The sequence below is a fragment of the Pelobates fuscus genome, chromosome 10, assembly GCF_036172605.1.
Source record: "Pelobates fuscus isolate aPelFus1 chromosome 10, aPelFus1.pri, whole genome shotgun sequence".
NCBI classification, from domain to species: domain Eukaryota; kingdom Metazoa; phylum Chordata; class Amphibia; order Anura; family Pelobatidae; genus Pelobates; species Pelobates fuscus.
This window is the reverse complement of record NC_086326.1, coordinates 146,943,389-146,999,846: the sequence shown is the minus strand read 5'-3', so window position 1 is coordinate 146,999,846 and position 56,458 is coordinate 146,943,389. Positions and strand designations below refer to the sequence as shown.

The following is a 56,458-nucleotide window of genomic DNA, read 5'->3' as shown; positions in this document are numbered from 1 at the left end:
CAGGAGGCCACAAAGCACCAACGTTTCGGCAATTGGCCTATAATCTCATACACATGAAGATACAAAGCATCAAGACCAATGGGAATATCTGACCACCCTGTCCACCAATGGAATCCTCTTGGAGTTCAGCCACACCTGGATCGATCTTCAATCAACTCCATCTGATAATTGCTTTTAATGGGACTGGGATACTATGCATGTGTTTTTTTCATGCATTACTGTTCATTCAATTTTTTATCTCTGATGAAGTCCACTGTGTTGGACGAAATGCGTTAGATTTTACCATTTCTTTTATACTTTATTTTATCAGGCATATTGTGCCTTAATGAATAAAACTTTTTCTATTCGGATCCTGAATCATCCGAGCCTGCTCACTATTCACCATCCTCCACGGTGGAAGCGGTCCAGTATAATCCATTTGTGGATTGCAAGGCGTTTACCTCATTTACATCTTGTGAGTGTAACCTTTTATTGCAGTGTGTTATTCACCTTGCTGTACATCACTATGTGCTGTTTGTTTTTCATATTTTAGTTCCTAGCTGTAACCCTACTTCTGTTTTCTATACAGATTCAAAAGATGTTCAAGTGGGAAAGACCTCTAGGGAAGCTATCCAGATTGTACTCCGTTAAGTACATATATATCTATTTTTCTGTGATCAATAGATTTTTGCCTTACGAGATAAATATAAGGCAGCAAATTTGAAAAATAGGACTCCCTCACAGGCTTTATAGAGTAGACAAAGCAGAAAAAAAAGGGGGGAGGCGGCGCCACAAGTGTGGATTTTTTGTCTATTTGGATTCCTTTTTTATATATTGTTTATATGTACATTGTAATAAAGTTAATCCTTTTCAGATGTAATTTATTTTGGATTTAATTTTGCTACTTACCTGGCTTCCTGGTTCAACATATCTCAGGTGGGAATTATACCACCAACACCTTATACCACCAGAACAGGTCCTTGCTCTAGACCAGTGGTTCCCAACCCAATCCTCAAGTACCCCCTAACAGTCCAGGATTTAAGGATTGTGTCTAAGGTGTTTTAAAAAAAAAAAAAAAAAAAAAAACACTTTAGACACAACAGGGTAATCCCTAAATTCTGGCCTGGTAGGGGGTACTTGAGGAATGGGTTGGGAACCCCTGCTCTAGACCGTGTAAGTAGGATACCTACTTTTTACTCCTCCTGATTCCTGGCTTTAATACTGTGCCATTGGATATCTCACTTTTTGTTTAAACATATTTTACGGCTTAGAATACACTAGAACCACTATGGAATTTATATCCCGAGACGGGGAGTGTACCTTCCACGCAGAAAACAGCAGAGCTCTTAGTAGCTCAATAAAGTGTGTGTGCCTTCGCTGTTTAATATTTTGTATATATTTAAAGACGTATTAGACTATATTTGTGTTTTTTTTTTCTTTTTTTTTTTTTATAAATCGGATTATATTAACAGCCAACACTAACCATCTATCTATATCTATATATTTTTGTTATAATATTGCATTTTCTGATTATCTGGTCCTAGGCACAGTTCATCTATTTTTTTTTGCATTTGTTTTCTGACCTTTTTAGATGTAGCAGAAACCAGAGGTGGACATTGGAACACAGATAGAATACCAGATGGAGACTAGTGTTTAAATGTTGACATGTTGAATGTGTTTCATATTATTGTGTCTAGTTAACAAGGCTATGCTATGATTTTGTTACTTTGATAAGTTGACTTATCCAACGTTATTTATTAGGCAGGTGAGTAAGGGGTTTTACCTTTTTGTTTGGGCCTTTAAGTGATGTTTTTTTATAAAAAAAAATTGGGTGGTTTACATTTAAAAAAAAATAAACTGAGGAGAAGGGATTGTATTGTCTACCCCATCATTGCAAGGTATTGGGAATTGTATCTATTTGTAGTTAAGAGGGATAAGAGAAAGTAGGCATTTAGGGTTAACTATGCAAGTTTAGACAGAGCATGGAGCAAGCACAGAAAATGGTCATAAGGCGGGAGCAGAGCCTAGCAGTGCACCAGAGCAGTGGCCATACTTCCTAGCTCCGGCAACCAGACTCGCAATCTACTAAATATCGACAGCATCCTACCGCCAACAGCAGCCACACCTGCAGAAAACTGACTTAAAGCGGCCAATGCCTTTTTTTCTCACCCCGGGCAAGAATACCCGCAACTGCGGCCTTAAGGCCTTCCGCGTGGGCGACCAGACCTAGGAGGCCACCCAACGTGGAGCGACCCAGGACCTGACAGCACTGCTGCCCAACCTACAAACGGCAGGCGAAATAGGTAGGAAATCCCAAAAGCAGCCGGCGAATAATACCAGGACACAGCGCAACATCAGCCAAATGCTGCAATCCCTGACACCAGCACCGGCCTCACAGGAATCCTCACCCTCGAGGGAACCGTCACCCGCCCGATCTGGCGGCAGGGCCTCACCTAGGAGACCAGCACCGACTAACAGAGGGACCCCATGCGCATCAGAGGCAACAGCTCCTGCAACCAAACTAGAGATACAGGACATGCTCATCGGCCTCCAACACAACCTTCTGAGAATGTGGGAAGCCGATTTGGCGGTGCTCACCACTGAGGTACAGGCCGTCACAGCACGCACCCAAGCCACAGAGGAAGAAGTGCTCCTGAAGGCACTGGGTGAAAAAGTACAACAAATACAAGCAGCACAGGCTGAAACATGCAAACAGGTGAACATATTAGACGACAGGGGGCGAAGGAAGATTATCAAGATATGGGGGGAGTCCTGGAAACAATCCCTCTAGAAGAGTTACCACACTTCATACGGAGACTAGTGGCTTCCCTCCTGCCGGCAAGGCAAGCCAAATACTTCACCTTCAATGGGGTGTAAAGGATTGCTAAGTCACCACAGGCCCCAGCCTCCGAATCTCACGACAGTATACAGAGATGCCAATCAATTTCGGACAAGATGGGACTTTTAGCAGCACTAAATGGACAGTCTCCTTACAATTTTGAACTGTGCTGTAGCGGAGTAGCAGTATAATAAACGGTATCTCCACTGGTAGTCAGGATAAAGCAGGTAAAACACAGGCAGCGTAATAATAATCGCTCTTCCCCAAGAACTAGACGACACACAGTCTGGGAGCCAACTGTCAACTGTCATATTATTCCACGGTCACAGTATCTATGCAAGACGTTTCCTGAATGACATTGCAGGGGTTTTACTACAGAGAACTGTGTGGGGAACTTAGCCTGCAAGGCTGTTTCCCAGAATGCCTTGCTGTACAGGAGAGATAATTGTGCAAGAATGTGCTGTTAATCACATTATCTCTCTGTACAGCAAAATATAAAGTTTTACATAAAAAAAACATAACTGATATAATATTCAGACGAATGCTACACACTGCATATAAAACGAACATAGCAACAGTTAACGAAATATTCACCCTAAGTGTCCAGAAGTGGCTAGGTTTGCCACAATGCTCCCCCAGAACCAAGCCGGCATACACAGTCTGATCCCAACGGATTGGCTTGTGGATGTCCGGAGTACTAACCATACAAATAGGGTTGCAGCTTTTTAAGGGCCCACACCACGCTGATCTCTAGTACAAGGCTGAAGGTCCAGGTGAACCATACCTGGAAGTAGGTATGCTAATGTTTTCCCTGTGCCCGTCTGGGCGATACCAATAAGGTCTGTTCCCTGCAGTATAACTGGCCAAGGCTGGGACTGAATCGGGGTAGGTTTTTTAAACATCTATTTTGATTGGTCCCGGTCATCTCCCCGCCCCCAAAAGGTAAGTGTATGGGGAGTGTGGCATGACAGGGACCAATGGGAGGCCTTTTCCAATTTAGGCTCCCACTGTCCCTTTAAGAGCGCGCCCGAGACCCGCGGCGCGCTCTTAGAGTCAGGCGGGACACGTGACCGCTTCTCGAGGTCACTGCCCGCCTTCCTGTTCCTGCCTTCGGATGAGCCACTCGCGGCTCGAACAGAGGACCCCGGCCGGCCCCTGGAAAGGGTAAGTACCGCTACAGTAAGAAGGTAACAACACTTCACCCGCTCTCTGCCACTGACACACACATAAGGATCCATTACCGCCACCCCCCCCCGACCCCCTTTTAACCTCAGGGTATCGGGGTAAAGAAAGTAGGGGTACGAGGGGTCCCTGCGTCGCGACCACGGAAACAGGTCCCAAACCACAGCACAGTCTATCCACTAGTTTCCTAAGCTTAAACTTACCATAGTGGCTACACTAGACCCCAACAGGAGCTATAACTCCTGTGTTAGGAACCGTACCAAGGCTGTCAACTCACCTCAAACACCAACAGCCCGGTAGCTAGCCCGCCGACTAGGAGACAGAGTTTTACACTGGCCTAAACCACGACCCTCTGAGCCCGCAGAGTAGCACGCATAATACATAAGCTGGGTCCGCACCATAGTCAATCTCACAAGAGACTGAGAGAACAAGGCCCGGTGGGCTTCCTAAACGAGCGGTCCCAGTACAGCTAGCATAGCGAGGAGACATTACCACATACGCTACCTACATCATTACAACCGAACAGTCAACCATACCAAAAATTGTGCACCGAGAATGCATGCCATGCTTGAAAATGTGACGATGTTATGCTGTATCATGTATCATGTCCACTACTGCTTATCCTCCCATGACAGAACAACTGTGTATTATATGCAAATTGCACCAAAAATAAAGAATAAAAAAAATAAATGGTCATATGAATCTGGAGCACACCCAAGAGTATGATTAACAAGCTGTAAAGATGAAAGGGGGCAATTACAGATCAGAGGGCACACAGGGCAAGTTCAGGTCAGAAAGCTGTGTTTTCATTCAAGAACGTTCCAGCAAGGAGACTTTATTGCAACTCATGAGCCAGAAGAAGTAGTTGAGAGTAAATACTGCAGCTGAGAGTGATGAGAGTAGGAAAAAAATGCGAACAGGAGCAGGAAACGGTGTTACGCCATGGTGGTAAATGGTATCTATGTGACTACAAAACACACAAAAGTCCCTGCACACATGAACTGTTGCTGTGAGAAACATAATATTCAAGGATATAATTTAGGCCAAGGTATGCAAGAAGGTTGTTGATCCAAGGAGAATTATAATTGCCATTGCCAGATTTGCCAGAGTCAGGAAGGATTTTTTCACTTTTTGTGGCGTAACTGGAAAAGGATACACTTTTTTTTGCCTTTTTTGGATCAACCGCATCAAAGTACAGGCTTCAGGGTTGAACTTGATGGACTTTATTATAGTTATTTTTTTACAGCCTACAAAACTATGTAAATGCCACCGGGCAGATGATCAGAAGGAGAATTATTATCAGAGAATTCTAAAGTCATAATCTCAGATTAGAATGATTCAATTTGCTACATTGCTGATTACAATTTGTCTCACCCAAGGAGATGAGGGGGTGGTGACTCTCCATCATCACTTCCTTGTAAGTTTGATTTTGCCCTTTTAAATGCTTCCAAACCTACAAGAAATAACAGACAGTGAGATCCCAACATCTTTATCCAGTCACCATCCAGACACATTCCTTGGTTTTACTCTAGGATGTCCTATTCCCAGCAGCCTCACCTCTCCAGTCAGCAGGTGGATGATCAGATTGGTCAGTTCCAGGATGTTCTGCTCATTGTTTCCGTCATGTATCAGTGATTGAGGTGGACACACCGTGCTGGAGCTCTGGGTCTTGCAGGATCCTCTTAACACACCGGGACTGCTTCTCTGTATTGTAGGATCGTCAGATCTCTTCACAACAATGTAATCCTGCACATAAAGAAACATGTATTAGAAATATCTCTCCTATAAGCCTAGACTTCACTCGTTACACAGAACGTCACTTTGTTACCTTGGAGTTATTTATAAAGCTGTTTTACTCTAATTTTCCTGGAAGAGGAATCACCTTAATCCGGCTAGTATGTGCTTCTACCACCCACCTCTGTCACTGCTACCCCTGTCTGTGTGTGCAATGCCGGCCTTCTCCATCATAAAGTCCTGTATATTGCACAGGGTTTGAGAAATGCTATGCTAGGGCTACCTTACATTAGCTGAAAAGAGACTTGCGTCTATCAAGTTCAGCCTTCCTCACATTTGTTTTTTGCTGTTGATCCAAAAGAAGGCAAAAAAAAACAGTTTGAAGCACAATTTTGCAACAAGCTAGGAAAAAAAATCCTTCTTGACCCCAGAATGGCAGTCAGATTTATCCTTGGATCAAGCAATTATTACCCTACATTGAAAGATTGTTTTTTTTTTTTTTTTTTTAACATTTATTTTATTTATACACATTTTCCATTTTTTTATCATTAGTGTTATCACAAGTGAAATACATACATTTCAATATAATACTGAATACATAATCACATTACTAATTATATGCATTCACATCCATATATCTTCACAATCCAAATGACAAAAAGAGAAAGAAAAGAGAAAAAAAAAAAACGAAAAACAAAATACCGAGTTCAAAATGTATGAGATTCGGTGGGGGCAGCCTTAACCTAGCTATTTACAATTATATAGGGAATTTGGAAGTCCAGGGTAACCATAAATCCTTAATCATTCTAGTATGGGGATTGAACATAGGGTTAGATTCCATCTTATGTTGGAACTTTATTTGTTCCAATACTTCTTGCCATATTGGTGGGTTTGGGGATTTCCATGCCCTAGCTATATTAATTTTTATTGCGAAAAATATATGTGTCATAAGGTATCTATCCAGCCTTGTAAGTCCTATATTGATCAAAAACATTTGGGGACCAATTTCTTCAACATCCTTAAAAATAACTTTTATTAGAGCTAACATTTGTTAACCCCGAATATGCCCACCATATATGAAAGATGGTACCAATCTCCTTCCCACATCTCCAACATTCCTTTGGATGTGCTGATGATAATTTATGCAATCTAACCGGCACCAGATACCATCTGTAGATTATCTTCAAATGGGTTTCGAAGAGAGAAACATTATGTATACATTGCCTTACCAGCATGGTAGCATTTGTCCATTCTATTAGAGAAAAGGACTTCCCAATATCCTTTTCCCATTTACCAAACGGGGAGATGTGTAAATCTCTTTCCACTATATCGAACAATTTATTGAATCTGGAGATTCCTCCCTTTTTTTTGGCTACACACAATGTGGGGAGTAATATGGTGATCTTTAATTATCGATTTCGTTAATACATTTTTTTTAATCCTTAGATATTGGAATAAATCTCTAGTAGGAAGATTATATTTCAATTGTAATTGTGCAAAAGGTTTAGATCCTTCACATAAATCCACAATCCTCCTTATTCCCAAATGTACCCAGGAATTATTATTTAAGTCAGTCATAGCATTATGAAGTACCTCGACCGGAGTATCAATAATTTGCCTTCCAGTTTCAATTTTTATTTAGGTAGTTGGAGGTAACTACCATGTTGCTTAATATTTTATTAGAGAATTGTTCCGCCTCAAGAACCCCCAAATTCAAAAGTCCTAGCCACCCAAGGGTATATAACTTATATCCCAGGCCGAGCTCCTGTTCAATTTTAATCCATGAATTGGAGGTATTTTGATCAGAGTTTAACCATAACATAAGCTAAGAAGCCTTACAGGCTTCATACATCTTAACCACATCTGGAAATGCAATGCCCCCCTTTCGATAACTCCTGCGTAGAATTTAAAACGCTATCCTAGGTGGTTTGTCCCTCCAAATAAAACAAGCTTTGGAAACGGCCGAGGGTCCCCTGCTCAATTCCGCATGGGATCACCCTAAAGAGATAGAGAAATTTCGGCATCAAAAAAGCCTTAGTTATATTTAATCTTCCTATCCATTAAGATTCTAACTTCCTCCACTTAGTAACCTGATGTTGTATTTTTTTTAAATAGGTCGTCTATATTCATTTGAGTCACATTAGCTATATCAAAGGATATTTTTATACCCAAATAGTCAATTTTATCTCTTGCCCATACCAGGTGGATCAACCGCAGAAAACAAATGTGAGGAAGGCTGAACTTGATGGACACAAGTCTCTTTACAGCCATGTAACTATGTAACTACTATGTAAACTATAAAAAAAGTTTAAAAAAATAAAAAAATACAGCAAATGTACAGATTATCGGTATCGGTTCGAAAAAAATCAATATCTGTCGATCCCTAATGTACACCATATATACCCAGGGGGTAAAGAGAAGAGTGACTAGGAGGTCAAACTAACATTGGCCCGATAGTCAGATAACGGACTACATGGGTAAAAGAAGGGACATCACCCTATATAATATTCAGGCATAAGAAAAAAACAAATACCGTATTTATTCGAGTATAACGCGCACACGTGTATAACGCGCACCCCTAATTTTCGATTAAAAATCGGTATAAAATTTTATACCGATTTTTAATCTAAAATTAGGGTGCTTGTTATACTCGAATAAATAATACCGACCGCCGGGCTCATTACAAGCCCGGCGGTCCTGGGGGGGTGGGCAGCAAGCGTTTACTCACCTCCGTGCAGCTCCTCCAGCTTCCCAGTGTAAATCTTGCGAGACCCGCGGCCAGCTCTGACGACGTCAGAGCGTCAGAGCTGGCCGCGGGTCTCGCGAGATTTACACTGGGAAGCTGGAGGAGCTGCACGGAGGTGAGTAAACGCTTGCTGCCCACCCCCCCAGGACCGCCGGGCTTGTAATGAGCCCGGCGGTCCAGGAAGGTATATTTATTCGAGTATAACGCGCACCCTTAATTTTAAATAAAAAATCGGTTAAAAAAAATGCGCGTTATACTCGATAAATACGGTACCTGCAACTATTGGGCAATGTGAAAGAGACAAGAGAAGCTTCGAGTGCCTAATCCCAATGCACAGTTGCAGGTATTTCCCACGTACAGTGATCAGCTAATAACTGAGGGAAAAAGAACATGAAAGCAACCTTTATTTCGACATCCGACTTAAAAGAAAAAAAATAGTGAAAAAAAAACACCCAGTGAAAAAATCGTCTGAGGTGTATTTGTGGTTTAAAAAGGGGGCTCTAATGGAGCTTTCTAGCGAAGAACAAAATCCCAATTCTGACTGAAGGGATATTGCTAACACGATGTAGATCGATAAACCCCTACAGAGCAGGTGATATGCTAAACAGGACTGCAATATATAGAGTTGTGAGCAGACCAGTGGGACTCCGGCAGCCTCTGTCCAAGGGGTATAGTAATAGGGTACTGTCAATTGTGTATGAGCCCTGAATGTTAGTGCAATACGGGCACTAACTCAAATTCCCATATAGCACAGTGGGGTATATTTACGTGCAGATGCACAGTAAAGGGATGCAAACCGTCAGTATAATCCCCAATGACAAGCACTTGTTGTTTGTGCTGTAAATTGGACCTGTCAGCTGGCAACCAAGAGATGGTAGGTCAAAATAAAACACAAACCCACCCAGCGTGGAATAAAAGGTGTTAGTGACAGTATCCAGATAGAAAGTAGCACTATGATGTTACAACGTGTCTGGGAAGGGAAACAATCCTCTTTCCCAATCGTGACACTTTGGACTGTGCTGTAAAGCTTGAATACTGTCAGCCGGCTGGTTTGAGATACTATAGCTGCTATATAGTCATATGCCACAGAGAGCAGAAATCAAGTGTAACTGCCAACAATCAGGAGACCTAATGCTAATGAATAGATACATAAACAGTCATTGTAACAGTTGAACAGTAAAGGAGAGCTGTAACAGACATGGGTCTATCATATCTGGATTCAAAACAGTCTCAAAGTATCTGGGAATCAAAAAAAGTAGGGTAGTTTCCCAATTAGATACTCAGTACTGTGCCCTTGAGTCTAAACTACTCCCAATACATACAGCAATGCAGTTAGATATTAGGATCAGCTGTCTAGTAAGCTATTAAATACAGATAGTAGGTATTGCACACTGTGCTAGGATCCCCAGCAGTATACCTTATAAAGCATAATTACTAGGGGGAAAATAAGGATAACAAGGCTCACTTATGCTAGAAACAGCTCCATTTAGAATACCTATTAGAATGAGAAGCGGCTAGAAAACAGCAGAACGCGTTTCGGCGCTTTGTGGCGCATTTTTCAAAAGCAGAAAAAGTTTTGGATCTCCTTAAGATCATCAGAGTTGGTCCACAGTGATGATAACCAAGTTTTGGATCTCCTTAAGATCATCAGAGTTGGTCCACAGTGATGATAACCAAGTTTTGGATCTCTTTAAGATCATCAGAGTTGGTCCACGGTAATGGTAACCAAGTTTTGGAGCTCCTTAAGATCATCAGAGTTGGTCCACAGTGATGATAACCAAGTTTTGGAGCTCCTGAAGATCATCAGAGTTGGTCCACAGTGATGGTAACCAAGTTTTGGAGCTCCTGAAGATCATCAGTTGGTCCACAGTGATGGTAACCAAGTTTTGGAGCTCCTGAAGTTTATCAGTTAGCCCACGGTGATAGTAACCAGGGTCAGGAGTTTCTGACGTTATTGTAGTTGGCCAGGATGAATGCCTTCTCTAGTTCTTTGTGTTAAATTGTTTTTATTTGGTACACAAAATGACAGCAGACTTAGAACGGGTTTGGAAAACTAATGCACTGTTGCCTACGCAGAGGCATAATAAGTCAGACATAGGTAATGCAAATTATATATTTCACATCGATTCTGCCATGTGTAATAGTATGTTATTCGCACCATTTGTATTTCTAGGCTGCACATGTATGCAGTAATGGTTTACTGCCAAGTCTTAATCGTAGTATATGCACTCAGTAAATCATGCTTAGGAAATATATGTGTATATTGCGTGGGGCAATGAAAGCAAATTCGTGTGAGCGAATGAAAAAGGAAATCGCTGGTGATAACAAAAAGCTCGATATTTGTGCATACCCATAGACGGATGCTAGGCATGTAATGGCTGATAAACACAACACCTGCTTAAAAGTATGTTAAATAAAGAGTGCAGACATCTTATTATGTTCTGGCCAGCGAGTATTAATCGGGTGTTGCACAAGCTAGATGTTTTAGACAGAGCGTATCGTATGATCACCTTGGGTGCGAGCAGCAGATAGCCGCCTGTCTCTCTTTGGGGCAGTATGTGGCAATACGGCATGTGATATGGCAGAGGATGCTTTATATAGGAGCCATTTGTCGAATACCATACTGCTAAGCAGGTGAATACTACCGACTGCACAGAAACGGTTTGGTCTGGTGAATTAACGGCAAATTACTAACACAAAACAGTAACACTAACAATATCCTATTTGTGAAGTCTTATTTAGAATCGTCTTCTCCTTGTCCCTCTTCCCCCTCTGCCCCTGTTGCGGATTTGATAAATTGATTGTCGGGGTGGAGGATCGTCCACTCGCTCTAGTTCTAAAAACATTTACCCCTTTTTTAAGGATGCCCCTCGAATTGCTTTGGTTAGATGTACTAGGGACGGGAGTCAGCGGGCGGGGCTGTTATCAGAATCAGAATCTGAGCTCATCGCATTGTCAGAGTTAGTTCTAATTCTGCGTGTACACAATGCCAGTTTCAGAATCTTTCAGATCACGAATAAACTTCTGATGGTTTCTGATTTTAATTGATTGTTGATACCTGCCCAGGTTTTGTTTTCATTTTATTTCCAGCTGATTAAACATAGGATCTATCAGGAATTGGTTAATATTGTCAATTTCAGTTTCCAATTTATCAATTTCCTGGAGTTTTACTTTTTCATATTTACAAATTATTTGCATGAATGTATTCGAGCATAAGCCCGCTGCTGATTTCTATATTTACCCCATACATTATATACACAGTATATAGAGGGGGGTGTATATTTACCCCATACATTATATACACAGTATATAGAGGGGGTGTATATTTACCCCCATACATTATATACACAGTATATACAGGGGGTGTATATTTACCCCCCATACATTATATACACAGTATATACAGGGGGTGTATATTTACCCCCCATACATTATATACACAGTATATACAGGGGGTGTATATTTACCCCCCATACATTATATACACAGTATATACAGGGGGTGTATATTTACCCCATACATTATATACACAGTATATACAGGGGGTGTATATTTACCCCATACATTATATACACAGTATATACAGGGGGTGTATATTTACCCCATACATTATATACACAGTATATACAGGGGGTGTATATTTACCCCATACATTATATACACAGTATATACAGGGGGGTGTATATTTACCCCATACATTATATACACAGTATATACAGGGGGGTGTATATTTACCCCATACATTATATACACAGTATATACAGGGGGTGTATATTTACCCCATACATTATATACACGGTATATACAGGGGGTGTAGATTTACCCCATACATTATATACACGGGGTGTAGATTTACCCCATACATTATATACATGGTATATACAGGGGGTGTAGATTTACCCCATACATTATATACACAGTATATACAGGGGGGTGTATATTTACCCCATACATTATATACACAGTATATACAGGGGGGTGTATATTTACCCCATACATTATATACACAGTATATACAGGGGGGTGTATATTTACCCCATACATTATATACACAGTATATACAGGGGGGTGTATATTTACCCTATACATTATATACACAGTATATACAGGGGGGTGTATATTTACCCCATACATTATATACACAGTATATACAGGGGGGTGTATATTTACCCCATACATTATATACACAGTATATACAGGGGGGGTGTATATTTACCCCATACATTATATACACAGTATATACAGGGGGGGTGTATATTTACCCCATACATTATATACACAGTATATACAGGGGGGTGTATATTTACCCCATACATTATATACACAGTATATACAGGGGGGTGTATATTTACCCCATACATTATATACACAGTATATACAGGGGGGTGTATATTTACCCCATACATTATATACACAGTATATACAGGGGGGTGTATATTTACCCCATACATTATATACACAGTATATACAGGGGGGTGTATATTTACCCCATACATTATATACACAGTATATACAGGGGGGTGTATATTTACCCCATACATTATATACACAGTATATACAGGGGGGTGTATATTTACCCCATACATTATATACACAGTATATACAGGGGGGTGTATATTTACCCCATACATTATATACACAGTATATACAGGGGGGTGTATATTTACCCCATACATTATATACACAGTATATACAGGGGGGTGTATATTTACCCCATACATTATATACACAGTATATACAGGGGGGTGTATATTTACCCCATACATTATATACACAGTATATACAGGGGGGTGTATATTTACCCCATACATTATATACACAGTATATACAGGGGGTGTATATTTACCCCATACATTATATACACAGTATATACAGGGGGGTGTATATTTACCCCATACATTATATACACAGTATATACAGGGGGGTGTATATTTACCCCATACATTATATACACAGTATATACAGGGGGGTGTATATTTACCCCATACATTATATACACAGTATATACAGGGGGGTGTATATTTACCCCATACATTATATACACAGTATATACAGGGGGGTGTATATTTACCCCATACATTATATACACAGTATATACAGGGGGTGTATATTTACCCCATACATTATATACACAGTATATACAGGGGGTGTATATTTACCCCATACATTATATACACAGTATATACAGGGGGTGTATATTTACCCCATACATTATATACACAGTATATACAGGGGGTGTATATTTACCCCATACATTATATACACAGTATATACAGGGGGGTGTATATTTACCCCATACATTATATACACAGTATATACAGGGGGGTGTATATTTACCCCATACATTATATACACGGTATATACAGGGGGTGTATATTTACCCCATACATTATATACACGGTATATACAGGGGGTGTAGATTTACCCCATACATTATATACACGGGGTGTAGATTTACCCCATACATTATATACACGGTATATACAGGGGGTGTAGATTTACCCCATACATTATATACACGGTATATACAGGGGGTGTAGACTTACCCCATACATTATATACACGGTATATACAGGGGGTGTAGATTTACCCCATACATTATATACACGGTATATACAGGGGGTGTAGATTTACCCCATACATTATATACACGGTATATACAGGGGGTGTAGATTTACCCCATACATTATATACACGGTATATACAGGGGGTGTAGATTTACCCCATACATTATATACACGGTATATACAGGGGGTGTAGATTTACCCCATACATTATATACACGGTATATACAGGGGGTGTAGATTTACCCCATACATTATATACACGGTATATACAGGGGGTGTAGATTTACCCCATACATTATATACACGGTATATACAGGGGGTGTATATTTACCCCATATATTATATACACAGTATATACAGGGGGTATATATTTACCCCAAACATTATATACACAGTATATACAGGGGGTGTATATTTACCCCATACATTATATACACAGTATATACAGGGGGTGTATATTTACCCCATACATTATACACACAGTATATACAGGGGGTGTATATTTACCCCCATACATTATATACACAATATATACAGGGGGTGTATATTTACCCCATACATTATACACAGTATATACAGGGGGTGTATATTTACCCCATACATTATATACACAGTATATACAGGGGGTGTATATTTACCCCATACATTATATACACAGTATATACAGGGGGTGTATATTTACCCCATACATTATATACATATATATTATAATATATTACCCCATACATTATACACACAGTATATACAGGGGGTGTCTATTTACCCCATACATTATATACACAGTATATACAGGGGGTGTATAGTTACCCCATACATTATACACACAGTATATACAGGGGGTGTATATTTACCCCCATACATTATATACATTATATACACAGTATATACAGGGGGTGTATAGTTACCCCATACATTATACACACAGTATATACAGGGGGTGTATATTTACCCCATGCATTATATACACAGTATATACAGGGGGTGTATATTTACCCCATACATTATATACACAGTATATACAGGGGGTGTATATTTACCCCATACATTATATACACAGTATATATAGGGGGTGTATATTTACCCCATACATTATATACACAGTATATACAGGGGGTGTATAGTTACCCCATACATTATACACACAGTATATACAGGGGGTGTCTATTTACCCCATACATTATACACACAGTATATACAGGGGGTGTCTATTTACCCCATACATTATACACACAGTATATACAGGGGGTGTATATTTACCCCATACATTATATACACAGTATATACAGGGGGTGTATAGTTACCCCATACATTATATACACAGTATATACAGGGGGTGTATAGTTACCCCATACATTATACACACAGTATATACAGGGGGTGTATATTTACCCCATACATTATATACACAGTATATACAGGGGGTGTATATTTACCCCATACATTATATACACAGTATATACAGGGGGTGTATATTTACCCCATACATTATATACACAGTATATACAGGGGGTGTATATTTACCCCATACATTATATACACAGTATATACAGGGGGTGTATATTTACCCCATACATTATATACACAGTATATACAGGGGGTGTATATTTACCCCATACATTATATACACAGTATATACAGGGGGTGTATATTTACCCCATACATTATATACACAGTATATACAGGGGGTGTATATTTACAGCATACATTATATACACAGTATATACAGGGGGTGTATATTTACAGCATACATTATATACACAGTATATACAGGGGGTGTATATTTACCCCATACATTATATACACAGTATATACAGGGGGTGTATATTTACCCCATACATTATATACACAGTATATACAGGGGGTGTATATTTACCCCATACATTATATACACAGTATATACAGGGGGTGTATATTTACCCCCCATACATTATATACACAGTATATACAGGGGGTGTATATTTACCCCCCATACATTATATACACAGTATATACAGGGGGTGTATATTTACCCCCATACATTATATACACAGTATATACAGGGGGTGTATATTTACCCCATACATTATATACACAGTATATACAGGGGGTGTATATTTACCCCCCATACATTATATACACAGTATATACAGGGGGTGTATATTTACCCCCCATACATTATATACACAGTATATACAGGGGGTGTATATTTACCCCCCATACATTATATACACAGTATATACAGGGGGTGTATATTTACCCCCATACATTATATACACAGTATATACAGGGGGTGTATATTTACCCCATACATTATACACACAGTATATACAGGGGGTGTATATTTACCCCATACATTATATACACAGTATATACAGGGGGTGTATATTTACCCCATACATTATATACACAGTATATACAGGGGGTGTATATTTACCCCCCATACATTATATACACAGTATATACAGGGGGTGTATATTTACCCCATACATTATATACACAGTATATACAGGGGGTGTATATTTACCCCATACATTATATATATATTTCCCACATACATTACAGGTAGTTCCCATTGATCTCACATTAGATACATAGAACATTATATTTGAACATTTCCTTTGTGTAACTGTATAGGAAGCTCATCATATAACAATAGTCACCTGACTGGCAGCTCCTCCCTGTGTTTCCCAGCACTGTATCCACTACCTCTGCACGATCTCACAGTAATGGGGCTTCTCAGGATAAACACACAGCAGCTGCTCAAACCTCCAAACACAGATACTGGGAGCTAGAATGTAATGGGCGCTTCAATATGACGTCACTGGGAAAATACACTACTGGGCGGCCATCTTTGTTTAGGGCAAAAAGGCAATGAAGTGAGGGCAGCATGGCATTAATTATTCAATTAATTCAATATATTGCTCAAATAATTTTGTGTGTATTTCCATTTTTATACAAATTTCACAAACCTTTTGTTTTCAGTGAATTATCTCATTACTTTTCCTCTAATAATCCCATGATACATGGACCTCTCTTTGTGTAAGGATTAATAGGAGATTTGCCCTAAACAAAGATGGCCGCCTAGTAGTGTGTTTCCCAGTGACGTCATATTGAAGCGCCCATTACATTCTAGTTCCCAGTATCTGTGTTTGGAGGTTTGAGTAGCTGCTGTGTGTTTATCCTGAGAAGCCCCATTACTGTGAGATCGTGCAGAGGTAGTGGATATAGTGCTGGGAAACACAGGGAGGAGCTGCCAGTCAGGTGACTATTGTTAAGTGTTCTTGCATAGCAAGACCACTTAATGTTATCTCACATATATATTATTATTATTATTTAGGGATCAACCGATTATCGGTTTTACCGATATAATCGGACGATATTCGGTATTTTCGGCAATATCGGTATCGGCCAATAGGGATACCGATATTGCCGATAATACCTCCCAGGACCGCCAGACTCATTACAAGCCCGGCGGTCCTTGCGGGGGCGGGCAGCAAGCGTTTACTCACCTCCCAGCAGCTCCTCCAGCTCCCCAGTGTAAATCTCGCGAGACCTGCGGCCAGCTCTGACGGCCGCGGGTCTCGCGAGATTTACACTGGGGAGCTGGAGGAGCTGCTGGGAGGTGAGTAAAGGCTTGCTGCCCACCCCACTTCCCTCCCCTCCCCCAGCTAAGCCAATGCCACTGGACCACCAGGGATTAACATATCCCCCCTCCCTGGCAAGGCAACAAGCAGGGAGGGGGGACAACTAAAAATAAATTATAATAATTAAATATATAAAAAAAAAAATAATTTAATATAAAAATTAAAAAAACATTTTTTTATAAAAAATGCCCCCTCACACACACAGTATTATTATACACATACACTACACAAACACACTGTGTATATAATTCAGTGTGTTTGTATAGTGTGTGTGTGTGTGTGTATATATAATGCAGTGTGTTTGTATAGTGTGTGTATATAATGCACACTACACAAACACACTGTATTATATACACACACACACTATACACACACACACTGCATTATATACACACACACTATGCAAACACACACTGCATTATATACACACACTGCATTATATACACACACACTATGCAAACACACACTGCATTATATACACACACTGCATTATATACACACACACTATACAAACACACACTGCATTATATACACACTATACAAACACACACTGCATTATATACACACACTATACAAACACACACTGCATTATATACACACACACACAGTGCATTATATACACACACACTATACAAACACACACTGCATTATATACACACACACACTATACAAACACACACTGCATTATATACACACTATACAAACACACACTGCATTATATACACACACACTATACAAACACACACTGCATTATATACACACACACTATACAAACACACACTGCATTATATACACACACACTATACAAACACACACTGCATTATATACACACACACTATACAAACACACACTGCATTATACACACACACACTATACAAACACACACTGCATTATATATACACACACTATACAAACACACACTGCATTATATGCGCACACACACTATACAAACACACACTGCATTATATATACACACACTATACAAACACACACTGCATTATATGCGCACACACACTATACAAACACACACTGCATTATATACACACACTATACAAACACACACTGCATTATATACACACACACTATACAAACACACACTGCATTATATGCACACACACTATACAAACACACACTGCATCCACTACACACACACTGCACAAACACTGCATCCACTACACACACATACACAGCTCCCCTGTCTAAACACACTGCATCCACTACACGTGGCATGTATATTTTGTGCATTTACCTTTAGAAATAGTTTTTTATTTTCCAAAATGGTAAATGTACAGAATATCGGCAAATTATATCGGTATCGGCCTGAAAGTTCACAGAATATCGGTATCGGTATCGGCTCTAAAAAATCAATATCGGTCGATCCCTATTATTATTCTTATTATAGCCAAATTTGCCACCCTAACTCCTCCCACAGTTTTTACACTACATAGACAAAAATATACCAAAACGTGCAGATTGTTCCCGATCGGATTGCTATTACTTTTTGGAAGGTTTTGGCGAATGGTTCTCGGAATATCGTCGTTCTTGTGGCGAAATTTGTCCCATAGGAATGAATGGCAAAGCTAGAGTGGGAGCTGGCAAAAGCTGAAAAATCAGGACATGATTTCTAAACTGCCACCACTCCCTCATTTTCAAGCCCACCTACACAAATCTTATATCAAAACGTTCAGCTATCCCTGCTGCCACTAAAAATGTCCACGGCTAAGCCATAGTCCTGATAGTTTTCACAATATGACCATTTGTTTGCAACTCACGCCTTCCATTGACATTCATTGAAACTCCACTCTGCAAAGCTCACATTTGAAGGGCAATTTCTAAACTGTGACTGTGCCTTCAATGTTAATATCTCAGATACAAACTATACATCAAAATGTAGGTCTGGGTCTTGTGATTTTCACAATATAAAGCTCTTCACTGTAGGGTTTATAGTTTTAAAAATATGACCGTTTGAAGATGGCAACCGCAAAAATACTCTGACCTGTGCCAGGCTGCAGCAGCAAGTGATGTCATAGACAAAGCCTTTTACACCTGCTAATGTTTTTATAACTGTATGTTTTAATGTAACTGTGAAGCACTTTGGGCAACAACGTTGCAATTAAATGTGCTATATAAATAAATAATAACAGTTACTCCGCCCACTCCAGTTGTAGACTACTGGTGGAGGCAAGAACACTTCACAATTTCCCCAGAAATTGTAGCTTTTCTAGTTATTATTATTATTATTATTATAGCAAAATTTGCCACCCTAACTCCTCCCACAGTTTTTACACTACATAGACAAAAATATACCAAAATGTGCAGATTGTTCCCGATCGGATTGCTATTACTTTGTGGAACGTTTCGCCGAATGGTTCTCGGAATATCGTCGTTCTTGTGGCGAAATTTGTCCCATAGGAATGAATGGCAAAGCTAGAGTGGGAGCTGGCAAAAGCTGAAAAATCAGGACATGATTTCTAAACTGCCACCACTCCCTCATTTTCAGGCCCACCTACACAAATCTTATATCAAAACGTTCAGCTATCCCTGCTGCCACTAAAAATGTCCACAGCTAAGCCATAGTCCTGATAGTTCGGTAGCTATTCGGTAGTTTTGTGCGCTCAGATCCCAGCTATCTGGGGATATGTGAAATGTCTGTGTGTTATGTGTAAAAGGTGACTTTATGTATTTTAAAGTGTTTTACTGTCTTTGTGTCCCCATGTGCTCAATGGAGTCTGTCTCTGTCCTGGGAGGTAATTAGATTACTTCTACCTTGTCTCCAGGAGAGAGGGCTCTGTAAAACCGGTCTGTGCCGGAAAAACAATCTGGCAGGGGTTTTAAAAGATACTTTACTAACTTTTGAACCCCTGGTCTGATTCATGCCATTTTTTAATATGTTGTTCCCCTGAATGGATTGATTGTGGATATGTATTTTTATGTGAATGTGATGTATGGTTTTAGAGTTATGAAAGTTGGGTAGAAAGTGTGGCGAAACCAACTTCGCTACTGTGAACTGGAGAAGCCTGGTTGTTAGCCTCCTGCCCTGTGACTATGGCCCTGCAGGTTAAACCTTTTATGTTCCCTGCAGAAAGGCATATTCGTGCCTTTCAGCCGGGGTGTTCGGTAGATTCCAGCTACCGAACAAACTACCATATGAGGGACCATCTAGGAGCTGGAGTGTGCCGTCATTAACCGCCCAGAAGCTGCGGTTAACCGCAGCTTAATTGATGAACGCTGGGTGGCCTTTCTTCGTTTGCCGACCACGAAGCAGCGGCCTTTTTAATCGTGCGAAAGACCAGCGGTGTTCGGCGAGGATTCTATGGAACTATAAACGGACACTTATTTGCACGAACACCGCTGAGCCGTCCGTCTCCTGGTTCCTATTCGTGGGGATGTAGCCGAACAGCCGTTCATTCGGTATTTTATGTTTCATGTGAATTGTAGTAACCCAGATAGCTATGCCATGGAGCCTATTTGTGTGATTAAAGACTTTGGCTCTATGGCGATTAAACTGTATTCGTGTAGTCTGGGTGCCATTCACCTAATAATGTGCACCCAGACCTGAGCTATCTGGGGATATGTAACATGTCTGTGTTGGGTGTAATACAAGTGACTTTATATATTTTAAAACATAATACTGCATTTAGGTCCCCACATGTGTAATGGAGTTTGGTCTCTGGCCTGGGAGATAATTGGATTACTTCTCCAATTATCTCCAGGGCAGAAGGGAGGAAACCAAGATGCATTGTGGGAATGTTTACTGCTGTGTGTCTGTAATTGGTTTATGTCTGTCCTTTGTTACAGTCGTCCATTTGGTCCCCTAGGGGAGTGTCCACCAGGTGGGAGACCTGCATAAATACTGGGGAGGTAGCCCTGAATAAATGAGTTCCTGCTTAACCCTGAAGTTGAAGTGTTGTCTCATTCTTGGGGGGGAATTTGACTGTATGCCGACTGCCAGGAGTGTAAGCTGTTCGTATTGCTTTTCCTGTTCGGCTGCTTCTAGGGTTCGTGTGTCTGCTGTTCGAGAGTTGGTGAATCCGTGCAGTTTGGGAGTTCGGGGAATTGGTGCTTACAGTAGCTGCTGGTCTATCTAAAGGGGATTATCGCCTAAACTGGGTTTTATCCCCTTTTGAGTAAAACGGTCCGTTACAGAAAGTATGTTTTAATTGTATGTATAATTGAGTTTCCTCTCAGGATAAGGGGAGGGAATATGTGGGATGTAACTGTGATGTGATTGGTTGTTTTATACCTCCCTGTGGGCGGACCTGTATTTGTAACAACTCCAATAAAAACCAGGCTGGGTGTGCCAGCACCTCAGATTCTGCTTGACCCTCAAAACGAAGTGTTGTCTCGTTATTGGGGGAATTGGATTGTATGCTGACTGCCAGGAGTGTAAGCGGATTGTATGCTTTTCCTGTTCAGCTATTCCAGGGTTCGTGTGTTTCCAGTTCGGGAGTTGGAAGATTCATACAGTTTGCAGTGCGGGAGATTGGTGCTTGCAGTAGCTGCTTGTCTATCTGGAAGGGGATTATCGCCTAAACGGTTTTTATCCTCTTGTGGGTGAAACGGTCCGCAACAATAACCAATTCAGTCACTTACCTGGTGTAGAATATTGCATATTCTATGTTTCTATTGATTATTTATGGATGTCTGGTTTGACATAAGTAACAGATGGTATCAATAAGTCACAAGAACTCTGGAATGTGGATTGGGGGTCTTGTCCTTATATGGCTAGGGTTATATTCTGACGTCAGTATGGGCACATATATATAGTAACTGAGCATGAGGTCTATTCTCTCCTCTCTTCGCCCGAGCATGTCCCTCAAAACCCTCTCTTCCTGATCGCTGGAGCACGTCTTCCTGTGCGTCCAATTCACCTGGTTATAAAATCTTGTTTGTTAGTCCACCCATTGTGCAGGGCTGCTGAATATGCTGGCACTTTATAAATAATAAATTATAATGTATATAAAATGTATAGGAGGTAAATATACAGCCCCAGGTATATGCTGTGTATATAATGTATTTATTGTATCCATTGAAATACACTATGTATCTGTAATTACAGAATATTCTAATTCCTGTTCTCAGGCTGCCTGATTGGCTTAATGATGACAAACACAAACAGGAGTCGGATGACCGAGAGGTTCCTAGATCTGACCCTGGAGGTCAACTACCTGCTGACTGGAGAGGTGAGGGATTCTGGGAATGTCACAGCAACTACACACTTTTATCCTATGCTTTAACATGGATATTATGAGACTTATTATGGATACATTTGTGAAGTAGATATTGGGGATATATTTAATAAACATGTGATTAATAAATCTATTATAGTAGCCAGGTAGACACTGTATGAATCTAGAAATAAAACGTATAAGATTGTGGGTCATTAGCGGTGCTGGATTGCAATACTGAGATTTGTGGAAATTTTTTCTGTTGGTGTTAAAGTCTGGTCACGGTATAAATGTGGGGATTGTGATGATTATAAGACATGATTATAAGCAGGTAGCCCTAGCATAGCATTTCTCAGCCCTGTGCACTATACAGGACTTTATGATGGAGAAGGCCGGCATCGCGCACACAGACAGGGGTAGCAGTGACAGAGGTGGGTGGTAGAAGCACATACTAGCAGGATTAAGGTGATGCCCCCTCCAGGAAAAAGATATTGAAACAGCTTTATAAATAACTCCAAGGGAACAAAGTGACGTTCTGTGTAACGAGTGAAGTATAGGCTTATAGGAGAGATCCTTTAATACATGTTTCTTTATGTGTAGGATTACATTGTTGTGAAGAGATCTGACGAGCCTACAATACAAAGAAGCAGTCCCTGTGTTTTAAGAGGATCCTGCAAGACCCAGAGCTCCAGCACGGCATGTCCACCTCACTCACTGATACATGAGGGAAACAATGAGCAGAACATCCTGGAACTGACCAATCAGATCATCCACCTGCTGACTGGAGAGGTGAGGCTGCTGGGAATGGGACATCATAGAGTAAAACCAAGGGATGTGTCTGGATGTTGACTGGATAAAGATGTTGGGATCTCACTGTCTGTTATTTCTTGTAGGTTTGTAAGCATTTAAAAAGGCAAAAGGAAACTTACAAGGAAGTGATGATGGAGAGTCACCACCCCCTCATCTCCTTGGGTGAGACAAAGTTTAATCAGCAATGTGTTTGGTTATAGAGCAGATATCATTCACTTATAGCATCAAACACCTGGTACACAGTGTGAGATCTGAACAGTTATTACAGTTATTATTTTGTAAGCTGGAGGGACAGTATTATTTGGTTTATTATCTTTTATATGGATTACAGAGATGATGTTCTACAAGTCGCATGTGGTGGCCACTGAATGTTTGCAATTCCTACCCTCCAGTTAGGCTGTTCTCTGAAGTCACTGGGAATTCTGATGGATTTAGCTACTAGTTCAGTCATTGGGTATTCTTCCTGGACAGTGCTGCCCGTTTCAGGAAAGTTGAGGCCTAGTGGACTAGAAGCCATCCTGGTTTATCCAGCCTTGGCAAGTTCTTCTGCGTAGGTAGGAATTCACTTTGCAAATCAAAGAAAGCCTTCCCACGACAATAGATAAGTAGTACAATGATATTAATGGATTGCTTGTGGTTAAGAAATGGAGATATTTTCAAACTGCACCATTCTAATCTGAGTTTATGACTTTAGATCCCTTTTGATAAGAACTCTCCTTCTGATCATCTGCCCGGTGGCATTTACATAGTTGTCTAGGTTGAAAAAATGACTAAAGTCCATCAAGTTCAACCCATAAGCCCACACCTTTATACTTAACATACTTTTAAGCAAGTGTTATGTTTATCAGCCATTACATGCCTAGCATTCGTGTATAGTATGCACAAATATCGATCACTCCTAAGCTTTTTGTTATCACCAGCGATTTCCTTTTTCATTCGCTCACACGAATTTGCTTTCATTGCCCCACGCAATATACACATATATTTCCTAAGCATGATTTACTGAGTGCATATACTACGATTAAGACTTGGCAGTAAACCATTACTGCATACATGTGCAGCCTAGATATACAAATGGTGCGAATAACATACTATTACACATGGCAGAATCGATGTGAAATATATAATATGCATTACCTATGTCTGACTTATTATGCCTCTGCGTAGGCAACAGTGCATTAATTTTCCAAACCCGTTCTAAGTCTGCTATCATTTTGTGTACCAAATAAAAACAATTTAACACAAAGAACTAGAGTAGGCATTCATCCTGGCCAACTACAATAACGTCAGAAGCTCCTGACCTTGGTCACTATCACCGTGGGCTAACTGATGAACTTTAGGAGCTCCAAAACTTGGTTATCATCACTGTGGACCAACTCTGATGATCTTCAGGAGCTCCAAAACTTGGTTACCATCACTGTGGACCAACTCGGATGATCTTCAGGAGCTCCAAAACTTGGTTACCATCACTGTGGACCAACTCTGATGATCTTCAGGAGCTCCAAAACTTGGTTACCATCACTGTGGACCAACTCTGATGATCTTCAGGAGCTCCAAAACTTGGTTATCATCACTGTGGACCAACTGATGATCTTCAGGAGCTTCTAACCCTGGTCACTATCACTGTGGGTAAACTTTGGTAAAACATAACATAACTACATTTGTATACGTAGACTCTAGATGTTGAATGCAAATATTAATACATGTGTATTTTCTTAAATATAAAATGTTTCCTGATCAGCCTGGACCGTGTCACAGCTTTATGTATTACATCTTTATATCATGCATAAAATTAATCATAATGGAAAAAATATATAATAATTTAAGCAATAAATTACAACATTAATATATATTTTTTTGTATAGTTCTTGGTATTATGGTTGAATATGTGGATAGAAAATACACAAAACGTTGTGATATTAAATGTATATTTAATATAATAACAAGTAAGCAGATGCTATCCGGATATCAATTTACTACAATAATTATACAAAACAACAAATTGCTTACAAAAGGCTATAATGCTAGATGTAACAATAAGGGCCGTCTTTAATAGTGATTGGACCCTGGGCAAGCATTTGCTTGGGCCCCCTGGAACCTGCTGCCCTCCAACTCCCTGGCATGCAATCATACTGTGGTGGAATTTCGGTGAATGTAAATTTAGTAGGCTTATTGGTTTATTCTCTATTTTCTATATTATTTAACCTTAATTCTCATTTCTATTACATTACATGTGATATTCCCAGTATGTGTTAATTTTTAAATATAAAAACAAAACATCAGATAAGTTTCCCTTTATTTTCTTTTTTCCCCTATCTCTTTTCATTTGCCTTTTTATAACCTTTATGTCATGCTTCAATAATATTTGTGTCAAAATTTTTACTCTTATGGACATTCTATCATATTGATATGTGCTGGTATAACAAAATTAAAATAGAGATAAATAAATATAGTGTTATTATAATTAATTCTATTTTACTAATTGTCTTTCATTTTGTAAATGTGACTCACTTATGTGAATTCCTTTATTCTCCCCTTGTTTTCAATATAATATACTCCGTTCTTTCTATAATAGAGAGGGGGGAAAAGCAACGCTCTTTCGTTGAGCGTTGCTCCTTCTGCATAACTTCCATATTTAATTCAATTGCATTTACTTTTTCTTTAATTGCTTGTATATCTATTTGTAGTTTTTCAGAATTTTTTGAGATGTCTGATTTTATTTGTGATACTGTATATACTCGAATATAAGCCGAGGCCCCTAATTTTACCCAAAAAAACTGGGAAAACTTATTGACTCGAGTATAAGACTAGAGTGGGAAATGCAGCAGCTACTGGTAAATTTCTAAATAAAATTAGATCCTAAAAAAATTATATTAATTTAATATTTATTTACAGTGTGTGTGTGTGTGTGTATGAGAATGCAGTGTGTGTGTATGAAAGCAGTATGAGTGCAGTGTGTGTGTGTGTGAGTGCAGTGTGTGTGTGTGTGTGTGTGATGCAGAGCCTTGGTGGGGGGTATTTTTTAATTATTAATTTAATATTGTTTTTTGTTTCATTAATATTTTTTTATTATTTATATATATATACATTTTTTCGTCCCCCCTCCCTGCTTGCTAGCTGGCCAGGGAAGGGGGGCTTTCACTCCCTGGTGGTCCAGTGGCATTGGTAGTTCAGTGGGGGGAGGATGGGGGCTGGAAGGGAGCTCTTACTTACCTCTCCTGCAGCTCCTGTCAGCTCCCTTCTCCTCTGCGCCGGTCCGGTCAGCTCCTCTCAGCTCACACTGTAAGACTGTAAGTCTCGCGAGAGCCGCACTATGACCCCGCGGCTCTCGCGAGATTTACACTGGTAGCTGACAGAGGTGCTGACTGGACCGGCGCGGAGGAGGGAGCTGACAGGAGCTGCAGGAGAGGTAAGCACTCACTGCCAGCCCCCAGTCTGTATTATGGAAATGTAAATTGCCATAATACAGACAGTGACTCGAGTATAAGCCGAGTTGGGATTTTTCAGCACAAAAAATGTGCTGAAAAACTCTGCTTATACTCTAGTATATACGGTAGTTGACTATTGAGGCATTCTTGTAAAAAGGCTTGCATGATAGGTTAATCTTCTTCCTCCATAGGTTTATGGTTTATTTTGTTGTTGCCCTGTATTTAGAGGGTTCTCTTTAGGATTTAGAAAAAAAAAATGTTTTTTTCTTCCTTGGAAGATATTGGTGAGAAGAATCCAGATAATCTTTTTTTTCTGGCTTGGTTTCTAATTTTTCTCTTTCCTTTTCCTTCCTTGTAGTTCCCTTTTTTTGTCAATCTTTCTTTTATTGAAATTGTGTGAAGTGTTCTTGCCTCCACCAGTAGTCTACAACTGGAGTGGGCGGAGTAACTGTTATTATTTATTTATATAGCACATTTAATTGCAACGTTGTTGCCCAAAGTGCTTCACAGTTACATTAAAACATACATTTATAAAAACATTAGCAGGTGTACAAAAGGCTTTGTCTATGACATCACTTGCGGCTGCAGCCTGGCACAGGTCAGAGTATTTTGGCGGTTGCCATCTTCAAACGGTATAAATCCTACAGTGAAGAGCTTTATATTGTGAGAACCACAAGACCCATGTCTCTGAAGTATTAAAAATGAAGGCACAGTCGCAGTTTAGAAATTGCCCTTCAAATGTGAGCTTTGCAGAGTGGAGTTTCAATGAATGTCAATGGACGGCGTGAGTTGCAAACAAATGGTCATATTGTGAAAACTATCAGGACTATGGCTTAGCTGTGGACATTTCTAGTGGCAGTAGGGATAGCTGAACGTTTTGATATAAGATTTGTGTAGGTGGGCCTGAAAATGAGGGAGTGGTGGCAGTTTAGAAATCATGTCCTGATTTTTCAGCTTTTGCCAGCTCCCACTCTAGCTTTGCCATTCATTCCTATGGGACAAATTTCGCCACAAGAATGACGATATTCCGAGAACCATTCGCCGAAACGTTCCACAAAGTAATAGCAATCCGATCGGGAACAATCTGCACGTTTTGGTATATTTTTGTCTATGTAGTGTAAAAACTGTGGGAGGAGTTAGGGTGGCAAATTTGGCTATAATAATAATAATAATATATATGTGAGATAACAGTAAGTGGTCTTGCTATGCAAGAACACTTAATAATAATATATATGTGAGATAACATTAAGTGGTCTTGCTATGCAAGAACACTTAACTAGAAAAGCTACAATTTCGGGGGAAATTGTGTGAAGTGTTCTTGCCTCCACCAGTAGCTTACAACTGGAGTGGGCGGAGTAACTGGGTGGAGTGGCTTGAGTAACTGGGTGGAGTGGCTTGAGTAACTGGGTGGAGTGGCTTGAGTAACTGGGTGGAGTGGCTTGAGTAACTGTTGTGTGGTTGGATTGGCTGGAGTAACTGTGGAAAGGTTGGACTGGGCAGAGTAACTTTATGGAGTGGGCAGAGTAACTGTGTGGAGTGTTTGGACTGAGTAAAGATAGTAAACATTACACTGACCAATTGATTGATCGAATTTAAAAAGTGCACATGGCGGGTGGAGCCTGACCTTCAAGCGAGATGGATGTGTAATGCCGGAGCTCCCAACTTTACCGTGTAATCAAGCTCTTTAACCCAGCGGACACGGCTGACAAACGAACCCATGCGGGTGACTAAGGTCAGGGGGACCCAGGGAAGCTGATAGAAACCGCACCCGAGCGTTTACCCTGCCTAGAACCTGGGATCCCTGCTGCGGCCTACCTGGAACGGGACCGGGGGGAAGCGGCCGATCCCCTTGTGCCCCGAGAAGGGGTTCAGATCCGTAGCGCTCCTCCCCCCCCCCCCTGGACCGGTGGGGGTCATCCCGGTCCCCCCAGAGATTACCCAATAGACTTGCACTCACCGGGCTGCTGGAGGAGGCTGCCTCCTTCCCGCCGACTAGCAATGGCAGATGCCAGTCACTCGCGACCACGCGGTGAGGGCCCAGTGCCAGGACAGCCGTGCGACCCCTCGGCAGACCCCCGGCTGAGGCTCGACAAGATCTTTCAGCGCTTCTGGCGGAAGTTACAGCGCCTATTCTCGGCTACCACAGCCGGTCCAGAGCCGGGAGGCGGGAGAACCCAAACTCGACCGAGTAAAGGGCCTTCTAACAGAAAAGCACAGACCGGGAAACCTGCACGCATCACAGCGCACCCAGCCTCAGAGCCGCGGCAAACTACGGGCCTCAGCAAGCGCCGTCAACCCACGACGAAAACCTCCAAACCCGCAGAAAGACGACCTCTGAAGCACACACGGAGAAGCGCAAAACGCCAAACTGGACCCACGCTACGGACCTTCAGGGCCCATCAGCCTCTACCACTGGGCCTGAATCGGAGCCTCAATGGGTCGCTGGCCCCCGTCGGGGGGATGCAGACTCTGCTAGGGACGCCCTGGTGGTCGACTGCTGCCTTCCCCCAAAGGGGCATTGGATGACTTTGCAAATGTCTCCCACTGGGACCCACGTTGCCCTACATGGGAGGCCTCCTGGGGACTACCTACATTGCGAAGTTGGCAATACACATAGCAATCTTTATCAATCTTCTTAGGCTACGCTAATCACAAGACGTTACTCAGTTAACTTCACCTATGTGTTAATGACTAGACCTGTCTACTGCCTTATTTTGCATTAGGATACCTGTCTAGCTCCCCAGGGGCTATATTATGATATTTTGTTTTACTCTTTCGTGCATTCTGTCTAGCAATATAACACATTGATATCTTGCATACTGTTCTACTCAGCACCCTTGGGAATAACACCCATGGCGTACACATAAAGTTAATGAGTTCCTGTTATACGCACTAAGCCTACCGAGCCTGATATCTAGCAGGACCTTATAAGCATTCACAGGCAGTTCTAGCATCACCCTGTTTTACCTACAAATAGTCAAGCCTGTTTCTCTTGTATTATCACCATTTATTTTTCTCTCTTACAAAACTAAAAATGTGCTGTATACTCAAATGCCACGTTATGTTACAACTGTTCGCTACATCACTGCTTGTGACTGCTATTGTGGCTGAACAAGCCTATTGTTATACCATGCACAACAAAAATAAAGAATTAAAAAAAAAAAAGTGCACATGGCAAGCTTGATAGAGTGAAAAATGCATTTCAACTTTTATTTATTTATATAGCACATTTAATTTCAACGATGTTGCCCAAAGTGCTTCACAGTTACGGCATCTTGACGTAGAATGGAGGTGAAGGTGTGCTATCTGTTTGATGATAATCAGTGTTTACAACCACTGTTTCCTGGCAACGCTCATGCCCTGTTTATGCAGGCTTTAAGCGTGTTCACAACCACTGCTCAAAACACAATACACGGGATCATGATAGCTGTAATAACTGTGCAGTACTCCTGACTGGAGACAGTGTTGCACCCTGGAGATGTAAATGTGATCCAACAGTGTGTTTTTTTTTCTGTGGTGGCTGCCCAGACCAGTTGGGTATATCCTCTTGAGTCAAGAAGATCAGATATTGGCTTCTTTGCGCTGCACAAAAAAATCTTCATTGAAATCTCCACAGAGTATTATAGGTTGGCAATCCATTCTTTCCAAAGATTCCAAGAGGCCCAGCATGTTAGTAAGGAATTGGCCAATACTGTAATCAGGTGGCCTGTAAACAACGGCGATCAAAGCTTGTACAGGGGACTTCAGTTTGACAACCAAGAACTCCAAGTCAGTCACATTGTGATGATACTGCTTTTCAAAGGCCTTGAAATGGTTTTTGACATACAAGGCGACACCTCCGCCACCTTTACTTGCAATGTCAGAGAGACTTTAGAGAGTCGAAACGCGTCAGTGCTGCTATCCGTTTTTATCCCTGTTTTATTTGTAAAACATTAAATTCTTTCAAAATATTCCTACTCTTCTGGAAATTATTTGTATCTACTGTTGTTCCTGGTACCAGTGGAGTGATCCGGAGGAGTAGAGGAGCAAAAAGAAAGGGATTTCTTAAGAACCTGAATAGTCAGAGCCTACTATACGTGGCTCTGCAAAGTGTGAGTGTAAACTATACCTCTGCACTGGATATTGCTTTGTAAAACAGTATTATGCTATGTTTTCACTCTTTTATGTAGGTGAAACCAATAAGATGTCCGAATGTGAATAAGTATATTATTTTGTTTTTACTTGCACTCCTCTATCTCTGTTCTTATCAGGACGGTTCGTGTATGAGAGGTGTCTGTTGCGTTTGAACAGGTTGTAGTCCTCCAGCTGGAGACTTTCAGCAACAGAAGAGCCTGAGAGATGAGTTTCAGTGAAACATAAAACATCTTCAATGTGAGCTGGTAATCCTTCCGGGTTGTGATGGATAATTGTTAATGTTTGCTGTTTGTCTGTTGTCTGTAAAAACTTTAAGAGGGGCATAACACTTTCCAGTGATGCATTCTTCATTGAGTCGAGGGAGGCTGTGATTTCAGGATCAGCAAAGATCTTCTCATCAAAGTCGGTTATGTGCAGTCCTTACAGTGTAGTCGTTATACTCAGAGCTACATCGGCCATTCCCGGTTGGAAGACCCGTTTCAATTAGACCACTGCCGACTGTATCGACATCCCCTGACACTTATGAATCGGACATGCAAAAGCCAACTTCAGGGGGAACTGCCTGCGAACAACTCCTTTCTGTCTCAGGTTTTCCTCTACCCTTTCTATGTACACCAAGTTGTCAGCATCACAAGATGACTTGTTACGGTATCTCTGTCCTGCATTTGGATTGTCCAGCACAAGCCCAAGCTTGTTTACGGTAGTAGCACCATTCTCAGTCTGGATGATTATTCTTGCAATCTTGCCAAATGTCCCATTAACAAGCCCGTCTTCAACATCAATGTTTCTTGTGATCATGATACGGGCACCTTCAGCTGCTTGCAGTGTGTCAATCAGATTGTCTTTGTGTCCTTTGAAAGGTTGGTGTTGCCTCTGCATCACTCCTGTTTTAGGGTCTTTTCTGTAATCGTCGGCATCTATGTTGGTGACATTTGAATGGAGAACAGACACAGTTGCGGCATTATATTTGTGAACCTCTTTGTTGGTGGCAAAGATGTGCAGCACGTCATTAGGGCAGTGGGTGGGATCTGTCAAAGCCTGAGCAAGCAGAGCTTTGTCATCATTGCTTAAGGTGCCAGTCTTTTGCTTGACTCTATTCAAAAGCTCAGCAAATGAAATGTCATCCTTCTGTCGCATGATCTCTGTCAGCGTGATCATCTGGAAGTAGTCCTTCCAGACGTCATTAGTGTTTTCCTCAAACACGCAGAGTGGCTTACTTTTTCCCAGCGGGGGGACCTGGTAAAAGTCTCCTACTGCTAGTACTGACATACCACCAAAAGGTTTCTTACTGCCTTTGATTTGCTGTAATCTCCAGTTGATGTAGGCAAACAGGGGCTTTGAAATCATTGACACCTCGTCAATAACAATGATCTCTGCATTTGACAGCTGTGCCCTCACTTCATCTATGAGATTTCCAAGTCCTTGGTAGGGTGACTTCAAGCTTCTTGGCAACCTCAGCAAAGAATGCAAAGTGTTGCCTGAAATGTTGAAAGCTGCTGTTCCTGTAAATGCAGTTAGTAAAACGCTGGGCATGGATTTGTCTGCGTCCTCACGTAGTCTGGTAAGTTTACAGAGTATCTTTGTCGCCTCAGCATAGATGCACTTTATCAGGTGTGATTTGCCTGTCCCTGCGCCACCAGTGACAAAGTAATAGAAAGGGTCAGGATTTAGGCCACGCACACGGTTAGTGCACCAGTCACAAACTGAGTAGAATGTCTGAGCTTGTGTCCGGTTAAGGTTTCTGTACATTTTCCGAAGGAAATCAGGGCACATTTGTGGGGCCTTCACAGTAAGCGCAATTCCACCTGTTTGTTTGTGACGTGTATACTCCGGAACATCATCTTGTTCATTCTCATGAAGTGGCTCCCTTTCTTTGCGTTCCTCTATACATTCCAACCTATCTAACTCAACTTCTGGGGCAAAGGTGTTCCAAGCATCTTCAACAGGGCCGTTTTTTTACAAAGTCATCCAAGACTTGTTCCACAATTTTGTTGTGTTGTTCGAACTTATTTTGGTTGCTGGTAACAATTGCAGACACTGCTTGGATTGCTTCTTCTCCTGGTAAGCTCAAACAGGCGCCTTTGTAAAAATCCTGGTGTGTTGGGAACCTTACAGTTTTCAGTGATGACTCTGAACGGTGGGGGAGGAAGAGTTTAAGCAGTCTGCCGTAGTAGTTCTCGGGGTCCTTCTTCTCGGAGAAGCGTGCGTACCTGATGATTGCAGGTTTCCCTCTTGTGCGTTTTTGAATCATTCCCATTTCATTCAAAAGGCTGACACGCTTGCAGTCTTCCTTTTGCTTGCCATAGACAACCCTGTAATGGGATGCAAAGTCTGCCAGACACATGGACTCAAACTCTGGTGTTTCGGGTCTGGCTCTGTAGTTGTCGACAAAACTCGTCATCCACACATTAAGAGAATCGACTGGTTTGTTCTGCAACGCACTGAGCGGGAGACTCATTTTCAGTGCGTTGTCACCAGTTGGCAGAAAAACAACCTCACGTGAGCAAGACTTCATTTTCAGGCTGCACGTACGGGCCACAGACTCCTGGGCGCTGACCTCTCTGTGTTTTGAATAAGCCTGAAGAACTTCTTTCATTTCTTCTCGTTCTGTCTCTGTTTCTGGGCTCATTTCTTTGACTATTGTTTTGAGAGTCACTCAGCTCGCATTCTGGCTTGGATATGTAGAACAACATGTACATGATGCAACCATACTCATCAAGAATGTACTGGATGTCCATGTTGGCGTTCCAGGCTGTCAGCAAATGTGGATTGTAGTTGTTCACCCAGCAGTCCTTGACATCACGCTTCATTACAATCACGCTTGAGGAGGTCAATGCCTCAATGTACGAGTTGTACTGATTCAAAGTCATATCACACTGTGCCAGTAGCTGTGACATGTCTTCAAGCTGCACCTTCGGGTTATTAAGCAAATCCCAGACTGGTTTCAGTTTGTTTTTTGCTGGTTGTGGTTTCATTGCACAATCTCCTTGTTCTTCTGGAATTGGGTAAGTTATCCTTGTTTTTCTAATAGGTGGCTTTGGAAATCCAAATCTGCATACTCTGTTACCTTTTTTGCACGATTTTGAATGAGATCTGCTGTGCATTTGAAGTTCTGTTACTAATCTGTGAAGTAAGGCCTGTTTGGCTTCGTCAGGCAGCTGGCATGAGATGTTATGATCTACAAAGGCACACACCTAGTCATCACTGTCCTGTCCAAATATAGGAGCTCCTGCTACCCAACAGAGACAATGTATATGAGGGCTCCCTCTCGCCTGAAATTCAACCCGGTAAAAGTAATCGATAACTTCACCGATTGGCTGTGCAGGACCCAACATCACATCTCGTATCAGAGCATCAACCCGTTTGTCAAACATGCGCATGGTGGTCACTGGGTTGCCTCGAAGAATGTCACACTTTTCAGCCCAGTCTAGCTCTGCAAAATCCACCTTTTGACCTTGTTGCGCCTTTATTGCCGTTATTACCTCTGGCCATCTGAATTCTGCAGCAGAGAAGGTAAGAAAAAATGTTTGCTTACCCAATTGTCTGACCATGGCTAGCAAATTCTTCAGATTTTTATCCCAATAAGCTGGACTCCCTCTCAGTGGTTGCATGAACCTTGTGGCATCTCGGTTTCGCACCAACCTCTCAACCTCACGCTTGTCCTGTAGCAGCTTGTTGGATATTTAATGTCCATCCCTGGTATTGGGTTTTCCTTTCCTTAACTGGATGGACATTCTGCTTTTGGCCATGTGTGTTTCTGTGACAAACTGCGCAAAGAAGAGGTAGCTTGTGTCTCTTGCAAAGCGAGTATCAACACAAAAAAGCCTTGCATTGAAATACATGCTCGGGGACAGTTTGACTTGTCTTGCCTGGTCAAATGTATTCTGTCCAGTAGGAAACTGAACAGGGAAAGCCATTGCCTCAAGCCTAGGAACTTTAAAGAAGCTGACAGGTGTGTTTCCTTGTGCAGGTGCAATGCTGAATATTTCATCACCGTGTGTCAGAGCTTCCTCTCCAAGGTCAGATGGCTGCAAACAACTGTCTAGGCAAATTCCAGGTCTTAGTGAATCCTTCTCATCCTCTGCATTGGGAGGTTGTTGGTCATGGCCTTCCTGTTGCTCAGAAGCAGCCAGTAAACATGCAGACTGTACCTCTGATGGATCACAATTTTCGATGCGTTCAAGTATCTCCATCATTTCAGTTTCATCACAACTGTCAGGTTCCATCCCATCATCGTCATCATCATTATCCGCGTTATCAGCAGTGATTGTCTCATCCACTCTGATTGAAATGTCACTGTAGTCGGGGTGTGTGTCAATGAGTTTTGACAGACCTGCTACTACATTTCTCATGTTGACATTGTGAAACAGCTGGTGGCCTTTGTAAGTCAGACGTCTTTTCAGCTTCACTCTGTGTAACTGGGATGTGCTGTGCGATCTTGGTAGATTATTGACCGTGATTTCCACCTTGGATGGCACACACTACAGTGCCGTGTATAGCTGCCTGTCGACCTTTGGGAAGTGTGATGATCTTGGCAAATGGCAGTATTTTGGCCAAAAGTTGTCTTTCTAGCACATTCAAATCGCAAAGCTCTGGGGCAATAGGCGCCAGCTCCATGTTGTTAGCCACAGCGATGGATGATTTGTGTCCTGCTTTTAAATGTGAATCACAGTTGTGACAAATCCATTCTTTGGTCCTTTCGTCTGGTACGGTGCATTGTTCAGGGCCTTGACAGTGATTGTTGCACACATGGACATATTTCCCTGTCAAACAGGCAGCAACAATGTGTAGATTCTTCTTGTAATTGCTGTGAATGCCATGTTTCACTTGGTTAGGGAAAAGGGTGCAATGACACATCGTGCACACAAAAGTTGGCCCAGCTTTAATGCATTCATGGAAAGTGGATATAGCTGTCTGCATTAGACTGTTGTCCACTGGTTGACTGCATTCCCGCATGACATGAGTCCATCGTCTATATTTCATTCTTATTTTGAAGGCACATTGCATCTTATGGGTTATGCGAAAGTCTGCTTGAGTGTGACGCTTCATTTTCATGTAACTCATGCAATGTTGCAAGTGACGTTTTCTGAAAGCAGGATCATTATGATATTTTCTGATGATGTATTGCTTCTGCTTCAAGTTGAAATCGGCATTTGTTGCATATTTTCTGGTGATGTATTGCTTCTTCTTCAAGTTAAAAATGGCATTTGTCGCATATTTGCTGGTTGTGTATTGCTTCTGCTTTAACTTGAAACCTGCATCTGTTGCATATTTTCTGGTGATGTATTTGTTACAAACTGCTATTTGTAACTGGCCCTTTAAATGATAAATTGCCCTGCTTCCCTGGATTGTGGAGAAGCCTATTTGCCAGCCTCCTCCCGCATGACTATGGCCCTGGGAGATTGGGCCCTTTAAAAACCGTATGAACAGCATTTCCCCAGATAGTTATCCCGTGGAGTCTATTCGTATGGAGAACTGACTTTGTGAACACTTTAACTCCACAGCGATTGGACTGTGTGCATAGGATCTGAGCGCTATTCGGTACTTGTGTGCGCTCAGATCCCAGCTATCTGGGGATGGGTTACATGTATATATGTTATGTGACAAATGTAATATGTATTTGTGTTTTACTGTAACCATGTGGTTAATGGAGTCTGCCTTTATCCCTGGAAGTAATTGGATTATTTTCCCCATTATCTCCAGGATAGAGGGCTCTGTAAAACCGGTCTGGGCCAGATAGCCATGCTGCCAGCCAGGCCCCAAAATATACTTTTGCTAACTTATGAACCCCTGGTCTGATTCGTGCCATTTTTTAATATGTTGTTCCCCTGAATGGATTGATTGTTAATATGTATTTTTTATGAAGATTGGATGTATGGTTTTAAAGTTACAGGGTATGGGTAAAAACTGTATTTTTATACGTATGTGATTGGTTCTTTTGTAACGCCCTGTGGGTGGTCCTATCTAAGGGAAACCTGCATAAAAGAAAGCCCTTTGGGTGCCAATAAACAGAATGACTTGACCCTCTAACTTGCAGCCTTGACTCATGTTTGTAGGGGACAGCTATAATCACTACAGGGATTGCTATGCTCGTCATACTCCCTTTGCTACTGAGCTCTTGTAAGAGCTCTTGTTCCTGATCCTGCTTCGCTCTACAGAAGGAAAAGGTTCACCTACTGGAACCTGGAGCCTGGTCGTAGGTCCAGGGCGCAGAGCAGACGGCGAGATACCAGCCCAGCAGCGGTGGTTCGTGGAGTCTGCAGTTCTTATGGTGACTACGCAGTAGTTATGGTGTCTACGGTGCTGATGGTCCTTTGGTGAGCGCTAGGAGCATCCTTTTTTACGGTCCAGCTTCCAGCCAGCCTGGAGGCAACCGTAACAGTATTGCTTCTTCTTCAAGTTAAAAATGGCATTTGTCGCATATTTGCTGGTTGTGTATTGCTTCTGCTTTAACTTGAAACCTGCATCTGTTGCATATTTTCTGGTGATGTATTGCTTCTTCTTCAAGTTAAAATTGGCATCTGTCGCATATTTGCTGGTTGTGTATTGCTTCTGCTTCAAGTTGAAATTGGCATCTGTCGCATATTTGCGAATGATATATTGCTTCTGCTTCAACCTAAAATCAGCATCTGCTCTGTATCGGCTAGTGATGTATGTCCTCTTCTTCTTGGTGACAGACATCTTTGTAGCCTTGAAACCACGCCTTCTTTCATTTCTGTGTCTTGTCTTCAGTTTTTGTTGTTGCTGTGCATTTAATTTGGAAAATGCCTTACTGTCCTTCCATATGCCCTGTGAGGATTTTGCATCAAGTGACCGTGGAGAATGCTTGCTGGCTGGGAATCCAGTGTGTGTTGCATCTTTGATCATCTGTGTCACTTTGTTCTCCACATGCTTTCCATTATGTGGTTTGTCAGATTGCACCGGTGGGGACAGCAAACCATCTGACAGACGTCTTGCATGATGAAATGAGACTGGCATGAAGTCATACTGCAGTCCATCAATAGGGCCTCTGGTGTCTGTAAGGAGCAATTCATACAAATTATAAATCCTTGCCCCCATATCACTCAAATGTGTAAAAGTGATCATAACAGCTTTTCCTTTTCCAGTGGCAGGAAGTCCATCCTTATTTCGACTATGAGAATCAAACAGTCCATATCTCCCAGACTTGTCTCTGAACAATGCAATGCAATATGGCACGTCTATAAACAGTGCATGTGTAACATCTGCATTGAGGCACTGTAGTCTTGTGGAGAGGTCAACAAACCAACCTTGGTTGTCACAGTCTACCGTGGATCTCACACATCCCGATAACACTGGAGATTTAACAACGTTATACTCATATTTTTCAGTATTGACTCTGAGGGGCACTTCTTCCATTGTCAAGTGTTGGTGCTGATAGACATTTCTTCGTTTTAGCTGTTGTATTGTTGTGCCATACAAGCTGTTGCCCTTCTTCAGTATTTGATCAAGATCATCCTTCCTCACATCATCAAGCTCACTGTGGTATGCCAAAAATGTCAGAGCCATGCATGTACACTGTTTGTACCTTAACCTTCCATAGCCATGATGACCCTGATGAAATGATGCCTGCACAGATATCTCACTTGGTACACATGGTTCTTGCATGCCATGGTTTTCAGAAGTGCCCATCACACGGTCACTGTGCTCTTGAACTTGACACTTAGATGAACATGGGAATGACACCACAGGTTCACTATGTACCTCCTGGGCACATTCACTTTCACAAACCTCCATTTCCACTATGCTGCTGTGGGGCTCCGGATCGCGAAAACATGGGTCTGAAAGGTCCAGTTTAGTCCAGCGTATCTTTGCAGCTTTAGATCTCTTTCCTTTAGATGGCATGATAATATTCACACAGCTCTAATTTTACCACATGACAGGAGGCTTCATATTTGCATAACTCTCTTTACTGAATATCTCCAGCAGCACAGAAACACAACAACCAACCTGAAAAAAGTCAGTAGGTGTACAAAAGGCCCTGTCTATGACATCACTTCCTCGTTCTTTGCTGCTCCAGCCTGGCACAGGTCAGGGTATTTTGCCTCTTTACTTTGATTACTTTTCATTCTTTAAACGGTCGTATTGTAATAACTGTAAATCCTACAGCGAAGAGCTTTATATTGTGAGAATCACAAGACCCAGACCTACATGTTAAAGCATAGTATGTCTCTGAAATATTAAAAATGAAGGCCCAGTCGCGGTTTAGTTTCAATGAACGGCGTGAGTTGCAAACAAATGGTCATATTGCAGTGGACATGTTTAGTGGCGGCAGGGATAGCTGAACATTTTGATATAAGATTTGTGTAGGTGGGCTGAGTAACTGTGGGCAGAGTAACTGTGTGGAGTGTTTGGAGTGTGTAAAAATTGTAAACATTACACTAACCAATTGATTGATCAAATTTAAAAAGTGCACATGGCAAGCTTGATAGAGTGAAAAATGCATTTCAACTTTTATTTATTTATATAGCACATTTAATTGCAACGTTGTTGCCCAAAGGGCTTCACAGTTACATTAAAACATACATTTATAAAAACATTAGCAGGTGTACAAAAGGCCCTGTCTATGACATCACTTGCTGCTCCAGCCTGGCACAGGTCAGACAGAGTATTTTGGCGGTTGCCATCTTCAAACGGTCGTATCTTAAAAACTATAAATCCTACAGCCAGGAGCTTTATATTGTGAGAATCAGACCCATACCTACATTTTGATGCATAGTATGTCTCTGCAATATTAACAATGTTTAGAAATTGCCCTTCAAATGTGAGCTTTGCAGAGTGGAGTTTCAATGAATGTCAATGGACGGTGTGATTTGCAAACAAATGGTCATATTGTGAAAACTATCAGGACTATGGCTTAGCTATGGACATTTTTAGTGGCAGCAGGGATACGACCGTTTAAGGATGGCAACCGCCAAAATACTCTGACCTGTGCCAGGCTGGAGCAGCAAGTGATGTCATAGACAGGGCCTTTTGTACACATGCTAATGTTTTTATAAATGTATGTTTTAATGTAACTGTGAAGCACTTTGGGCAACAACATTGCAATTAAATGTGCTATATAAATAAAGAAGTTACTACATCCACTCCAGTTGTAGACTACTGGTGGAGGCAAGAACACTTCACACAATTTCCCCAGAAATTGTAGCTTTCTAGTTTGCATATTGTAATTCTACAAATCAATGAATTTTCCAGTTTCCACCAACAGAGGGCAATGGAGAGCCTGATAGAATCACCTTTTAAAATAAGGATATCCCAACTTGGAAACCCAAACCCAAATGGCCCCCAGGTACCTGCCTTCCCAAACCAGAACCCCATTCCAGACCAGGGCCCATAATCAGTGGGAAGGAGGCTGACCTGTGGTCCTCTCCAAGTACCAATGTAATGGAGGATTCCGTAACATATCTAACCTGTGCCTCTGCATAATCCAGGGCTATGCTTAAGTCTTCAGTTTCTATAAGTCTATCAGTTGATATAGTAAAACACAAGTGGAGGGCAAAACATAACAACCCATTACAGAAACAGGACCTGGTATAACAAAGACAACTTTTATTATTCCTTAACCATTTATGACGGAATTTTTCCTTCATAGATGTCTTATGTATTCTGTCATGGATGCTCTAGATCCTATTTAAATTGTAGGGCACCCCACCTGCAATAAAATTCATTATACTTCTCTTTTTCCAGTGTAGAGACTATGCAGTACCCTTTTCTGTATATCTAGTCTTAGATTATAAAGCCACAGTTAAGTTACACATGTGTAATGTCGTTATTGTACCTGCTTTTCATTCACAATGCCATTGTGATGCATTATATTGTCTCATTAAAATAACATTTATAAAACAAAACAGGAAAAGAGATCACTGCTTAGTAACCACCTGAGTCTTCTATAGCTAGCCTGGTAAGTCCACTGCAATTAAGAAAATGTTCTAATTTTAAGTGTTTTCTTTCCAGTAGATGGTTCCATAAACAGAAATGAAATCCGTGGATTGTACACTTCAGTTTCTTCTCCGGATTATGTAATCAAAGATAACGAAATCACAAGTAATCGAAAAATAAACTGTGTGGCAGTCAGTACACCAAGCAGTAAATCTTTGAGTCATGAAACTACAGAATCCGAGGAAGTAAATCTCAGAGACATTAATACGCCCATAGAACATATACAGACTGAAGATCCATCTACTCATATTAAGGAGGAACCAGACTCATGCGAGGAAGGAAATCTCCCAGACACAGACATTTATACACCCACAGAAGATACACAGGTGGAATATCCGTCAACTTATATCAAGGAGGAATCCGTCTCATTGGAAGAAACAAATCTAGCTGAAGCTGCCATTTATCCAATCAATAGAGATATACAAATGGACTTTACATCAAAGTGTGAATTGGCATCAAATGAAAATCAAATTCTCATAACCAATAATATGTATACAGGCACAGACCATACAGAGGCAGAATATCTACCTAACCTTATTAAGGAAGAATCTGCATCACGTGAAGCCAGCAATCTCACCAGCTCCGAGATTTATACACCCACAGGAGATAAACATATAAACTATACATCGAATAATGAATCTGCATCACATAAACAAGGAAATCTCAGGGAATCTGACATTTATACACCCAGAGAATATACACAGACAGAGTATCTATATCAAGATATAAATCTCACCATCTTAGACCTTCTTACCCCCACTCATCATACAGAAACACAAAACAAAGGAAATAGAAGCTGCGTTGATGGTGCTAAGGTTTCATCTACCAATTCAGAGCTTGTTAAACAGAAGAGTGTCAACAAAGGAAATACATTGACCAGTACAGATTACGTTGGACATGAGTGCTTTAGGCAGAAACCACATTTTATCACACGTAAGAGAGCTTCCAAAGAGAATATAATTTCTTGTTCTGAATGTGGGAAATGTTTTGCTAAAATGTCTCATCTTAAGATACATATGAGGATTCACACAGGAGAGAAACCATTTTCATGTTCAGAATGTGGGAAACGCTTTGCTCAAATGTCAGCTCTTAAGAAACATTTGAGGTTTCACACAGGAGAAAAACCATTTTCATGTTCTGAATGTGGGAAACCCTTTGCTCACATGTACACTCTTAAGAAACATATGAGGTTTCACACAGGAGAAAAAACATTTTCTTGTTTACAATGTGGGAAATGTTTCATTAATACTTCAACTCTTAAGACTCATCAAAGGAGTCACACTGGAGAGAAACCATTTTCTTGTTCTGAATGTGGGAAATGTTTCACCGCTATTTCAACTGTTAAGACTCATCAAAAGAGTCACACAGGAAGCAAACCATTTTCTTGTTCTGAATGCGAGAAATGTTTTGCTCGCAAGTCAACTCTTAAGACACATCAGAGGATTCACACAGGAGACAAACCATTTTCTTGTTCTGAATGCCAGAAATGTTTTGCTCGCAGGTCAACTCTTAAGATACATCAGAGGATTCACACAGGAGAGAAACCATTTTCTTGTTCTGAATGTGGGAAATGTTTTACTAACTGTTCAGATCTAAAGAAACATCAGAGAATTCACACAGGAGAGAAACCATTTTCTTGTCGTGAATGTGGGAAATGCTTTCCTCAAATGTCAACTCTTAAGAAGCATATGAATAGTCACACAGGAGAGAAACCGTTTTCCTGTCGTTAATGTGGGAAACGCTTTTCTCAAATGTCAAATCTTAAGTAGCATATGATGACTCATTCAGCTGAGAACATTTTTTTTGTTCTGAATGTGGGAAGTGTTTCAGATGGGGTTCAGGTCTTCACTCACATAAGGTGATTCATACAATAATGCATCCTCTTGTTTAGAACATAGATTTTTTTTTCTGTAGATGTAAGACTTCTTATATGTCAGAGGATTCATACAGATTGTAGTAAACTTTTGGAATTAACAAGTTGACACTCCTTGCTTTTGGCAATTCACTAATTTTTATTATGAGAGCCTTATCAAACAGATAAACAATACATATACATTTGAATTAGGCTAGTATATGTTGCTATCAAAACTAGTCATTGATTGAATGGAAAGTAAACTATATTAACATCATAAAACCGGCATAGACACGTGATACAGTTACCACTCCATTGATCATCAGCTGAGAGTAAGAGGGTGTGTATAATGGGGTGAGGGAATAGAGAGAGGGTGAGGAGAGGAAATTCAAAGAGAGAAAATGTGTTATTCACAGGGCTTTTAACAGGTTAGGCCTTCCTTCTGCTGGACACACCTCCCTCAGTCAATCCCTTAGGACAGGGGTAGGCAACCTTTTGGTAGTGGTGTGCCGAAGTAAAAGTTTGACGTCCCTTGGTGTGCCGGCAATATAGTCAGAGGAATGCATGGTTAAGAATGTTAAATGTTTTATTAATGAAAACATCAAATAAAGGTCAGCTTTAACAACAACTAATCGTATTCATTTATCTTTTTCTTTTTAATGTAATTTCTAATTACATTTAAACTTGTTGAGAATATTTTAAAAACGTAATAACAAAGAACATACAACAACAAAATGTTTAAATTTTTTTACAGAACAAACTTAGTGAGATCCCTGCCCTTGCTTAGTTCCTCTGTCAGGAACATACTGTGTAACTTTAAGTTTCTGAATGAGCAGTTGTGAGATATCTTCGATGCGGATTCAAAATGATCTTGATGTGGCAAAATATTTGCTCACAGATGTATGTTGACCCAAAGGTTGAAAGCAAAGCAAATGCAATTTTCTTTAAGCCAGGGCTCGACAAATCCCAGGGGCCAGATCGCCATTGCGACTAAGAATTTTGCCCTGGCGTCTGGGATTCATCAGCCCTTGCCCTCCTCCTTCTGTCCTGCAATGCCGTGCAAGCTCTCTGTCCGTCCGTGCGCCAGGAGGAAGTGAAGGGAACTGTAAATACTTCCTGCTGGCGCTGAGGCCACGCAGGGGAACCACAAGCTGGCAGGACACCTGGTAAAATCTGCTCTGCTTGCTACCCGACCCTATTCCACTGAGCACGCCCCCAGCCCGCCTCTATACTCCAGAGCATGCCTCTGGCTCGCCCCTGTACCGCAGAGCACGCCTCTAATCCGCTACCATTCTGGAGAGCCGACTGCCCGTCCCTTCCCCTGAGCAAGGAGTAAGTAATTAAAGTTCACTTCCTCCCGGTGAACAGAGATACAGGAGGAGGGGGAGTCTGAATAGAGCGGCAGCCCACTCCTATCAGCCTATCAGTAGCTAGCCCTATTGCAACCACCTGCTGCCCAGTCCCCAGGGAAGCCACCCTCCTGAACCCAAAAGGTAGGAAACAGGAGGGTGACTAGAAATATGTGTTTTTTAAAAAAAATTATGTAGGTATCTGTGACATTGTGTGTTTGACTGTGTGTACCTAGAAATCTTTGCATGTGTGTGGGTCTCTGTCTGTCAGTGAGCGTGTCTGTCTGTCAGTGTGTGTCTTTCTGTCAGTGAGTGTGTGTGTCAGTGAGTGTGTGGGTGGGTCAGTCAGTGAGTAAGTGTGTGGGTCTGTCAGTGAGTGAGTGTGTGTATGTATGTATCAGTCCAGGTGCCGGTTAGTGAGTGTGCATGTTTAGGTCACCAGCCCCCCTTTCGATCGCTTGGGAATGATGTTTTTACTCACCGTTATCCCCAAAAAGCTGAGATTATCAATCTTGATGATTTCAGCCAATCCAATGCTTTCCTGTGGGAAAGCATTGGGAGCTATTGAGCATGCGTGGTAAAATGCTGCACCAATCAGCATCTCCCCATGCAGATAGGAGACACTTTAGGTGCCGTTTGAGTGACTGCCACTAGAGATGTTACTAGGCAGCAATGTAAACACTTCCTTTTCTCTTCTTTCTTTTGCATCTTCCTGAGTGAGAGACCCTTATGTGAGTGTGTGATCTCTGCTGGGGCCACTGGTTCTATGCAAGCTGCCAGCTTCTCCCAAAAGGCGTTTTCAGACAATCCTGCACATCCCATTCCCCACTGTCTGGGTCAGAAGCGCACACCGTGGCTGTCATTTTACTTGCCTTGTGGTGTCGGCTTTGCGGTGGTGTCATGTGCTCTCAGTTCCCTGAAAAATCTTCTGGGAACGGACCGGGTTTACCGGTGAGAGGTAGAGCCAGGGCTCTGCACAGGCTGCTCAAGGTGGGAGATCGGTTGCCTCTCTCTTCCCTGGTGCACACCAGGCCGCAATATGCTCGAAGCCCCCTCCAGGACCGTGTCAGCCACAATCACTACTTGTCGCCAGTAGGAGGGTAAACCCAATTTAGGGCTACTGCAATATCGATTTAGAATGTGGCAGGGCCCAGCAGGATCCCCCAAAACAACAACCATAACCATTTCTATGTATCTAAGTGGTTATGTTGCCTGGAGTCAGTCAGTGCCAGGATCCTCGTCACTACTAAATGGTTTTCTCACCATTTAGCAGAGCAGGTTGGTCCCCAGGAACCCGTCCTCCAATGATAATGCAGAGGAGACAGAACTATGCTTCTATCTCACGCGATACCAGAGATTAGTACAGTGATTGACTGAGTGCTCAGTTTACACGCTCAGCCTCTCACTGCCGCCAACTATGTTATGGTGTGAACCTGCATAGAAATTTACAACATTTAAGTTTATCACAGGTCTCAAACTATGTACGGAGCATATTTAATGTATCCAGTCGTGTATTTTGGATTTGCCCTAGGCATGAGGAACTCAGGAACCCCTAATTTAAATTAGCCCCACCCCTTCCTGCCATGGTGACACCTCTTCCTGTTAAAGACTAACACGCATTTTGACTGAGACACACACTGAAACACCCACTCACGGACAAGCACACACTCTCAGATACACTGACATACACACACACCCACACTCTCACTGATTTGACACAATCTGACACACAATCACTCACACACACACTGACAGGCATGAAAACGCACTGACACACAAGCACACTCACTCAGACACACACTCTCACTGACAGACACAGACATACTCACACCCACATTCACTGACGACATACACTGACATACACATTCACAGATACACACACAAACATTTACTGATAGACAGACACAAACTCACTGACAGACACACACACACACATTCACTCACTCACTCAGAGACACACTCAAAGACACACTGAGAAACACACACAAACACACTTATTCACTAACAAACACACACATTTTCCCCAAACACTCACAAATTATTTTTTAATTTTATTTAAATCCACCCAGCTCTCCCAACAGTAAGGAGGCTGGGTGGATTATTCACCTGGGGTCCAGTGGGGCTGCTGGGCGGGCAGGCAGATGAGGTTGCGAGCAGGCATGCAGGAAGGCAGGCGGACTCACAAAGTAGGAAGTGAGGGAACTGTGATCATCTTGCTCAGCTCCCTCCCACGCCACTTAGCTTAGTGATGCCGGCATAACTAGACGGCGCCTGCCTGGAAAGCAACTGGCTGTCTGCCCCTTGGGGCCCACAGACGGCCATCTCTTGGGCCCCCATAAAATCAAAGTGAGTGCATAATTTCATCACAGAGCTCCATAGCAATAAAACTCGGTTATGTGGGTCAGATTGCATCAGTGTTCTACTACTGTGTGTGGAATTATGTAAAAAATGTCTGTGTATTGTGTGGCTGATTGTGATGTATGTGTCGTGGGGGTAGCTGTTGTGTGTATGGTTGGCTGAGTGTGATTTGTGTGAGGGTTTTGGCGATGTGGCAGGGCAGCTGAGTGTGGTTTGAGTGTGTGGATGGTGGAGTGTGATGTGACACATTGTTGCTGAGCCTACTTGTCACACTTCATATCTGATCTCTCCTAGTCTCTCACACTGCAGGAATGGCTCCAAGAGCTTGCAATCTAACTCAAGCTAGCATTTCTGTTTGTATTCTTTACAGAAGTAGGAAATGATAACTTGACTTTGATTGCAAGCTTTTGGGGCCATTCCCTCAAGCCTTTACATATAGAGACCAGGGCATACAGGGAATGGTCTGTACAGCTTGCAATCTAACACAAGTTAACATTTATGTGATATAAATGGACTGTCTGACACAGACAGTTTTTCATATCACAGTAAAATTAACTTGAGTTAGATTGCAAGCTCCTGGGGACCATCCCTTTATGCCCTGATGAGCATGTATTTGTAACATAAATAGTGTGGCACTGGCACCTGGTAAATTAAGGCAATTTACTTGATAGTATTCAGGGTCAGGGACTGACAGGCAAACAGTGAAGTGGTAGTAGCAGACACAAGGATAGTAGCAGTGGCAGACACAAGGGACAAGGCAATCTTTGATTTTGTGACAGTCAGGAGCAGAAGTGACCCCTATGATCACTACTGCTTCTTATAGGCTCACATAAACAAAAAGCCCCACACCGATTTGCTTGGAGTGACATATCTGCATATACGCTGAGACGGAGGAGAGATTTCAAGACCATCACCACTGCACTGCGAGACCACCGCCTTCCATATCGCTGGGGATATCCCACCAAGCTTCTGGTGACCAAAGGGGGAAAAACCATGATCATCTCCACACCGGAAGATGGAGACAAGATACTGAGATCCTGGAACATCGAATCAGCGACTCGCACCAGCGCAGAACAAGGCACAGCGAGGGTCTCCCCAGAATGGAAGAAAGCGAGGAAAAGATAAAGACTCCTACACAAACAATCCATGAGACTGTAATATCCTGAAGACTATAAGGCAATACTGAGTTGGGTAATGTACCGTTATGGGAACAGGAGCGGGGAGGTGTAGGGGCCATTGGGGACTAGGAGAGAACCACTAAAGCCACAGGTACCCCACCCCCCCACCCCCCACAGACAGAGGTAACAACCTAGAACCCCACGCAAGACAAGCCCCAAGAAACATAAAGGGGGTTCAGAGGGGACTCGTGAGGGGGCGTAGAGCAAGCACAACATTCCTTCCCTTGACACTGGGTACCAACACAACCCGTGAGCCCCCCAAAAAAATTATCATAAAAACAGAATTAACAGAACCTCTATTATAGCTAGCTCTAGCGGTCGCAAACCACCTACCCGATAGAAAATGTCCAATCAACAAAAAATAATATAAATTAAAATTATAAAAACAACCCCAATACTAAAGGGATTAATCAAGCAGCAGGCCTCTAACGCTTTCAAATATCAGCTGCACTACCCTACTTCAGGGCTTAAACACAACGAACAACACACCTTACTGCTCTCTAGGGAGAGAGTCTCACCAGGAAGTGAAGCACAGGCTTCAACCCCCAAGGCATGTAGACGCAGTGCCTAGCCAGAAATCTGGCATCAGACCTTAGGATTTTTATATACACTTTATGGTTATGTTTTTTTTTTTTTTTATGTTATGCCATGTATGACCAGACAAGGTCACAGTTTATTGTGAGGGGTTGGTGGGTGGCCCCGCACTGCACTTCAGAACCCGCGCTCCAAAATCGGAAGACGCGAGGAGACAACCACATTATTCCTCCCTACTCCGGGGAACGTCCCTAAGAGGACAGAGGAACTTGATGCTCGGTTCGTGGTAGCTGGGAGGAGCAGCAACCCTCGCAAACCAATATATATATATATATATCCTCTGATGAAGTGAGTTAGTCACGAAACGCGTAAGGCTGCATCTCACCGATACAGAGTCTGATTGGAACGCAAGGCGGATTGAAGTGGAACGCACGCGGCAAGTCTCCCCTTCAGCTTCGGAAACACACAGGTCTCTGCAACTGACTGCAAGCCGGCTTTTTTCAGTCAGCAACGGCAGAGAATTCGAACTGAAGGTGGTACAAACTCCGGATAAGGTTCCTATTCTTTGTTACCATCAGTGAAGAAATTTTTATTTTTTTATGTTCTGATTTTATTTTTACTTTTGAATAAATAGTATTTTACATAGAAGACGGTCTTTTCTGTATTTAATAACATTAAGACCAACTACTGGAGCTGGATAAAGAATACCATCGTTTACAATACTTGATCTTTATGTAGAGAGGTTTTCCACACATCTCTACATTTTCTTCATAAATTGTATCTTACTATTCTTATGTGTATCACACTGTTGCATATGATTTAAGTGTGTTACTATAGTAATATTGTTGCTCCTATCGGCTAGTTTTCCCTTCTGTCCCAATAGAAGGGTTTTTAGCCGTATTTTAAGAGGAGCATACAGATTAATTGACTAAATATAAACTTATTTGGACTACTTTGCTGGTTGAGCAATTTCTAAGGACTAATACTATCATTGCTTCTTTTTATTTCGCCAAGGTTTTATATTTGTATTATTTTTTAAAATATAACATTGTTTAGTCGACCAACCCCTTTTCTGTTTGTTTATATTGCCATTTCACCGAGTTTAGTGAAATTATATCTCCTCTTCAAGCACGATAAGTGACAGTAACTATCTCCTGGTACCAGCAATTTGATTCTTTTTTCTTTTTGCTATTTATATCTGTTTATAATATTTTTAACCTAAGGTGTGGGTTATTTTTCTGGGATTTGATTAAGTTACCTGCCTCTTTCTGGGACCACTATATAACCTTCCTATTTCATCAGAAGGGGAGCACACCCCTTTTCTGGTGATTTTCTATTTCTTTTATTTACCTGCAAACCAATATATGTTGTTAAAGGACCACTCTAGTGCCAGGAAAACATACTCGTTTTCCTGGCACTAGAGTACCCTGAGGGTGCCCCCACCCTCAGGGACCCCCTCCCGCCGGGCTCTGGAGAGAGGAAGGGGTTAAACTTACCTCTTTTTCCAGCGCCGGGCGGGGAGCTTTCCTCCTCCTCTCCATCTTGATCGCGACGTCATCGGCTGAATGCGCATGCGCGGCAGGAGCCGCGCTCGCATTCAGCCAGTCGCATAGGAAAGCATTTTCAATGCTTTCCTATGGACGCTTGCGTGCTCTCACTGTGATTTTCACAGTGAGAAGCACGCAAGCGCCTCTAGCGGCTGTCAATGAGACAGCCACTAGAGGATTTGGAGGCTGGATTAACCCTCATTATAAACATAGCAGTTTCTCTGAAACTGCTATGTTTATAAAAAAAAGGGTTAATCCTAGAGGTACCTGGCACCCAGACCACTTCATTAAGCTGAAGTCGTCTGGGTGCCTAGAGTGGTCCTTTAAGACATGAAGCGATCCATGCACGGTATCCATTAAAATCCATTAAAGTCCTGGACTCCAAAATGGATACTACCTTGCACCAACAGAGCCGTAGACACCGACCTTTACAAAGACCATGCAAGGCCATACAAAAACTACTCCATACATACCATCTATACGATACGTGGAGAATCACACACCCAGAAGACAAATCATTCACACACTTTCCACCAGTCAATAACTCATACTCTAGAATAGACGGTCTCCTTATATCAGGAGCTAACCTAAACCAAATAGTCAAATGCGACATCCACAATATTACGTGGTCAAACCACGCCCTAGTGACCCTAGAGCAAAATAATTTGTACGATTTCAGAAATCTGAGTCCGTGGAAATTTAATGACTCCCTACTACACAACGAGGACTTCCTAAAAAAAAATTACCGGATGTGAGCTTATACTACAAAGCAACTCTTCTATCCACAGCCATCCTATCCCACAAAGAAAATGATAGACCACAATGGATAGATATAGAATCCTCATGGGCGTGCCCACAGGGCCTTCACCACCTGTTCTGGATACCACACAACTTACGCCCTAAAAAAACAGACATGCCTGACACCACGACCTTACTACTGAAAACGTGGGATGCTGCTAGGCGGCACATGGGCTACACTAAATGGTCATTAGTGTAACGGATCGACTGGCACCCCGACTGGGTACCTCCGTTGAAGGATGCTCCTAGCGCTTCCCGAGGACTCCAAGCACTGCAGCAGACCCCACAACCACCTAACCGGAGAAGCATTTGAATGCTCAAGCATATGAATGCTGTAAACAGCTGAACAGGAAAAGCATACAATCGGCTTACACTCCTGGCAATCAGCATACAATCCAATTCCCCCAATAACGAGACGACACTTCGTTTTGAGGTCAAGCAGAACTGAATGTACTGGCACATACAACCTCTTTTATTCCCAATCCACAAACTTAGTACTGCCCACTGGGTTTTACAGAGCAACCAATAACACACGTACATTAGAGAAAACACTTCCAGCAATTACACACACAATCCTCCCCTCTGCCTCTGATCTAATTATAGTACACAATGGGTTAACATAATTATCACAAGCAGGAAAAATACAGTTTTTATATATGTACTATAACTTTAAAAATATACATCCAAGCTTCATAAAAATTACATATTATTAATCAGCGTACTTGAAATATGAACATACTCAAAAAATCCTTCCATTAGTTCGAAAGTTAGCTGGAAGTCCTTTGTGACCGACCGCAGGCACATTTAGCTGCCCAAAACAGTTCCATAGATTTGGGCTGTGCGGTCGGTCGGTCGGTCAATTTCACACAAAAAAAATTATTAAGTCCCATTCGAATGCACGAACGGGTCCGTTCGTGAATTTAGCTTAGTATAGCAGTGAGTTCAAACTGCCGAACGGAACTTAGTCTCTGCAGCTGAAAAAGGAGTGTAGGAGAAGGTAAGGGTCAGCGGTAGTGATGTACCGAACTGTTCGCCGGCGAATAGTTCCTGGCGAACATAGCGTGTTCGCGTTCGCCGCCGCGGGCGAACACATGGGCGGTTCGATCCGCCCCCTATTCGTCATCATTGAGCAAACTTTGACCCTGTGCCTCACGGTCAGCAGACACATTCCAGCCAATCAGCAGCACACCCTTCCTAGCAGACCCTCCCACCTCCCTCCCAGTATCCATTTTAGATTCATTCTGAAGCTGCATGCTTAGTGAGAGGAGGGAAAGGGTAGTTGCTGCTGATTAGATAGGGACATTGATAGCTAGGCTAGGGTATTCAGTGTCCACTACAGTCCTGAAGGACTCATCTGATCTCTGCTGTAAGAACAGCACCCCAAAAAGCCCTTTTTAGGGCTAGAACATCAGTCTGCTTTTTTTTGTGTAATGTAATTGCAGTTGCCTGCCTGCCAGCTTCTGTGTCAGGCTCACAGTGCATACTGTGCCCATTTGCCCAGTGCCACCACTCACTCACTGCTGGTGTCACAATAGCTTAAGCTTGCATTTAAAACCAACATTTTTTTTTCACTGTAATAGATTGAAGAAGAGCAGTTAGTTGTCTGCAAGCTTCTGTGTCAGGCTCAGTGGATACTGTGCCCATTTGCCCAGTGCCACCACTCATATCTGGTGTCTCTGTAGCGTGCTTTTACAAAGAAAAACAGTTTTCCAGTGTAAGCTAATAGCAGTCAGTGTCCTTAAAGTGGGTGTGTCAGGCCTTCCTTCAGCGTGTGCCCTGCAGAACCCTGCCAGTGTACTTTGACAGTTGCCACTCATATCTGGGGTCACAATAGCGTGCATTTAAAACCAAAAAACTTTTTTCACTGTTATAGATTGAATAGCAATTACTTGTCTTCAAGCGGGTGTGTCAGGCCTACAGCCTGTGCTCTGCAGACCTGTGCCAGTGCACATTGCCACTCATATCTGGTGTCTCTATGCCCCGCTTCAAGCGTCCTGTCAGAAAGGACCTTCAGTGCAGCAGGAGGTATTGTCACTGAGAAGAGAAGTCGCCTAAGTCAAAAAAGTCTAGATTACCTCACCTTTATTAAGATGAATGAGGGATGGATCCCGAAGGGACTGACACTGGGCGATACATTCGACTAAAAAAGGCCTGATGAGATGAGCTGCCTTGGGCTAAAAATGTTCCACACGCTGCTGTATTTTAGCTCTGAATGCCGGTTGACTTGCGTGACTTATCCGCCACCAACTAGGGTTCAAGCCGCAATGTTTTAGTGCACTTTCTGCCTGGGAAACAAACATCAAGTTTTCTGGCCGCTGCTGCAACAATACCTAATTTTTCAGGCATGTGTACATGCCTAATTTTTCGGTCCTCTGGTGCTGCACTGTGGCTTCAAAAACCAAACCAAAAAAAAGGCACATAGTGACCCTATGTAGGGGGAACAGTCCCTATTCTGCTCTGTGTCAGTGTGTATCAGGGATTTGACTATCTTTATTCAGATTCAAAAATTACAATTCCAGGAAAAATGTAACAAACATTTACAAGAACATGTTATGCACATCATAGAAACAACGTGAACCTCTTTAAAGCCACAAACTTAAGACAAAAAATACGTACACACAATGTGTAAGGGTTTGAAAGAAAATTCTGAATCCTTACATGTTTACTTTATCGTTTGTTTGATTTTTGTGAACCATATATAAACTACAAGCAGCGTGAAAACTATAAAAACTCAAGTGGCCATGCTGATCAAATTAAATAGTATGCTTTACACAGCGTATAAGGGTGATGTCACAGCACAACGGGAATCTAACAGGGGAAGAGGTGAAAGTCATCCTCCTCCTCCCACGACCACGCCATATCTGCCAGTGCCAAGTGACCCTATGTAGGGGGAACAGTCTCTATTCTGCTCTGTGACAGTGTGTATCAGGGGCTTTGAGGACAGGTGTCAATCCATATCTGCCAAGTGACCCTATGTAGGGGTAACAGTCCCTATTCTGCTCTGTGTCAGTGTGTATCATGGGCTCTGAGGACAGGTGTCAATCCATACCTGCCAAGTGACCCTATGTAGGGGGAACAGTCCCTATCCTGCTCTGTGTCAGTGTGTATTATGGGCTCTGAGGACAGGTGTCAATCCATACCTGCCAAGTGACCCTATGTAGGGGGAACAGTCCCTATTCTGCTCTGTGTCAGTGTGTATCAGGGGCTTTGAGGACAGGTGTCAATCCATATCTGCCAAGTGACCCTATGTAGGGGGAACAGTCCCTATTCTGCTCTGTGTCAGTGTGTATCAGGGATTTGACTATCTTTATTCAGATTCAAAAATTACAATTCCAGGAAAAATGTAACAAACATTTACAAGAACATGTTATGCACATCATAGAAACAACGTGAACCTCTTTAAAGCCACAAACTTAAGACAAAAAATACGTACACACAATGTGTAAGGGTTTGAAAGAAAATTCTGAATCCTTACATGTTTACTTTATCGTTTGTTTGATTTTTGTGAACCATATATAAACTACAAGCAGCGTGAAAACTATAAAAACTCAAGTGGCCATGCTGATCAAATTAAATAGTATGCTTTACACAGCGTATAAGGGTGATGTCACAGCACAACGGGAATCTAACAGGGGAAGAGGTGAAAGTCATCCTCCTCCTCCCACGACCACGCCATATCTGCCAGTGCCAAGTGACCCTATGTAGGGGGAACAGTCTCTATTCTGCTCTGTGACAGTGTGTATCAGGGGCTTTGAGGACAGGTGTCAATCCATATCTGCCAAGTGACCCTATGTAGGGGTAACAGTCCCTATTCTGCTCTGTGTCAGTGTGTATCATGGGCTCTGAGGACAGGTGTCAATCCATACCTGCCAAGTGACCCTATGTAGGGGGAACAGTCCCTATCCTGCTCTGTGTCAGTGTGTATTATGGGCTCTGAGGACAGGTGTCAATCCATACCTGCCAAGTGACCCTATGTAGGGGGAACAGTCCCTATTCTGCTCTGTGTCAGTGTGTATCAGGGGCTTTGAGGACAGGTGTCAATCCATATCTGCCAAGTGACCCTATGTAGGGGGAACAGTCCCTATTCTGCTCTGTGTCAGTGTGTATCAGGGTCTCTGAGGACAGGTGTCAATCCATATGCCAAGGTGTCAATATGTCATATGTCAGGTGTCAATCCATATCCATTGTGATTTAGGAATGTTAGGTGATTTCTGCCCTTTATGTATTAAAACCAGACTCTGCATCAACTGTGTAATTTTTCATGGGAGTTTTGCCATTGATCCCCCTCCGGCATGCCACAGTCCAGGTGTTAGTCCCCTTGAAACAACTTTTCCATCACTTTTGTGGCCAGAAAGAGTCCCTGTGGGTTTTAAAATTCGCCTGCGCATTGAAGTCAATGGCGGTTCGGCCAGTTCGCGAACGTTTGCGGAAGTTCCCGTTCGCCATTCGCGAACCGAAAATTTCGTGTTCGCGACATCGCTAGTCAGCGGTGTTCGTTGAAATGTGTAGCCGATTTCAGTTCAAGGATTTGGCTACACATACCGCTGACCTCGTTCGAATGAACAAAGATGGCCACCGCCACATGTTCGTTTGTCGAATGGCGGCCACTTTGACTACTTCGGCTGCATCCGAAGTGCCAATTTAAAGCTGCAGAACTGCTCCAATACAATTTAAAGGGGCAGCAAGTCTTTTAAAATCCATTCTGCTAAAATATTCTTTAACAGGCAATATCTTCCAAGGGCCATAGTCTTAAAGGGGCATTGTTCCCAAAAGTCACAGTATGTACCCAGATGGTTCTTAAAGGGCCAGCAGCAGCATAATAAAATACAATATGCGCAAATACTGTATTTAAAGGGCCAAATCTCCCAGGGGCCATAGTCAGCAGGCAGGAGGCGGGCAAACTGGCTTCTCCAATGCCCAGTGACGAGGTTGGTATCGCCACAATTAGCAACCCCACATGTTAGCCTCCACATAGCCAACACATCGTTTAATTACCGGCCATGGGTACAAGGCGAATGCACCCTAATTAGACATCTGTACAGTGAGGGTGTAGCAGAGCTGCAATATTAAATCCCAATATCTCCGCTGGTAAAAGAAAGTAATCCAAGAAAAGGGCTGAATGAAGGCAATATCCCAAATCCCCCAGTAACCGGACAAAACACAGTTCTGGTAGTCAACTGAGGTTTTATTCACAGGTCACAGTATTTATGTGGTTCCCCATGCAAGGGGTTTCCTTAATCACTTTACAGGGGTTGTACAGTAGGGGACTACATGGGGAACTGAACATACAGGACCATTTTCCCACCATTCACTGTACGAGAGGGATACTCCCATAAGAATATCCTGTTAAGTGGATTATCCTTCTGTACAGCAGAATCGGTCTTTTTACTTAAAAATTTATAACTTGCATGTTATTCGTGATATTTACCCGAATGACATCTAGATACTTCGGGAAACTACTGCTCAGATCCCAGCACAATTAGCCGAATGCCACACGAAACATACTTTAATATGAACTCATACGCAAACACACGAATGAACAGTTTGAATGAAAGTACCGAAAGACCGGTGGTCCCAAACGGTCTGGAAGTCCAGCGGTGTTCGTGCCGTTAAGTAGCCGATTTTAGTTCCAGGCACCCGACGACCAAACACAGCTGGGCTAAAAGTGAATCCAA

General features: G+C 42.0%; 1 pseudogene; it reads left to right on the top strand.

Moving 5' to 3' along the window:
• The first annotated feature begins 10,094 nt into the window (after positions 1-10,094).
• On the top strand, positions 10,095-43,029 carry LOC134574850 (oocyte zinc finger protein XlCOF22-like; annotated as a pseudogene).
• Positions 43,030-56,458: the final 13,429 nt, after the last annotated feature.